The sequence below is a fragment of the Nansenia antarctica genome (genome assembly GCF_963989245.1).
Source record: "Nansenia antarctica genome assembly, chromosome: 5".
Lineage (NCBI taxonomy): Eukaryota > Metazoa > Chordata > Actinopteri > Argentiniformes > Microstomatidae > Nansenia > Nansenia antarctica.
In genome coordinates, this window is record NC_137690.1 from 69,252,879 (window position 1) to 69,324,633 (window position 71,755).

Sequence of the window (71,755 nt, forward strand, 5' to 3'; positions counted from 1 at the left end):
CAGACTAAACTGGTAGTCTGCAATCCAGCCTCCATTACTGACCACACACTGATAGCCCCAGTCTTCAGAGGCCTGGTCACTGTCAGAGAGACACCACCTGCTGTCTGACTCATTACTGGGGCACAGAAGTTTGAGACCTACTCAACTAACCATGAACAACTAGGATATGATTGAACCTTAATTACAGCCTATGGAATAGGATACATTACTACACGTTTACACCTACCCTCAGAAGGAATTATAGTATACAGTAGAACATACATGGGGTTAAACTGGGATTTTGTAGATAGGGGTTGCAACTGTCCTTAACATTGTCTACTTTCCCCTTTGTTTATATACAAATCGATCCAACTTTCTCTGACTATGACATTGCCCATCCTATAATATTGGAACCATATCATATAATATACCATTATAATGCCTTAAAGTCCACATATACACCAATGAATAAACTAACCAAGGACATGCACAGACTTATGGAAGGGCAGGTGCTTTTTCTCCCAAAAAGGGCACACGGGTGATGTGCTGAGATGCCAAAAAATTAGATGCCAACTTCCAGGAGGGCAGATCAAAGGGGCAGGTTTCTCACCCCATTTGCGGCACCCTGTGCACATCCCTGAAACAGTCTCAATTCACCTATTCATGTATAATAATAGAGCCATCACAAATCATACCCTAGTTCGTTACGCTGGGTGTGAGAGTCTCAATATGTGCTAATGTAAGAAACAGACACAGCTTAGATAATCATTGTCTTTGTTGCTCCTTATGTTTCAGTTTTTCACCCTTCTCCACGACGAAGTGCAACGGATTGTTCTAAGATGGTTATGATGAGACAGCGCCATCCAGTGGCGAAAGAAGAACTCAAAGGCACTCTCACGTAGACGATATGAATGCCAAGGATAAGGAAAGACTTAATCGAAGGTGTACTAGACTGACCTGTCAGTTTGTTAAGTGGCAGAGCTCTGGGTGGGTATAGATAACATACCATGTGTATAAAAAAACCCTGAGACTGGGATAACACCATTTCCCTCACCACCTACGAATGTGTCCCTTCCACAAATGGAAGACCAATTACATGCCTACCACATTGTATTTAAACACTGGTCTCTTTTGGTGATCTATGGGTGCTTTTTTAACTTGTTTTTATTTTATATTTTATATTTTGTCCTTGTGATATTGTTATCATTTTATACAAAAGTTGTGTGGTTCGAGAAATGTGTTGACCAAATGTGACAATATGAAAAATTCAATAAAATACTGATTATAAACAATAAATTTAAAAAAATATGACAAGAAAGGGCGGCAGTAATATTAATGAATGCTGCTGTCTATATAACACTGAGCTCATTCTAAGAGAGAACTTTAAATCTTGGCAAGAAGAGAGGAAGTGATACAGTATATGAAGACATCAGAGGACCTCTTGAGATGCACAGGAGCCTGTGCCATACATATCATACTCTAATTATACAACAGTTAGTTCCGACTAAGTAATTTGATTGGACAAGAGGCATTCCATGAGTGCCGATATACAGTATAACAGCACTGGGACTTTTAACTATGTGTATCACTCCGCATAGGTGTTCTACTAAATGACCGTTAATTAGACTACATGTTTGTGTTCAGGTTACTAGGCAACAGTCCAGTTGAAGTTCAGTTGCGGAACTATTTTTTGTTGGCAGAGCCAAAATAAATGATTAAATTATTTATACAAATCATTATTTGTTGTCGCTTATTACTGTTAACTAATAAATGGCGCTGTAGAACTGTTGTATAAAAGCAATATCACACTTGAGGTCGTGCTGTTATACTGAATATCAGCACGCTGCACGCGGCCTCGTACCTACGACCGAATCACAGCCGTGCTGATATTCGGTATAACAGCACTCCCCCTCGTGTGATATTGCAAGTATCAGACTCCAAAGAGTGGGCGGGGTGACACTGGTTTCCACACCATCATGTGTTGTTCCCAACAAGTACTGTATAAGGAGTATCTGCCAACTACATTGCAGCCTTATCATTTCTTGATAAGAGCTCATGGCTTGGTGAGGCTTGAGATCAGTTTCAGTAAAGGGGCTTTTTCCTGTAAAAGCAGATTAGAGTGGTGTTTAGTCCAATCATCTGAACTGCTGTACTGGCTCAAACCTATCAAAACATTTTAGGTTGACAATACTGTGCATTACGTAAGCCAATACTCTTGCGTAAGCTTATCTTCCATTCCTTAGTGTTCTTGTTGTTCTCACCTGTCAAGTCTGGTCAGGTTGGTGATTGGTACACAGGAGAGATGAGGAAAGGACCTTAGGACATGGCCTCTCTCTGTCCCTGCTCTTCTCATACTAATTACAAGTATTGTTGTAGTGCTTCATGCTCTCTATCACTGTTGTGATTCTAAATCACAGGACTTTATCCTTTTGGGGGGGGGGGGGGGGGCAGCAAGATTCTAACAATATGAATATATGATCAAATATATTTCCCCATTTTACTAGAACCTAGATGTCTATAGATACAGTACTGTGGCTGTGACTGAGAATGACAACTAGATGGTGTAGCACCCCATAGTGGCGGATGTGTATAATTCCTTGGACGAGACAATTCAAAGTCAGAGCAGTAGGCACATCTAACGACATGGAGAAAGGACAGGAGGGAATATTGTTCAGCCAAGATACAATCACTGGAACATATCATAACATTCAAAGCACACTGGAATTCTGAAACAATGTAAACAAACTGCGAGCCTTTCCACGCCAATTATTTGTGGGTTATAAAATTCTCTGGACACAGCAGAACAGTATGCGCCTTTGAAAGGACGTGGTTGTCACAACATAGTAAAATCTGAAAGAAAGGCCACATATAATAGGGTGGATGTAGATGTGTTCCTAATTATGTGAAGAAACAACATGATCTTCAATATCGAATATTACAGTCATTCTGGGGTGGCTGTGGCGCAGGAGGTAGAGTTGCCGTCTAATGATCACAAGGTTGGCCGATCAGCGGTCCGAGCTCCGGCTGGCCACGTGTCGAAGTGTCCTTGGGCAAGACACTGAACCCCAAAATTGCTCCCAGTGACCGGGCCAGCGCCTTGCATGGCAGCTTGCCGCCATTGGTGTGTGAATGGGTGAATGAGAGGCCGTTGTAAAGCGCTTTGGAGCAGCAAAAAAGGCGCTATATAAGTGCAGTCCATTTACCATTCACTTAACCCAGGAATACACTGAAAGCAGCGACAAAATAAGGACAGATACATTCAGTACATTATTTTTTTAATTAAAAAATCTAATATTCTCAACACATCTGTTGATGAAACTAAAACATTCAAGACTACCTACACGGAGTGTTCATTTATCCTTCTCCTTCTCCTTCTGTTCTTTCTCTTTCTTGTCCTTCTCTGCCTTGGCCTCCTCCGCCTCGTGTCGTTTTATCAGCTCCTCCACCTCCTTCTGTTTCAGAACCTTGATCTTGGTCTTCCCATCTTCCCTGGTCAGGGTGGCGATCTCCACTGGAAAGGTCAAAGGTCATTTGAGGCCTGGACTACACATATATGTATATTTTTCTAAAGGCAATTTTTTTGGGTACAATTGGGCCTCTCAACCATACGAACACAGCGTTTTCACGCACATAAACGGAGATTTCTCTAAACGGATAAAAAAGTGAAGAAATAAAGCACGGGTTTCATCGACGGTCCACACAAAATAATCAGTTTTTGCATTCTTCTTGGTTGCCATAACTTGCTTTTCTGTCTGTTTTGTACTTTTCTTTTCTGTCTGTTTCAAAGAGTTTGGTCTGTTTACATTTTGAGTCACTGCCGCCGTTGTGAAAGTGAAATAGGCACGGCTGTCCTTGTGTTAAAGAAGCACACCTGATACCACTATACACACACACACACACACAGGCCAACTGTCACTTTTCAAAAGGTAGTGTACTGTATTAATCTCACCTTTCTCTGCTGACAGCTTGCTGACGTCCATGGTCTTGTTCAATACTTTTACGGCCAACGCCAGGGCAGACGACAGCGTCATGTCGCCCTCCTTGAAATCCTGCTTCAACATGGACACTGCTGCCTGAGGGGGGGGGGGGGGGGGTTGAGGGGACACAGAGGAAACTCGTGGTCAGCTAGTGTATGAAACATCATATTTTGACAAAAGGAAAAGCATCGGCTTTACAATCTCAGGGTTCCTCATCAACAGCACAGTAGCGCCATCTACAGTTCATTTCTTCCATTTAAAATCACTTATGAAACATTTTATACAATTGACTGTACTAGTCATGTTGCCTGGCGACCCATAGTGAATTTGATTACGCTGAACTAATTCAGTCTGGATCAGCCATCTTGGAGATCTATTGAGACTTAATCACACTTGAGGGACATTATGCAAAATAAACCATAGTATCATTCACAACCATAGCATCAAAGTTTCCACATTTGCAACTAAAGGTCTTTGCACACCAATGCGTGCGTTTACGCACGCGTATTTTTTAATCCGTCATCCGAAAAAAACGTTACGCACCGAGACCTTGCACACCGGTCCGTTGCGGAGTCCGTTGGGTTTTTTTACGTTCCTTGAAATAAGCCAGTGGCTTTCTTGGGTTTTTATCCTGTTAGTTGACCTTGTATGTAATATGTACTTTCATGTACCTACTTCTGCAAATCTTCTAATAAAGTTTTCAATCAATCAATCAAAACTTTTTCAACCTGATGCGGCGCGTCTTCAACCTCCGCCTGTCAAGAGCGCCGCATCTCAGAAAATGCATTCGGCATTCAATCAGGGACGCGGGAAGGGGGGTGCATACCCAGGGTTTCGCAGACAGCAGAAGTAGAATAGAATAGTAGAATAGAAAAAGAAACAGCTATATATAGCCAGCCTATACCTAACCATGCTGAATGATGTACCTGTATCAGTGTGCGAATTACATCACGGTGTGCGGGGGAGCCCAGGGATTAAAGCAAGGGATTAAAGCAAAAAAAAAAAAAAAAAATCTCCTGACGGAAAAAAAAATTCTGGCCAAATCGGGGCCGGTGGCTTTCCGTGTGCAAAGCGCTCGTACGATTTTCCGTTCTACGTTCTAATGCTTTGACTTTTCTTTCGAAAAATGTGAATACATTTCCGCGTTGTCGAAAATCAATGACACATCGCTAGTCAACTAACACGGCTTGTTTTATGAGCCTGCTAACAATGTAAAGTAGTGTTCTAGTTAACTAGGTAGCAGTCCAATCCATTACGTTGCAGTATTTTGGCTTGACTAGCAAGTTTGTGTTGTGATTCTCAACAACGTTGAAACGTAGTTTCACCCTTTTCCATATTTTTGAATAATAAATGTGTGGACTGACGATGTAGCACAGCCTAACTTATTCTAATAATTATTTAACATAGTTTTATTGTGATAATTATTCCCCCCTCCTCCCAGACTTACAAGGTCACATTATTATTGGATTGGTTGTTTGCGTGCCGGGTGAAGTTAGCTAAACATTTAACCTGCTAGCAAGAGAAACATCATGTCACTCTCCAAAGGTCTAAAGAGGAAAGTTGACGGTGGAAACAGGGCATTTAGGAATGGATGGAACTATGCGTTAATCCTACCTGGTTTCATCAATGCAAAGCCGTTGTGAGACTCACATTTTCCGTGCTCACAATGAATGTTCCCTTCCACCTATACATGCGAGTCGTCCTTTTCGTCAATGAATGTGATAAAGACTAGAGGAATGTGATAAGACTAGAGGAATCGATTGGTGCATAAAAACCTTGAGAACTGCCGGATTAAAGTGAAGTCCATAATAATAATACATTAGACTTATAGCGCTTTTCTAGACACTCAAAGACGTCCATATCACCAGATAGCCAACAAATAGTGACCGATGGGAGATGCCAGTTTTTTTTTAGTTGTCAATGTTTTTCATAAAATTAAACTGCATTTGCTTTGTTACTGTTCACATGTGTGGTGCAGTCACATAGCCTATAAGTAAACATTAAGTTTGAATTATTTACTGAGCTGGCGTTACTTTTTTTAAACCACACACCGCATGTCGGCTATTTCAGCAGCACGCACCATGTCCACCTACTTATCACTATGAGGGGTTCAGCGTCAGTGCACCCCGCTCTGTTACCTTCGCATAGTTGTAGCCAATAAAGGCCTATATGTAGGCTATATAGGCTATTATATATCATTTATATACCTAATACCAACATCAAAATAGATTGTATGCCTCTACAAATCATATTACACCAGGTAAAATCCGTCACAATTTGGAATATTTTAGAGCTCCCCCAAAATTTCACAAACCATGTTTCCAGGGGAGCTCATGTCACCACTAGGGGAGCTATAGCTCCCCGAGCTCCCCCTTATTTCGCACCCTGACCTGTATGATGCACTGACAGTCTGTGACAGTGTGTGCACCTGCCCGGACCCTGCCCTTCTGCCTGAGTTTGAGTAGGATGCTGCCCAAATAAATGTTATTGTTTAGTGATCCTGCCCAACTGAATGTTATTGTTTAGTGCCGTACGCTTTCGTGGTATTATATTGTGTGAATTATCATCTGTATGTTGTTTTTCTTTCACTCGACTAACCGCGAGATAATACTTGAGACATGTACTTCTGTAAACATTAATCCAACTGTCCTAAAGTTCTAATTTGACGACGTGTCCCAGTCTATACCATGGCGGAGTGGTCAATAACAACTCTCAAAAGGCTTTTGACGGACGCGAAAAACGCAGAAAATCGAACCTGTTGCGTTTTTTTTTTTGACGGACGAATTATTACGGATTGGTGTGCAAGCGTGGTTGACACAACATGAGTTCTAATTTATTTTTTTAACGGACGTAAAAAACGCGTTGGTGTGCAAGGGCCTTAAGTCACTTAGAATTTTGCAACCCTAGTCATGATATTGTAAAACTCCAGAGTGGAGAAAATGACTTAAGTTGTCAGACAGTCAGTAGTGGTACATTTTGAGAGCAGACTTACTGCGCTGTTGTTGCCGATGCAGGTAGCTTTCCAGCCTCCATAGTTTCCACTGGGGTCACTCTGGTACAACTGGAAGCCATAATGTTTGTCCCAGCCCATGTACAACAAAGAGACTCCAAACGGCCTCTTCCCTGTAGACACACAGACCACATCAAATAAAACCTTATTTGCAATATAATACTGTATGGAATGTGTGAAATTTGTGTGTTGTTTTGGGGGTTTTGTTTTGTGTTTTTTTTCCTCATTTCTGAGAAAAGTAAGACATTGAGTGGTTATTTTCTCCAGGACTATCGACATCTTACCCTGCACATCTTACCCTGCACAAACTGTTTGTACATTCATAACCAGTTTCATGTTTGTAAACAGGGCTCCTCTAAAGAAGAGACCTTAGTCTCAGTAAGACCTCCGATGTCTAAAATAAAATAAAGGTTTCATATAACCAGAGCTGTGGTCAGAGCAGGTTCTACACTCACAGCGCATCTATGGACCTATCGCTAAGCCACGCCCCCTTTGAAAACTCGGACAAACAAACAACGCTTGACTGACTGACCGACCGTGACTGAATGACATTCAATGACATTCAATGACTTACAATGGCGGGAGTAGCCCCGCGGTGGTGTAGCGGTCTACGCACTGGCCACTAGTGCATGCTGCCCACCGGGGCCGGGGTTCGTATCCCGGCTCGCCAGATCCAGATATGGCCGAGGCACACGGGAAGCGGCATATTGGCCGGCCGCTTCCGAGGGCGGTATAGGAGTATTTCTGGACTAGGATCCGTCGCGCAACACCGCCCCCTGGGCGCCGGAATAACGGTACTGGGCTCAAGGAGCCAGTCAGCCTAGTCTGCCTGGCGGCCTCTTCTGGGACTGCCGGCCACGGGGTCGTGCGGCGGATCCTATGCAATAGGCAGGGGATAATTGGATGCTAAGTTGGGTTAAATTGGCTACCAAATTGGGTGAAAAAGGGATAAAATCTGAAAAACTAATTTATTTACAATGGCGGGAGTTGGCAAATTTCTGATTTACCACAGCAAGTAATAGACATGTTTTTTAAAGATGACAAGAATATTTAGTCTAGAAGCTTTTCACCATCAGATATTAGCAAGTTGCTTGTCCGAGTTTTCTGCCTGTAGTGACTTTTGCTGTGATATGATTGGACAATTTCTATTTTGGGGCGTGGCTTAGCGATAGGTCCATTGCTTTAGCGGAATGATGCCATGTGGATACGCACCTCCAAACTGTGTGTAGGCCTGCTTGATGTCACACAGTGCCGTCACCAACTGCTCACAGGGGATTGGCTCCTGGTACTGCAATAGATACCTATGTAAAAGACAAACCACATGCACATCTCAATCAATTGAGCATGGACACTTTTCAGGGACCAGTGCTTTCATTCACGGTCCTCAGAACTACTAGGCTAGGGCTTTGTAATATGCAAATTACTTTAATCTTGTGTAATAGTGATGGGCTAGGACAAATAGCCTGCACACAAATAGCCTGTGGGACTCAGGGACCAGGATGAAACTTACCTCTGTGCTATTAGTCTCAGCTCATTGGTCAGCACATTAGCGTCTGAGGTAATTCCTGCTACACTGCAAGCCATGTCTCTAAGATAAGAGTACATAACAACTTACAGTGCAGTCGCTGAATGTCTCACAGTACTCAAACTTGGAACTTCCATTCCAAACCTAAACTTTATACACCCATATCATCCATTTAGATTTGTCTATACACCGATATCATCCATTTAGATTTGTTTATAAACCGATATCATCCATTTAGATTTGTTTATACACCCATATCATCCATTTAAAAATGTTCCCCCTCGCCTAAGGTAAGGGAAAACTCAGGACCTGTTTGAATACCTTTAAAATGCATTCCTCATTCCTAAATAAATCACTTATCCGACATGATTTTTATTGGTCAAAGCAACCGACTGACACGCTTGCTTCGATTGAACAAATCACTTTTAGTTCAGTGATTACTTTAAGAAAGGGAGGATGCATTGCAAGAGTATGGGACAGGGCGACTCACTCATTGAGCTTGTAGATTTTCTCTGAGAAGAAGACTTCGTCCAGCAGTTTGTGGATGTTCCGCCTCTCTGCTGCCAGCAGCACTCCGTCATTGGCTAGGATCCCAAGACACGTTCCAGCGTGACCAATAGCCTCCATGGCATACTCCACCTGATACAAGCGTCCTGTAATCGTAATCATAACCATGGGATTAGGTATATTGTTGTTGTTTTTTTATCACTTGAGTATTTATTGAATTTCAGCATAGACATGGACAGAAGATCATATCTCCATCTTAAAGAGTAAAACAAAGGGTAAAGAGACGTAGCATAACCCCTAAACAGATGGGTAAAAAAGTGAAAAGGAAAAGAAACAAAGCAAGAAAAAAGGGAGGGGAAAAAAAGAAAAAGATGTCCGGAGGTGTTTCAATAAACATGTTACTGGTAATATATTCTGAATGGGTATTAAATTAGAAGGTGTCACGTTTCATACACATTTTCAAATTTTCCCAGTATTTTTCAAATATATTGATTTTGAGTCTCAAAAGGTATGTCATCTTTTCCATAACAAAAATGTCTTGGACAATTCCAGGAACTGTTAGACACATTGTTTTTAACAACAAATCTCGACCACACTTGCAGAGTTTCAAGATAACAGACATTAACAGACATTTCCAGACAAGTGACGCCTAACAGGTGGTTGTGTTAGGTCGCAGGCTCGGGTGAAGCAATACCACAGCACTCCATCTCATTAATGATGGAGTGACACATCTGAGCTCTTTGGACTTCCAAGACCACTAATAATAATAATAATAATAATAATAATAATAATAATAATAATAATAATAATAATAACAACTTTTTATTTGTATAGCGCTTTTCCTGCAAACGTTGCAGCTCAAAGTGCTCCAATCATTATATAATCATAATGTAATTATTTAGTCATTTAAAGGCAATATTAAAAAGATGGGGTTTTAGTCTGATAATAACAACAATACAATTAAGTAATACGAAGAGCAGTTGTGTTGCTTTGCAAGCAAACTAATGATGGAGTGGGTACAGACAACACTTGCCTTCAGGTGAGAAAATGGTTGTCCGGGAATCATATCGACGAGACTAGAATAAAAAGACAGTTATAGTTGTGTTAGATGTGCCCCCAAAAAGCAGTAACAATAAAAGTTGCCAGCTATGTATTGGTAAACAGCAGTGAAAACAGGTATTTGTATGATGCCTACCATGATTCAGCTTTCCTGAAGCCAAACCTGCAAAACAAATAGATTTTAAAAAAGCAGGTTGCCCATAATAGAATAATACCAGACTGTTGCTGTAACAGTGACAGGTATATGACTACTGGTCAGACCAGACATGAAACATGACTAGAATAAGAGGATCCTCTGGTTAACATGCTAATGCTACACCACACATTATAACCCTTTGTACACCCTTTTAAACCAATCATACAGAGGATTTGACCCAGTTTATGACCATGCGATTTCAGTATTTTATTTTAATAAAACATAAACCACTTACCTTTAGCTAGGAAGCTTGATGATAGGTGTAGTTAGCTAGTTTGTTGCTGACACACTGTCATGTGTTGTAAGTCTAGAAATACAACAGCGCCACCTGTCTTTCAGGGTGGATTAGCACGTCGCATACTGTACTTGGGTCGTAACACTCAGGTCACACATAATAATAATAAGAGTTTGTAGATTGTGTTAGCTGCCGTGGTACTTCTGGTAATCGCTATCTGAAAACACAATTCTGTATTGCTATTTAAGTAGAATATTAGGGTCAGCGGTGTCCATGGTCTGTGTATGGTGGTTTGGGTTTAAACGGGTGCAAGAGTAAAAAGTCATCAGGTCAAAGTAAACAGGTCAGTGTTTAAAAGGTTAAAGTTATTTATTTAGTTTGACAAGTTCTGTACCATCTCTATTTATTCATCCTCCCCATTCAATCCTGCATTGGAATCTCTTCCCCCTTTCATTGCCTCTTTCTCGCTTTCTTTCTTTGCAGTGATCTTCTTCTCCCGCTCCAGCGGTTTCCTTCGATTGTAATAGAGAATAATCTGGAATCTTGACGGGATGTACATTGGCATGCAAATCATCTGGGCAGTGGTTTGATATATTGGGTCATCATCATGTCAATACAATCAACACTAAGTCATTAGCAAAAGAACAATCTAGAATCGTTCTAGTTCTACTAGTTCTACTTGTCCTTCAACTCTGAGGACAGCCTCAACGAGCAGAATACAGTGCAGTATGGTGACATTATCATGATTAATATCACAGAGATGTTCTGTCACTAATAACAACTCAATCATGAGTTATTTCGGTTATGTTGGGTGTTTTGGGGATGGGCAAAGAAAATCAGAGCGACAGGAAATATAATAAATTAGTCAGCATGAAACTTAACACTGGTCAGGTGTCATCAAACCGAACAGCAATACCACCCATGGTTTCCGTACTTAACAACAAAACACAATGTTAACAGTGTAGCCCCGTCGCTAGAATATGTTTATTATAACAGAGCGCTTCTATTCGGACACACGCTGCTTTCGACTCGCGTCCTTGTTGCGTCCTCTTTGAAGGCTGCGTTCGTAAAATCGCTCTAGAAATCTGACCAGCACTCATGGAATGCCTCTCGTCCAATCAAATCACTCGGTCCCTTTATGACGTCGAACCCAGTGTACGCTCCGGCGCTCTCAGAGCAAATTTACGAACGCACCCTCTGAGGCGGATGTAATGCCGACCTTTAACCTGCAGTGTGTGTCAGGCTACTCGGCTGCTGATTGGACGGTTCAGTGTGTGTCAGGTCTACTCGGCTGCTGATTGGTCGGTTCGGCGGCATTACATTTGATGGGGAAGAAAGAGGAACGTTACCGAGCTACCAGCTAACCGACAGAAACTCGAACTTTAACCGGTCAGACTCGGACTGTTACTGACACGACATCGATAACCAGTCTATGAACATGCAATCCGAGTAGCTCGACATCTGTACAAACGCAGTGAGTTAACATCTATTTGTTTAAAAATCTGTTAAATCTATCTGTTCCGCCTAGCTAGCCTTGCTCAGGAGGACATGCATCAGGAAGTCATTAATCGCGATGTGTCGCTAGTTAACTAATAACCTTAGATAATGAATGGCAACTGCAGCAAACACGTGGTTCTGACTTGTTATTACCGTGTCTTGAACGTTATAACGTCATAACATACATTATGTGCATTTGACACTTAGTTTCGGCGCTGGGAACATCGTGTTCTGACTGACCTGGCTGCAGGGTGGGGAGGTTAGGTGGATGGATAGCTACATAATAATGACCGACCTCCACCCAACACACACAGAGATAATAACCTCCACCCAACACACACAGATAATAACCTCCACCCAACACACACACACACCGATAATAACCTCCACCCAACACACACAGAGATAGTAACCTCCACCCAACACGCACAGAGATAATAACCTCCACCCAACACACACAGAGATAGTAACCTCCACCCAACACACACACCGATAATAACCTCCACCCAACACACACAGAGATAATAACCTCCACCCAACACACACAGGCCTGGTTTTCTGACCCTGGTAGCTAGCGACGCGAACTGTTGTCATGATAATAGCATTTTGTAACACAGCGACTGTCATAAATAATTCAAAACAAATACATTGACTTTCAAGGTGACAAATGTTGTGCTACCTAGTAGAGTAAACAACAGTTGTGGACATGATCGTGGTTGTGTTTGGTTCTTCCTTAGGTTGAGGCTAGTCTGATGAGGGGGCGCTCCAGGGAGGCAGGATGCAGCAGAACAGGAACATCCAGATTATTGAATGGGAGGACCTGGACAAGAGGAAGTTCTACTCCTTTGGGGTATTCATGACTATGACAATCCGGGCCACGGTTTACCCAGCCACCCTCATCCGCACACGACTCCAGGTCCAGAAGGGCAAGTCCCTCTACAACGGCACCTTCGATGCCTTCTTTAAGATTCTCCGCACTGAGGGCGTGCGGGGCCTCTACCGGGGCTTCATGGTCAACACGTTCACCTTGATCTCAGGCCAGGCCTACATCACTTCCTACGAGCTGGTGAGGAAGTACGTCTCCAACTATTCCAACAGCAACACCGTCAAGTCCCTGGTGGCGGGAGGCTCGGCCTCCCTGGTGGCCCAGAGCATCACAGTGCCCATAGACGTGGTCTCTCAGCAGCTGATGATGCAGGGGCAAGGGGAACACCTGACACGGTTCAAGTTCAAGCCCAATGTAGTAGAGGGGGGAAAGCCCAAAATGGCGTTTGCGTTTGGCCAAACCAGGGACATTATCACTCAGATCTTTGCAGCGGACGGGTTACGCGGCTTCTACAGGGGCTATGTCGCCTCCCTTCTAACCTACATCCCAAACAGCGCAGTCTGGTGGCCTTTCTATCACTTTTACGCAGGTACGCATGTTTGTTGTCTACTTTATTTAGTCGAGACAAACTTACAGGGGTGTTTTTACTGGGATTACACAGATTTCCTGGAGCTCATATGATGTAATAATGTAGGCTAGCTATCTACAAGAACCTCTGACAAATGGCTTCTGCACTGTGTTCACAGAACAGCTCTCCAATCTGGCCCCTAGTAACTGCCCTCATCTGGTTTTGCAAGCCGTGGCTGGACCACTAGCAGCTGCCACTGCCTCCACGGTCACCAACCCAATGGACGTGGTCAGAGCCAGAGTGCAGGTATGGTTCAACCAGTGTAAGACGCACTAGATAGATGGCCTGTTTTTGCAGCCATGTTATCCCCATCTGTTCCTGTCATATTATCTTCACACAGCAGATAACTGTCTGTCACCACCTTTTGAAATATACAGTGCCCTGCATAACAGCCTTGTTTTTGTGTCTGACGCAGGTTGAAGGCAGGACCTCCATCATCGAGACGTTCAAGCAGCTGTTAGCGGAGGAAGGCTTCTGGGGGATGACCAAGGGGTTGTCTGCACGCATCATCTCCTCCATCCCCACAGCCATCGTCATGGTGGTGGGATACGAGACCTTAAAGAAAATGAGTTTGCGACCTGAACTGGTCGACTCTAGACACTGGTAGAAGGGGACAGCGCGCTGCTAACACACACACACAGGCCTGTGACCGGACGAGTGAAGGCAAGAGAGAAGTTTAGGGACCGACAAGGATCTGAAACCTCTCTGAGCTGCTCTCCTTTTTCCATTATGGCTTCCTTGTACCTCAACCTTTTTAATTTCGTTTGCCTTTTTACTACTACTGCCTTGTAGGTCTGCTACACCATGGGTGTTCAGCTCTCCCTCTAGTTAGCTGAATGGTGAATCTTCTGCTTGCTCCGGCAGTACGGGTGAAATGATGAGATCTGACACAATTCGGTTTGATTTCCTTCTTCCTCTATTAAACAGATTGTAAAACTGACAAAACACAAAACAGTTGTGTTACATATAAAACAGTTACATATAAACCAAACAGTGAACGAACTAACAGAAAGGATTTAACAAACTACACAATCATTCAGAGCTCAACTTACCAACTCCCATCTCTCTCTATAACTGACCTTTCGTTTCCCGTCACCCAGAACACACTCATTAAGCCCGCCCCCATTTCTATCTAACCAATCACTCCACTCATGCATACTTTTAACCAATCACAATCAACAAATAAAATAACCCCCAAATGAACCCTCCCATGGATTAGCCAAACACCTCCCACTTGGTCCATTGGTCCTTTATAACTAAATGGACCACAACTTTCCCTCTCTTCAATACAGTCATTTTTACTGCTCCTCCACGGGAAACAGCACGACCACCCGCCTGACGTCTCGGTCGAGCGTTGGGAAGAGATCGCGGCCTTCGCTCCTTCTTCGTCCTGAAGCCCCCAGGCTGGCTTAGGCAAGCCCTCACTCTTACGTCCCGAACCAACCCCTTTTCGTCTGGCCTCGCTTCCACCACCCGCCCCAGGCGGAATTGCCCCCTTAGGGCATTTTGGTCAGCCAACCAGACCACGTCTCCCACGGCCACATTTCGGGCTTCTCTGTGCCACTTGGTGCGGATGAGAAGTCCGGGCCCAGCTAGTTGACTCCACTGTCGCCAAAACCGTCCCACTTCTTCCTGGACGCCGAGGCTAACTCCGCTTCTTGTCTCCCTCAGGCGAGTAGCCTCCCACTTTGCGTCTTCTGGAGCCCTCCTGCAAAACAACCACTGCCTAACAGCTCGCCGGACCCACCCAACTACCCGAATGAGCCTGCCTATTTCACTGAAGCGTTCTGGCTCAATCAGGTCCATGAGAGCAGCGCCCCAAAGCCTCTCCCTCTCATGCTCGAGGTCCCTGGAACTCCCAACCGGTGTGGATGTCCCCTTCGCATTTGCTTCCTCCTCAATGGCGCATTTCGGGTCCAGCCCCTTCCTCGCCTGAGCGCGTGTTACAGTTGCAGTGAACGCTTTCCGTTGCAGCATGCTCACGCTGTCTCGAGCACTTACAGCCACTCCCCTGGATGTTTCTTCGCTCAGCTGATCAGCCAGCACCAACACCTCTGACTCTGGCTCCACATTGGCCCTTGTTTCTGCAGGCTGGCCCTCTTTGCTCCTCCCACTTTGACCCGACTGGATCCGTGGTTCCGGAGCGAAACCTCCAGCGTTGAGCGTCCTCTCGATTCCCTCCGTGATGCTCCTCAGCTCTCTCCTTTGCCACCAACATCACGACTCTTAGCCCTGAATTTGTTCACTTGGGATTCTGCGATGTCTGCCCTCTCCTCTGCCTCCTCCAACTCATGTTGTACCTTCCTGAATTTAGTCAAATTAATACTGGTCTGTTCCTCCGCCTCCTCACACTGTCGTTTGTAGGCCTTCACTTTCAGCTGCAGCTTGTTGACCAGGTCTTGTAGTCTTAACACATTCTTCTTGTCCTCCTCACCCTGATAAGTGAGCTCTTTGACTTTTCTTTCATATTTTCGCACCCCCTTCATGGCTTCCACGCCACGTTTCTGCTCTGCTTCCAGCTCATTCTCCAGCTCTTTGACCCTATTCTCCAGTTTTTGGAGCTCTTTCTTTCCACCTTTCATGGCTATCTGCTCGGCCTCATCCAGACGCTGCTGCAGGTCCTTGACTGTTACGTCCAGGTTCCTCTTCATCCTCTCCAGGTGAGCGCTGGTGTCCTGCTCCTTCTTTAGCTCCTCAGCCATCATGGCAGCATCCATAATCGCCTTTTTAGCTTTTTCCATCTGCATTTCTTGCTTCTTGCACTGTGTCTTCCCATCTCAGATTGCAGCAGAGTTATGTCAGACTCCATCTTCTTCTTGGTGCTGATGAGACTAGTGTTCCGAGAGTGCAGCAGTTGCATCCTCTGACTCACGTCGACCAGCTCCTGCTCGGCCAGTTTTACGGCACCTCTCAGCCTGCTCCAGTGCTGCCCTCATCTCGTCAATCTCTGCCATTATCAGTGTGTTGCGGCGCTCTACAATGGCCAGCTGCTCCTTTAGGTCCTCCGTCTCATGGAGAGACTCGTCCAAATGGACCCGAGTGTCCTTGAGTTGACCCTGCAGGGTTTCGGAGCTGCTTGCTTGCTTCAGCTGCCTTGGCGGTTGGCATGAAGCAGCTGAATCTCCATCTCATTCAGGTCCCCCTTCCATCTTCTTCTTGATCCTGATGGAATCATTTCGGCTGCGGGTCTCGGAGTCTAGAGCATTCTGCAGGACGGCCACAGTCTCTCTGGTGGTTCCTCTTAAGCAGGTCTATCTCCTCATCTTTCTCTGCTACTTTTCTGTCCACCTCTGACTTGATCTGGTTCAGCTCCAGTTGAATGTGGAGGATTTTGGCCTCCTCCGTGTTCCAAGGAGGACTCTGCTTCTTCAAGAGCTGTGTGGATGTCCATCTTTTCTTGTTCAGCTTGTTTTACTGCCTTCTCCAGTTCATGGAGGGTCTTTGCAGATTGCCCCACATGCTCAGTGACTTCTGTTATCTCCTGCTGAAGGTTCTTATTCTCTCTTTTCATGTTCTCCAGGTGATCCATGGCTTCCTCAAATGAGTTCTTGAGCTTGAATAGCTCTGTGCTCAGACTCCTGGATTCTCTCTGTGAGACCTCCAGCTCAGACTGGCTCTCCTCATACTACTGTTTCCACTCTGCAAGAACCTTATCAAAGTTCCTCTGTTTCTTATCCAGGGTAGCATTGGCTGAATTGGATCGTTCTATCTCAATCATGAGGTCCTCCACCTCTGCTTGCAGCCTCTGCTTGGTCTTCTCAAGTGAGGCACACTTTGAGTTCACAGCCTCTGTTTGCTCTTCAGAATCCTGGAGGCGTTTCTTAGCCTCCTCAAGTTCCTCAGTGCGCTGGATGGCATCAGTCTCATATTTGGTCCTCCACATAGCCACCTCAGTGTTAGCCTTGGACATACTACGTTGCAGTTCTGCCTTGGCCTCCTGCTCCTCCTCATATTGCTCCCGGAGGAGGTCACAGTCATGGCGGGTTGATTGCAAACCATGAGCCAGAGCATTCTTAGCCTTAACTTCCTCCTCCAAAAGTTTCTTCAGCTCTTCAATTTGTTGACTGCACACTAATTTTACTCTGTTCGACTGGGAAACAGCAGTTTCCTTTTCTTCAAGCTGACGTGTGAGCTCACCGTTTTCTGTTTGCAGACGAGAGTTTAAGGCAGTATAATCATTTAGAGCCTTCTGGGCTTCACCTGCCTTGGTCTTGTACTCATGACTTTGGTCTTCCATACTTCTGTACAATTTCTCAATATTAGCCTTGCTTTTTAGAACACTCTCCACGTTGCTTGCCAAGTCATCTATTTCCATCTTGTATTCACTCTTCCCCTTCTCCAGTTTCTGCTTGACTCTTTGAAGGTTGTCAAGTTGTTCCCCCAGCTCAGCCACACTATCGGCTTGCTTCTTGCGGAGAGTGGCAGCGATGGACTCGTGCTGCAGGGTGGACTCTTCAAGATCACGACGCAGTCTCTGGAACTCAGCGTCACGCTTCTTGTTCATCTCAATCTGAGAAGCCTAGAGGCTCCACCAGCCTCCTCCAGCCTCTCACTGATCTCATCAAGTTCCTTGGCGAGATCAGCCCTCCTCTGTTTCTCTACTTTTGGCCCGAGCAGAGCGGTCAGCCTCGGTTTCTTCCTCGAGTTCCTCAATGCGAGCCCGAAGCTCCTTTATTCTCTTTTGAAGTTGAGCACTTAGTACTTTGTTCATCCTCGATTTTACCTTGCAGGTAACTGAACTCAAAATCCTTCTTTTTCCATTTTTCATCCATTTGTTGTCTTTCATTCTCCAGGTCCATTATGTTTTCCTGGGCCAGCTTGAGATCTCCTTCAAGTTTTCTTTTAGATCTTTCAAAATCCGCACGCACCTTCTTTTCTTGTTCTAGAGACCCCTCAAGATCATCAACCTGTTGCTCAAGCTTGACTTTGATCTTTGTCTGAAGATCATCCAGGGTCTGCTGATGGACCTCATGCAAGGCCTTCATATCCTTTGAAGACTTCAGCCATGTTTCTTCAAGAGAAGACAACTCCTCTGTCAAATTCTTTACCTTATTTTCTGTGGCATGTTTTTCCTTCTCAACCTTGACAATAGTGAGCTCCAAGTCATCGATATCCCTTTTGAGCTCTGAGCATTCATCCTCCAATTTCCTCTTTCTGGCAGTGATGTCAGCATTGATCTCCTCTTCCTCATCAAGCCTCTCAGACAACTCCTTTACTTTTGACTCTAGATGGATCTTACTTCTTGATCGAACCTTCACATCTCTCCTCTGCATCAGAGAGGTTTTCTCTCTCCTGGGCTGTGAGCTCCGGGCTGTGTGTTGCTGCTGCAGGGGCTGTCTCTCTGGCTCTCCCCAGACTCCTCCGGCTGGGGGCTGTAGAGCTGGCCCGTGCATACGCGTGCCTACGCGTGACCAGCATGTGTGTACCTTTCATCGTTTACCTTTCCTTTGATCCAGATGACCGTGACTTGTAGTTGAGTCAGACAGATGTTTAATCTGACAAAACACAAAACAGTTGTGTTACATATAAAACAGTTACATATAAACCAAACAGTGAACGAACTAACAGAAAGGATTTAACAAACTACACAATCATTCAGAGCTCAACTTACCAACTCCCATCTCTCTCTATAACTGACCTTTCGTTTCCCGTCACCCAGAACACACTCATTAAGCCCGCCCCCATTTCTATCTAACCAATCACTCCACTCATGCATACTTTTAACCAATCACAATCAACAAATAAAATAACCCCCAAATGAACCCTCCCATGGATTAGCCAAACAATGGGCGTGACATCCACTTTGATAGACTGCTATGTTACCTGCTACACCACTGTGTGCATAAAGCATAGATGTGGAGGGGATGCACTAGCATCAAATTAGGATTTTTTTTTCCACAGATCCATGTGCATCCACGTAAACCCCATACAGGGTGCCTGAAATGATAGATTTCAATGCTTTTTGTACACTTACAAAACGTATTCACTCAGCTTCACAGTATGATCATGTAATAGAAACATCGATATTAGCAGTACATGCATATAATAGCAGTACTTGTTATAAAGTACAAGCCCCCAATTCGGAAGATATTCAGATTCGACACATTTTAAGTTCCATGCAGAAACAGACTGGGAGGGATAACGACCATTTCTGGTGTAGCAGGTAAAATGACTGCGGATATGCTGCATCCTGGTGTAGCAGCTGTATTAGTGTGAAGTGGGGGGATTTTGATCTTCGTGGGGGGGGGGGTTGGTGAAGGAACAGTAGCCATCTTAATTTGAGTAATTAGAATTTGTGTAACTTGTGACCTGTTGTTTTCATTTGCTTTTTAACTACCATACGCATACGAGTCCATCACCCCTAATGTGTTTGTATTGTCTTGATACATGATACTTGTTATAGAATGGCTCAATCTAGATACATTTAGACCTGCCCTCTGTAGCCTTTCGTCTGTTTTGAACCCCTGTGGTAACTTTAGTGAATTGGATGGCAAATTGCTTCTCAAAGAAACCCCCCCCCCCCCCCAAAAAAGTGCTTTTCACTAATCAGGGTGCCTGCTCCTCCTCCTCTTCAATGTGTTTGTACTCACAAAGACTCTCTCCCTGAGTCCTCCCAACTCAACAAGTTGGTAAGGCTTCACTATTTAAAGGGAATATACTACGCTACAGAGTGGCTTTAATTTACATGATAATTAGAAGTATTAGGCTACATGTGACTGTGGGGTGTTATTATTACGGTACTCATCCTATTTTTAATCTTAAAAAAACAGACAAATGTGAGGTTGTACGAATGTTTTACTGTTGAAACACATTGTTTCCTATCTGTAGTCCAATTCTGTTTCACACACTTCTCTTCAAAGTGAGCACTCGTTCACTAACAGGTTTCAAAGAGGGGCTACAGTGGCTGATTTTTCAGCTAATTACGCTCTGAAAATAATATGTTCATGTCCAAAGTTAGCGTTTTTACATGTTTTTGTCAATTCTCATGCCTGATTTGATGTATATGACTACTACTGGGGAAACCTAGACCGTTTTCAACAGGAAAACTTGCTGCTTTTCCCTTCAGTTCCTCTTTAAAAGGTAAATCATTGGTGTAATGTGGTGGAAACTCCATGTAGCCTTTGCTACACCAATCCAATGCTTTTAAATCCTTGATGGGGAGTGAACTTCAGGAAGCAGATGGAAAAACTCAATTGTGCTCCAAACCGATGTCCAATCCTTTACTAGTGTTTAAACCCTGATATCTAGCATCACGCAATGGCAATGTTTAGGCCTAATACATATTGTACTGAACAATCGGGCTGGTGACCAATTGTGAGATGCTAACTTACTGTGATCGTTTTAAATGTTGTCGATGGATTTCTGGATTTTCTCAGGTCTTGTAATTTGAGAGGGTTTTGTTTGGATTGTGTTGGCATGATGGCCTGGCTGGTCTGTTGGGCATGACGACTGTGACAGTGGGCTGTACGGGAACAGATGTGGGCCGACTAGGCCGGTGAACCCCCAACAGACTATTCCTTGGTTTAGGAAAGCCATGTGAGACTGAAGGACACCAAACAATTACGAGCCATGTCCCTGTTATGTATTGTGGTGGCAGTAAATCTCGAGTGCAAATCAATATGAATTCATGTAATCATTTTCAGCTCAGTGTGGTTGTACATTTCTTAGATTATTTCAAAGTATATTATTATTATTTTATTACATGATTACTTGTTTTCCCAGCTGTACTGATATCTATAATAGCATGGCCACAGTGAGCCAATGAAGTTGAGTAAGGGTGTGTGGCCTGACACTTACGGTATTTCAAATACAAAATGGTTGAGAATTTTCACAACATTTGGTGTGATTATGACATCATATTCGCTTTTATGACCGATGACCTTGCCATTGACCGATGACCGGGTCATCTGCCATTTAGAAAATGGTGTAAAATTGTAAACACTTTCAAGCAATATCTCCTCCTAGACTGCTGAACCATGGCTCAGAGGGTTAGTCTAGTCGCTGTCTAGAAGTACAATAACCTGTGGCAGGCCAGGTCCAAACCTCACCTCTCCCACTTTCTGATTTTCCATAAAACTTAAAACTTTCATAAAACGTATTATATTGCTATATGGATTACATGGAAAGCCAGGAGATCACAACTGGGCCCAATGGCAAAATATTCCTGATGATATTGATATAGGATTATAGGAAGTATATTCAGAAATGTGTACATACCCAGTAAACAAAGAGTCCAACATAGTCCAAAAGACGTCCTCAGGGAAGCCGGAATGTGGGTTCAGATGACGTCTTTCTAGGACGTCCAGATGACGTATTTAGGACGTCATATGGACTACAGAAGACGATTCTGTAGTCCATAAGATTTCCTGAAGACATCATCTGGACGTCCTAGAAAGACGTAATCTGAACCCACATTCCGGCTTCCCTGAGGAGGTCTTTTGGACTATGTTGGACTCTTTGTTTACTGGGTATGTACAGACATGCCAAACCATGGCAGCCTACTTTAGAATCCCGTCACCGGTGCTTTCAAATTGGCATCCAAATTGAATTGATGGCGTGGTGCCTAAACAACCCTGTTATTCAGAAGAAAGACAAAGAGGTGAAAGGCGTGGACCCGGGTCGTTGCTGCTTGCAGCTGTATTTTATATTGTTATTCTTTATGTAACCTAAAGTGACAGTTCAATCGAAAAATCAAAGTCCCCCCCCCACCCTATCCAAAACCATGTTTGAGTTCTGAAAACATCTGGCAAACTTTGATTTTGGAACCTAATGATAATTAGATTTAAGCTCTCATTCATGATTTCCCTGGGAACATACCAAAGCAAACGTTATTATCATTATTAAAACATTGAGCGATACAAAAAAAACACATTGATTCCATCATAGTAGTTTAAAGCTCTTTCAGATTCACATTTACAAAGTACACTATTGCTCTCACTTGAATTCTCTCAAGAAAGAGTAAGAAATGGAGCATCCCTTTTCCTGTTATGAGATTTTATGCTATATTCTTTGAATGCTCTTTTTGTAAACATCCATGTTTTTGGGGGAGTGGATGATTTTACCTCACAAAGGCAATACCTGCATTTAAAATATGAATGTGACTCTGAATTTTAATATCAAACCAAGGAATCCTGCATGGTCTGTCCTCCACCCAAAGTGTGTGTAATGATCTACACAGTGACAGATGTGTATCAGTGGGTAATCTGAGTCATGATTCATGGTCTGCACACAGCACATGTTTAATTTATTGTGTTGTATGATTGTATTTCTTTGTATAACTTAAACAATAAAACATCACAACTTCCTAACAGACACTTGTTTAACTTTCTTCAGCAACCACTTTCCTTATTTCTATTTCTTACACTTTCTTTCCCCCACTTATTACACTGTAGCAACTAGCATGTCACATTTAATGTAAAAGTGTGATGAATGTCAACTACAAGAGAGGAATCCTTTATTATCTCCACTGTCAAGTACTGTAACAGAAGCAACTGCCCCTTAACAGATTTCTTACTCTGGCTTGGATCATTTTGCCCCTGTGTTTTACCCATCCAATGATGGTCCCAATTCCACTGCGTTCCTGTCCATTTTAACACCTAGTTGGGATGTAATGAAGTTCACTAGTCCTGCCATCGTGACTGGAAGGTCAACCTTGAGGAAGGACTTACCAGAGCTATTAAGGGGCCTCTAAACTAGTGGAGTCCAGGCAGGCTGCAGTGTGTTGAGGGAGTAAGGGTTGGGCTAGTCCCTTGGGAAGTCGCTTGGGAAGTCCATTGTCCAATAGAGAAACAGGGTTAAGAGAGGACAATGTGATTTGGTGGTCTGAATAGCGTATATCTTTAGTTGATGTTCCTATAACCAGGGGGCCTCAGCCTGTCTATTGGAGGTGACGTTCTGACAAGTAAGGTCATTTCTCTTTGTGCTAGTTAGTAGTTAGATGGATGGGCTCCATTACTGAGAAGTCAATTTAGTTAAAATCCAATATGCTTACTTCATAGTCCAAAGTGTGGAACATATTGGCAACAATGACGGACCTATAAACAGTGATAACGATTTCAGAGCAAAATTAAGGTCTTAACAAAGATGGTTTTTACCTGGTATTGAAACAAAATGTGTGAAATTATATAGAACATTATATATTACTGAACTGATAGGTACAATTATGTGAGCCTATGCCTCACATATTTGGCTTGAGGGCATACCGTTCTTAAATGACAAATTAACAGAGAATCTAACATAGGTTTTGAATATGCAAAACATAAATCGACCATTAAAGTAATATGTTAGTAATGACCAGTAGACTACAATCCGCAAAACATTTATCAAGGGACATTAAACTGGGGGAACTACTCCTTGGATGTTTCTTTTTTCCCTCACAACACAGTAGGAATAAATTAATTGGAGGATGACAAGATTGTAAATCAACTTACTGAAAACATGACAAAGAAGGCTACTATAGGCACAAACCAAGAGAATGACTCATTCATGTCGTCTTCGTGTTGTATTCTACCTTTACGCTTGACGCAATATCCTAAAACTATTTCTCCATCCTTTTTATGTTTAAAAAGAATGAAAGAAAAACAACATCACCCAGAGACTAAAGACAAATGTATTGATTGATGAGAAAAAACTGAGGCGAAAGAGCAACGCACAGGGAAATAGATGGAGTCTTTTTAACGTGACACTACATGGAGGGATGACAGAGTGCTTGCTGCCCTGCTCTATACATTAATTATCAACTGCTGTCTGGACGGCACTTTGTCATAGTGATGGATGAACAACCATCAGAAAAGAACAAATCAGACTTTGCTGGGGGGTTTGTGTGTGTGTGCGTGTGTGTGTGCGTGTGTGTGTGTGTGTGTGTGTGTGTGCGTGTGTGTGTCCTCTTATTCTCTTGGGGTGCCTGTTTCGGCACCTTTTGCCAGGGGGAGAGAGCTTGTCAAATGGGGAGAATCTCTATATATCGGACCCTCAAAGACCTCTCGAATCTTGAAACTGGATGATTATGGCTATTGATTTTGACGCTGAGTTGCTCGGTTAAATATCCCTATGGCTTCATTTATACAGCGAGCATACAATGAGACCACCTGGACCTCAGTTCATCTTTCATTTAAAATGGTAATTACGGGAAGGGCATTTAACTCACTTTCAAGACTTGCCATTGAGAGAGGGGGTGGGGGGTGGAGAGAGGGGGTGGGGGGTGGAGAGGGAGGCAGGGAGAAAGTGATAGAGAGTGTGGAGAAAGTGAGAGAGAGAGAGAGAGAGAGAGAGAGAGGGAGACATGCTGTGAGGGATCATTACACAGAGAGAGAGAGAGAGAGAGAGAGAAGGGAGGGAGGGAGAGAGCGACAGAGAAAGGGAGCAAAGGATAAAGAGGATACAGAGTAGACCACATCAAGAGGCGCAGAGAGACACAGAGAGGCAGGTACAGGCTCAGCCTTCCTAAGAAAATGCCAAATTTTGCAGGCACTTGGAAAATGAGAAGCAGTGAGAATTTCGATGATCTGCTTAAAGCCCTCGGTAAGACATCTGTTTGTTGACTTCTACCATTTAGAGAGTTTACAGATTACACATACCATTACTGAAAAGCATTCCTTCTGTGTCTCACTTACAAAAACTGAGCCGGTTTTGACGATGATGATGATGATGATGATGATTATTATGATTATGATTATAATTATAATTATTATTAAGAAAGTGAGATAGATTCAAGTGCGACATCCAAAGATTTACATAGACCATTGTATTGTATTTGATCATCTGAGAACTGTACATGATTTGGAACTGGATCATCCAGTGTAGATTACTTTTTGCCTTATACGCTGATAAATGATTTTAGTTTACTTGGGCTGTTTTGGTTGAAAACCTCAATGGTTGCACATTGCAAATACACATACTCAAACTGTATGGGTCGTAAAAGGTTTTTTGTAAGGCTTCTCTCATTCCTATTTTAGTCGACCCTAGCTAGACCAATCTTATTTTCATTAAGATTAATTCGAATGGGCCCATCCATGCTTTGAACTGTTCAGCCCAGCTGGTGACGAAGGGGTGAGATAATTCACTCAGCTTGTTGGGTCAAATATGTCTCTTGTGACTGCTCATGAGATCTCAATCTGAGGTCTACACATCGGACACAACTTTGACTTTTGCTTCCATTGCACGTTTTCATTGTTGAACAAAGAGATGAGAGAGAAAAGGGGGACAGACAGACTGAAACCCTCTCCTCTGAGAAAAGAAGAAAGTCAAGTACACCGATTTTAATTGCAGTGAGAACAATAAGCCTCATAGTACTACTGCCCCAGACATGAGGGGGATGCTGTGTTTGTGTGTGAAAGTCCAGCTCAGAAAACATGCAATAGGGGAATAATTGGGAAATACCCACAGACATTTACAGACATTGTCTCATTCGATTGTTTGCACCGTAACTGTGTGACAGAAGAGGCAGATATTGCCGCTCTGCAGTGGTTTTCCTGGGAGATCTATCATGGTCGACAGAAGAGCTAATCTGTGCTAACGGCGCCAGCATTCCTTTTATTCATCACCTTCTCATTGTGTCCTCCTCATATTTGCAACATCTGCTGATAACAATCTCAATTGTGGTTTGCTCTGTAAGAAAAACTGAAAACCTTCACAGGGAATCTGTATCTTCTCTGATTTCAAGTTATGGAAAAGTAACTGTCAGTCTAGCCATGACGGTACCACAGATAGGTAACACTGAAGCTACGCATGCCTTTGTTTGTTACACTATTTCGCCTTTGGAAGTGGAATAAATATTCTTATTTTTTTGTGACAGCCAAATGTGTAGGCTACTCATCAATATGTGTAGCAGGGGAGGACTGAAGTCATGCACCATGTCATAAACACTTAATAATCAACCATAAAAGTAAAAATAATCTACCTGTGGGAAGTTACAAAATCACACCATGATTCCCTTGATGATTCGCCGATGACGTATTCAATCAAACGTTATAACCTGACATCTACTTCTCTAACTGATTATTGACCCCTTTTGACATGTGATATGTGATATAGTGCTTATGGCAGTGTGAGGTCACATGACAGGTGTTCTGTGCTCTAGGAGTGAACGCCATGCTGAGGAAAGTGGCGGGGGCGGCCGCCTCCAAACCCCACGTGGAGATCAGGCAGAACGGGGAACAGTTCTACATCAAGACCTCCACGACCGTACGCACCACCGAGATCAACTTCCTGATTGGCCAGGAGTTCAATGAGGAGACGGTGGATGGCAGGAAGTGTACGGTAATGGCCGATATAGGGAGGAAATGGCACGCAGGAGACCGACCAATGACCTGCATGTGAAGTAGTACTGCAGGCTGTGTCTCAATGGTCAAAGTGGCCTCCGTTCCTTGAGTAGGCTACATATCCTTTCCTTTATCCACACTAATATTACAGCCCCATCAAGCCCCATGTAGGCTACAGATTAGGTAAACAACACAAAGAGTGGAAGCTATCTACATTTGAGTATTCAAACCGATGTTGAGCTTTCACCATTACGCACCCACTCATCCAGTGTCTTGTAGAGAGGAAGTGAGGATCAGGGCAGGCTGGTGGAGGTAGAGATCATCATTGCAATGCTTGGAATGGAATGAGGAATGGTATGCGTTTGGCGTTTGATACCACATTCCTCATTCCATGCATTTACAAGGAGCCCATTATCCTCTGATTTCTATCTCCGGCCAGCCCCCCCCCCCTGGCTGATGAGGATGATAGGACAAGGGAAACACAATGATGCAATAGCATGTAGCCTACCCTCATGCCTCTGCCCCTCTGCACACAGAGCCTGGCCACGTGGGAGACAGACAGCAAGATGAGCTGCAAACAGACGCTGCTGGACGGGAACGGCCCCAAGACCTTCTGGACCAGGGAGCTGAAGGGCGACCAACTCATACTGGTGAGGAAACATCAAACATACCAAACGTATTAAGTGTGGGAACAGATAGATTGATGATTGAGATTGAGGCCGATTTAGGCTATTATTCTAAACCCAAAAATGCGAAGGCATCGTTCTTGTCACTACTCTCACACAGAGTGCAAGTAGGTACAAACTAACACGTGCTAATGCTTTGGTCCTCATATCGGGATCCATCCGATGTAATGGTCGTAATTTTCTTTCGAAAAATGTGAATACATTTTGTATGTTTTTCGTCGTTGAAAATCAATGACACAATCGCTAGTCAACTAGCACAGCTTGTTTTGTGAGCCTGCTAACAATGTTAAAGTAGTGTTCTAGTTAACTAGGTATAAATGTGGATTACTCACCCAATCCATTGCGTTGCAGTGTTTTGGCTTGACTAGCGAGTTTGTCTTGTGATTGTCAACAACGTTGAAACCTACTTCCGTGTTTCAAAAGAAAAGTCCGGACATTTTTGATTGGTTGCTGATATGCAGATATGACCAAAGCATTAGAACGAGTCACTGACTGGTTTCCAAGACAAGATACGTGTTTTAACCAAGTATTATTATTAATAATAATATTTTATTATTATTATTATTATTATTTTAAAATGTTTGCAAGTATTCCTTGCACACTGCACAGCCAGAACTGAGAAACTGTTGTCATGGTTGTCTGTGCCTGCCATGATGACACCTCTGAAGAAATCCCAAAAGGGATGACAAAGAATGTTCTCTGGTGCTCTGACAGTGGGCTGACAGTGGGCTGACAGTGGCATACATTTGCTGTTAAACCTCACAGACTTTTACACCGCCTAGGAACGAAATGTGCTTTGGATAAACATCTGGCCTGTTTGATTTCATAGGCCAGATGGACAACATTGGGCCAATAAGTGGTGGAGTCCCAGTTTTTAAGTGATGAGGATATTCTCTTTATTGACTTAATCTAAGCCCAGAGGGAAATCAAGTGGAAAGCCTATAATACTGAGGGACTCATCTCTGGATAGAAAACAGGGTCTTTCGGAACAAACAAACTAATTAAATATGTGTGTTTCCACTCAAGATAAGGGTGTGTATTGCAGGCATATTGAGTGGGTAAGTAATCCGTCCCATTGTGAGGTTAGATTGTTGGACAACGGTCAGATAGTTTTGCAATAAGATCATGAACATTCTTCTGCCAGTACTGGTGAGTTTCTGGGAGAGGTCCTATGTCATTCTTGATGTTTGGTAATGTCTTAAAACATATTCTCTTCTTGTCACACACCATCCTGTGAGTTACTGTGGAGCAGTAAAGCAAAGCAATTTTGGCTATAGGGATGATATTGTCAATTGTGTTCTCAAAACCGTTTGAACAGCTACATAGTGGGTGTACAGCACTAGAGAACAACTTAACTCTCAGGAGCTAATAGCAAGTGTGTCCTCCTTTAGAACACAAGCCTGTTCTTCTTCTGTGGACAAAGGAATCTGGACAGGCATGTCATAAGGGACACATGCACATGGCCCACATCAAAGCATTGGAGAGCTAATGGGGGAATAAAGCTTTCGAGGGATGGAGGGGGGGAGAGATTGAGAGGTGGGGGGGGGGCGGTGTGTGCAGTTGAATGGCCTCTCCTAAACTATACCTGTGGGATTTGAATTGCAGCGGGCTTGGGTACTCCCCATAACAAATCAGCCAATATCAATTGTCAAAATCTATCTATGTTGGGCGCCCAGTAGTAATTAGTGTGCGAGTGTGGAATTCGTACCGTGCGTACTAGTACAGCATACTAACTAGTAGTATATTCACTTTGATGCTTTTGCCTCCATAGAATCCCATCCCATTGACCATGTTAATGTTCTACTTTGGTGTATCAAACCCATTACACATTAGTCCTGATGGGCTCATTCCCTTCTCATTAATGCCTGGTGCAGGACTGTACCACCAGCAGAGCCGTCAGGAGGGGGGGGTGAAAAGAGACTGGCTTGGGCCCAAGACTCCCCTACTCCGTCTCGCAATAATGTCTCCCATTGATCATGTTATGTTAGGAAATGCCAATGGTCCCTGACGCACCTCACGTTAATGTCTCCCTGGACACCCGGCAGATGGCTCCATCTTCCTACCATCCTTTAAAGCTGTGTGATAGTTCTCTCTCCTCCCTCTCTCTCTCTCTCTCTCTCTCCCTCCATCCCTCTCTCCCACTCCCTTGATCCCTGTGCCGGGATAATGATGATCTGTGGCGTTGACAGAAGTGCAGTTGCATTCTTGCCATGCTTCTAAGACTCCCATAAATCTTTGGGACTTGAGACACCACCATCACCCACCACCACCCATCCCACAGATCTCTATCTCTCTGCCTCTCTCTGCTTTCTCACTCATTCACAGCGCGCGCTGCCACCCTCCTCATTGAGTGGTGCCTATGGAGAGGAAATCTCTTCCTGTTGTGTCTTACGTGTTTTCCTTTTTCTTTTACAAAATGTAATTGTGTGTTATAGTTATATAGTGGTCGTTCAGTCTGTCTGACAATGGGGAAATGTATTAGAGACACATGCAAAATCTTCTCAATGTGGATATAATACAGATCTACAATAGAAAGAGAGTGCGCATGCATATGAGCTGATGATGATGATGATAACACTATGCTACATTCAAATTCCCTATAGTGTGCATTTGTGCAATCCCCCACATGTATTAATAAAAGTATAAGATCGGAGTAATCATGAGCTCGGGAGTTTCCACCACAGTATCCCCCAAACCAATCCATTCCAGAGCGTTCTGTCCATGTGGGGAAAGGCACAAGGACACATCTCAGGGAGAAATGGCTGGAGAATTGGGATGCAGCGTTTGATTGCGAAATCTTTTGTGTCTGTTCCTTTTGTTTCAGACGTTCGGAGCAGACGACGTGGTGTGCACACGTGTTTATGTACGAGAATAAAGGAGCATCAGACAAGATCATGGACCCTCTTTTATGAGCCCCACCTCCCTGCAGTAAAACACAGCTCCCGAACAAAGCCCTCGATATAGAAACATTACTCATATAACATAGCATCATCATACATAGCTTTTCCCAATTCACAATGCTTCATTTATAGTGTTTAGACAAAGACATACACAATCAATTGCCTCCCTTTTTGTATTTTGATGTGTTTTGACAGTGTTTAGAAATTAAACAGAACAGTCCGAGAACAATGTGTGCCATCTATTATATTTCAACATACTGTATCGACAAGAAATAACAAGAAATACCCTGTTAATGCTATGGGTTGACAACCATCGCATTAATGATATGGGTAGCAACAAGCAAGAGAAATCCCGTGTGTGTAGTAGCAACTAGCAAGAAAGGGGAAAAAAAAGTCAGATGTATTCCATAGGTAGTCCCTAGCAGGAAAAATCCTGTTTATGATATGGGTTGAGAACTATTATATTATATCCCATTTAGGACATGGGTAGCAAGAAACAAAGGCAGCACTTGGCCACAGCAAAAAGGCATGCAAATCACTGCCCGAGGCAAATGGGATCCAATGGCACTTTAAAAATCATTCATGCTAATTTCCTGCGAGCCATTTCGAACATGGTTATGTACATAAAACTGAATTTATGTCGCCCCCCCCCCCCCCCCACCCCCAGGGAAACATTATTAGTGTCCAATGAAAACAGACGAAGGCGATGAGGTGATGCACTCATCCCACCAAACCTGGAGGTAAAGATGAACAGAGAGGAAACTGATGACAGGTTCAGTCTATTCAAATGATAGTTTAATGCCAAACACCATACTAATACACTCAGGTATACAACATTGTAGAAGTCAAAGAGAAAAGGTGGCAAAGAAAGGGACACAGAACAAACAAGGTACAAATGCAGTCTTTGTGTTGTATGTACAATCCAGCTGCCCAGTAGTCTTTCTGTACGCCATATTCAACACAGTAAATATACAAATAAAAATCAGTCCTAGAGATAGAAACAAATGAATTCTAGATTGTCTATAGCTGGTAACAGCGCTGACTGGAATAGCCTTGTGGGGTGAAATCTTCCTTAAATGTGTTGATGGGAAACTTTTTCCTGTTGAGGCTTCTCCTTTGAGAGAGCATAGGTTAGTCCTCACTCCACACCAAACCACTCATAAACAACCAAGAGGCTGGTGTAGCTATTCTACTTCACTCCAGTAGACTGTTGCACAGGACGTTAGGGAACACAGGCTGTCCTGGGAAAGGTCTCCCATGTTGATCAGAGGATGGTTGATGCCTGTTAGCAAAAACATTTATTTTTCCACACCACAATCTTTTCAAATAATGCCCAATTTCTCATGTGAATTGACAAGCGTTTCTGGACAAAAATGAAAGACTTCATGGGAAAGAGTTGGACATGAGATGTACTGCATGTGTTGCAGTACATCTAAACAAAATCACATTTTTTTTAACCACAAAAGTGTAACTGCATTGACCCTCAGCCAAGGCATTTGAATACATTTCAAATTCAAACATTGACGGATTGCTGTGGGGAAAATCTAATTATCACTATAAACCCTCAATACAGGAAACTCAGATAGATTAGCACAGTAATTGGGGGAACAATGTTTGGGGAAATGGGAAATAAAACATTCATTTTTTGGGGGGTGGAATCTGTAAAAATACAAAACAATAGCTTGTCATACTGCAGTGTGTCCTTATTGCTTGGTGTTTTCTCTTCTTGATAAAACTGTGTCGAGGTCACATGGTTACCAACATTCACATGTACTCATTATGTGGGTGTCTACGCTCATCCTACTGTGGACATGGACATGCCTGGGCAGTAGCAGTACAATTTTAATAACAATTGTTTGGGCTACACCGGCACCTGGAATAAAGGTTTGTTCTGTGAGTGGCTCTCAACCTGAAAAACATTAGTCAGCTACAAACGGCCTCCGTCATCTTCCACCATAATAAGAATACTTCATATTCCTCTGTTGGACTGATGCAGAAACATTGATTCCTACTGACAGGTTAGAATTGGATACAGCGGGTCTAAACGGCGTACATTACATTATACTCATGTCATGTACACAGAAAGCATAAATTCTTCCTAGGCTACATTCACTGTTCAGAAATTCTGAATGGGAGCTGATGCCAATGACGACGAGAGTGAAAAAGACCAGCTGTTGTACAACGATTACTGTCTGGAAACATATTGTAGAAAACGGCCAAGAAGAAGAAAAGGTTTCTACTTTGCTACTGAAGGCTTGTATGACAAAAACACAGAACACAAAAAGGAAAAAGGCTCTAATAAATTCATTTTGGTAAAAACCGTAATTAAAACGTTTGCATTTTCAATATACTGTACTTCTCATCAGTAACCTTTGACTAAGGTTCATACTAAGTTTGTTAGGGGTACACTACACATCAATGCACATATCTGTGATAAAAAAAAGAAAAAAGGACAAAGCTATAAACAAGCTATTTACAGAACATCAGCAGTGTATAGGCAGTCAGATCTTACTGTACTTGACTGGCTGGTATACTGGCATGGGTCTTTACCAAATATCTGCACTGTGGTTGCCAGAGACGTTTGTGCATACATAGCGATAGTACACACACCCACACCACTTGAAGAAAAAGTTAAAGTCAACATTCACAGGCTATACAATTTTACAGTTCAAGGCCAAAAAACAACCTCATGACCTGATGCAGATACATTTTCATTATAGTTCATGTATCTGCTGTCTACAGTCACCCTCCCACTCTCAAGACTGATGTGGTTTCTAGAGCAGATGATGGATAGCTGGCCACCCCTGGAATTTGGCATAAAGTCCTGCAAAAGTAGACCCCCCATCTTAAAAGTCCTTATAAAAACAAATATAAAGTTCTCTGTTTAAGTCTCTGGCTGTTTAGCAAATGGCTGCCACATTGATCGCTGCTGATGAGGGTGAGCATCGGGCTGCTATCCTCTGTTCCTTGGACTGACGGCGGCGGGACTAGGGCGGCCCGAGTGAAGCGCCGCCCCCGTACTTGACGCGGTACTTGTTGATGTTCAGGTAGTGGAGGACCTCGGGGTTGCAGGTTGTAGAGCAAGGCAACAGCCCCTCGCGCCGCTCGCCCATCAGCCACTTGCGGTTGGTGGCCTGCATGTCGCTGGTCACATGCTCATCTGCCCAGGTGTCCACCAGCCCTTGAAAGCGCCTGTGCAGGCGGGTGTGCACTCTCTGGTGGGACTAGACAGGGAGACAGAAGGCAGACATAAGATAAGCTTCTTTTTTGTTGTTGTTGTTGCACAAAAACATCCCCAAAAAATTAAACAGGTAAACTTGACATATCACTTGAGAATACATCGACTGATGCTGCTTCCCATCTACCGACCCTTTCTCTGAAGCTTGTGTGATTAAGTACTCCCAGCACAGAGTTAAAAGCATAGGATTGGTGTAAGCATGGAACCATATCTCTAACAACTAGGGGTGTAACGGATCACCTAACTCACGGATCGGATCGTGTCACGGATTTTGAGTCACGGATCGGATCATTTTTCGGAACACAAAACATATATTTTTTCCTTGAATTCTGTAAAAACACCACTTTTAATGTGTGAAACAAAAAAACAACATTCAAGATGTCAAAACTGATATATATATCACATATATATATATAACATCTATATATAACAACATATATATATAACAACATATATATAACATCACTGCTGCGTAGTACTTTTTGTGTGTGTTTACACAATCACCCAGGCTGCTTAGCGGGTGATATGACGTGATATAATTGGGACAGAGATGAGTGAATGAATGTTGTTGTCAACTCAGTACACATGCAGAGAGTGAGAATAAAGCGCACATGATTGTTTTTCTACCGGTTACATTTGAATGAATGAATGGTCTTTATTGTCATTGCTACAGTACAGGTACCAAACAACGAAATTTAGGAGGGGTGGCTCCCCTGGTGTTAGGAAAGAAAAAAAAAAAAAAAAAAAATTTTGCTATTGATCCGCGGTACACATGCGTTCCGAACCGTGGAGGGCGATCCGAACGGATCACGGATTATCCGTGATCCGTTACACCCCTACTAACAACTGTCCATTCCTTGTCCATACCCTTTTTGTTTTCCGATTTTTTAATTATTATTGGAGAATAGAAGCATAAATGTCAGGTATAAGAATATACAAATGTCAAAAACAAGTTATACAATTGACTTCAAAATAAAGTAAATAAACAAAAAAAAAACGTTATCCCCCATTTGGTGTTCGAACAGAGAACTAGAACACCTTTTTTCCCCCCCTTGTCCATACCCATGAGGGAGAGTACACAACTACACACTTCAGGAGAAAAGGTGGAGGAATAGGAGCAGCATTTCAATTGCACGTGGTGGAGCCTACCTGGTGGGCCCGTGTCAGGGCGGTGCGCCTATACATGTAGTCCTCAGACTTGAAGACGTACACCATCTTGTAAGAGTTGAGCTTGAACATGCACTCTCTCTTCTTCAGGTCCTCAGCGTCGTCCTCCTGGGGCTTCTGGGACATTGCCTTGGCCGCTTTCGCCGCCTTCGCCGCTTGCTGTAGCTCCTCCCACCCTCTCTGGCACTTCCTTATCCGTCGGAGGTTCCTGATTGGGATGAGGACAACGTTTGACATTAGAAGTAGAGGTGATATACATTCCTTGCCTCTGTGCCCACAAATAAGAGAATTCAGTCGACATTGAAAGGGATAGTTCACACACATTTCAAAATTGTTCAAACGGTGTGTGTTGTTTTTGCTAGTAGTTTGTGAGTAGATTGAGATTTCAATGTTCACTATTTCCAGTTGTCACATTGGTTGAGGCAGTGTCCGAATGCTCATACTGATTTAGTATGCATTTTCAAGATTAAAAGGTTCCCAAAAATTACAGAAATTGAGCACAGTATGGATAAAATGTCAGGATGCCATACTAGATTTGTCTTACTCTATTCAGGAAGTAATAATAATAATAATCATAATAATAATAGGAAGTCCTTTCCGATTTTAGTCCCACAAATGAATAGAGCAGTAAGGGAGACGTGCAGTAGCAATTGAATCAGTTACCATGAATAACTTGGTTGAGCTACAGGTGACCGTTTCTGAGTATGACTGAGGTGCAGCATGTTTAAATGTGTTGCTTACTGTACATGTTACTGAACGCCAGGCTCTAAATAGTATGTAGTAGATACTTTTAGTAAACAGTATGAGCTTTGGGACAGAGCCGGAGAATCTAATGACAAGCTTTAGCCTAAATGACTCCATGGTCAATGTAGCACAAACAGCGGAACAACACTAAATGATATTTAGAAGAAGTCAACAGTCTTGCTCATTCGGGCCAAAGTGATCCGTTCTTTCCGCCACAAAGCTGTAACACACTGACAATTACTTTCAATGCACCGAAGAATATTTGAAATCTGAGTGGACCGTCCCTCTAAACCAGTGTCTTGATACCCATGCGTAGCGACTCACCCATTAACAAGAGTTTAACAGGGAAACAAAATCATTAGGGGAGGGGAGGCTCTATTGCAGTAGCAGAAGCAATTCTGTACAGTGCACTTCCGTTTTATATGACATTCATATAATGATTCTCTTGTTAAAGTCTTTTATATCCTTGGCAAACAATATTTTGGGTCAACCAAATTGAATCCAGATTTTTTTTTCTTTGCAAGCATTAAAAAATGCAATTACTATTCACCCCGCTTGAATGAAAGTTTTAAATGTGTACTTACCACACAGGGTACAGGTGAGCGAGGACGGAAACCGTGAAGCATATTTTGCATTCAGGGCTCCACTTTAGCGACATAACAGTGAAGTAGCCAAATTCCAATAATAAAATGGGAGAAACGACACACTTTTAACATTGCCGCCAAAGGGGTTGTTGACAAGCCAGGATATGGGTGGGAAAATACTTTGATGTGCACATACTTCCACTTACAATGTACAGAGCGTTTATGACCATGCAATGAAGTTCAAACTTAACTGCAAAAAAAAATGTCTGGTTTCCACTGCTGTTGAAAGTATTTTTGTTGTTGTTGTTGTTGTTGTTGGTGAAAAGGAAGAGAATCATCATGTCTATAAAATTGTTTTGTGCCAAACTTCTCATAATTTCTAATATGAGAAACACAGACAAAATGTGGGTGAGGGCACTGATAAATCATATCAGGTCAAGACAAGTATCGAATTTATGCGATGGGTTAAAAAGGGGGGAGGAAAACAGAGCAAAAAATTGAGGATTTTTTTTTTTTGGAGCGGGTCTTTTGGCAGCCCATTGAAATGTATGACACATCATGGAAAGCCATCTCAAAAACGGCAACAAGCACTGAAAACCAAAGACAGACAGGCTTGATGTGCAACACTCATCTCGGGCATAAAAAAGAGGACCCGACCACCCTTCCATGCAATGCTCTGAGAAGTCTGGAAAGAAATACACGAACATTTGAGCATTTTAACAATTCAGACCATCATTTTATTCACAAGCCCCTCTCTTCTGTACAAGTGTTGCAGATAGCCTAGATATGTGCTTGACCAGGTTTTATCAGGAGTTATCAGCACTTGTCTTGTAAACTCGTATAAAAACCTCACCCACAACAAAAAGATTGCAACGGGAGTGCACTGTATCCTTAAATTGTTTTACACATTATATCGAGTACACTGAACACCCAAATTGTCAAATCGTACAACATTTACAGTTTATCTAAACAGTGATTAAATAAGTCACATACAGAACGTTTCGTATGAATACAATCACATGAACACAGGGCATAGGATGATACGGTATAGATAAAACAAAAGAAAATCCATGATTTCAGGTTAATCCTTTTCTCTGCTATGTTTCAGTCTAGTCCAACCAGATGGCCTTGTTGTCGTTGTTTGCATCTCATACCCAACGCCACAAAACAAAAATGGCCACAGTGACAATGCAATGAATGTAAAGACTGAGAGCGTTGCACAATGTGTACACATAGAATCTCAGCCGAAACCAAATGGCTAGTCTATACTCTAGCAGAGAAAATAATTGTTGTACAGAACACTAGTATGAGTGATGGTATAAAAATACTTTTCCCGTACACACACAGGCTACGGTTAAGCAATGTGAAAAGTACTCATGATTCGGCTGTCGGCCTTATATCAAATCACTACTGTTGCCTTATTTCTCACAATAAAATAATTGAATGAAATACAATTTGAATATTCTAACCCAATAAATTGATGTCTGATGTTGAGCAAGAAAGTTCAAATAAATACTAGCTTACTAATATAATCTAAAAAAAAAAAAAAAAATGCAACATTATAATAAATAGTCCCCTGTATTAAAAAGATGGCAGGATAAAGTGCAATCTTAGTGAGAAAAAGGCAGAGGGGCCGGAAACAGAGACACAACAAGCAGCTCTTGGGAGTCGACAGCCGATGACATTTTTCTCCAAACAGGATGACAGGCACTATGAACATTTTCTACATAACAACTTATATATTTGCGCTTTAACTTTTTCTGGAAAAAACGTTTGAAAAATATGACCCCACAGTCAACATTGCTATGGCATAACTTTTTTTTCTTTTTCTTTCCCAGACAAGTGCTTGACCGGATCAGACTTGGGATCCCCCTCAAGTTTTGAGGCTACGGAGAGCCCCTGAAAGTTGGGTTTGTTGTGCTAAAAAAAACTGACCCAGAACCTTTTGTGTTTCCCCTCCTTTTCTTTCTTTCTTTTTTTTTTTTTTATTCCCTGCTGGGACGGCTTTGTTTGGGCTCATCCTCAAAATGAGCCTTTTCTTTTTTTTGTCATGTCAGAGCTGGTTTGCCTAGTGAAACAGTGCCATGGCTGGCTGGCTAGAGCCATAGGGCAGATGCTTTAGCTGTGTGTAGACAGGAGGAGGAGGAGGAGGAGTGGGGTGGGTGTGGGGGGCGGCACAGCTGGGGCCTCACCTGGGGAGAAACACAGGCTTCTGGGCCAGGTGTTCACGGAGCTCTGGAGACGCTGAGTCAGAGTGCAGGTACCTTCCCACGTAGTCAGACCACCGCTGTTCAAGTGGAGAAACACACCAGTTACACAGCCGCCCGAGTGTGTTGTAATACATTAAGATGGTTTATAGTACTAAAACACTTTATTCAACTGATCATAGTCTTGACTTAAAGGATTAAGCTGAATCAGGATAAAGCCTACACATTGCCAGGTCCCTCTTGGAAAAGAGATTCCTTATCTCAATGAGGTCATCTAGTTAAATAAAGGTTTAAAAAAAATATGTTTTTATAATAAACTCCTTGACCTGCGGGGTATCCACAGACCAGGGGGGTATTGCATCAACGTTGCTAAAGGAAAATCTAGGCTTATTAAGCCTAGATTTTCCTTTAGCGACGTTGATGGGATCTGTGGTAGGGCTGCACGATTAATCGATTTTAAATCGAAATCGCGATTTGAAATGATGCGATTAGCTAATCGCAAAGCCTGCGATTTGCCTTTTTTTTTTTTTTTGCTATTTAGCAGACGCTTTTAATCCAAAGCGATTTACAATTACGAATTACAGGGACATTCCCCCTGGAGTAACTGAGGGCTAAGTGCCTTACTCAAGGGCACACTAGTAGTGGTGTGGTTTCAGGCGGGATTTGAACTCACACAACCTTCCGATCACAAGTCCAACTCACTAGACCACCACTACACGTATGGGATACGTCATACAGCGCGTCGGATTCAACGTCAATGAACGTCAACGTCAATGAACGTCAACAATGAACGTCAACAATGAACGTGAACGTCAATGAACGTCAACGTCAATGAACGCACACCAACAACATCGCATCGTATTTTTTGAAAGTACCTGCCCTTTTCCAAACAGCTTCCAATTAAGCTTTCCTAGATGGTTGTGTGAAACAAACCACCTGAGTCAGTTAGTAATGCTCCATCACATGTTTTAATCTGAAGCTTGATTTTAAAGCAACCCAACTTTAAAGCAACCCAATGTAAGTTTAGTTCTTTCACTCGTAGCTCGGGCTGTGGGGGTGCTAGAGGAGGGAGCCTCTAAGTCCCCTGAAGACGTACAAACAAACTGCACGTTGATACGACCTTCCTAGCCGGAGATATGGCCACACTTTCCAAAAACTTCCTTTTTTTTTTTTTTGCTATTTAAAAAAAAAAAAAACGGAAATTAATCGCAATCGCGATATCTGTCCAAATAATCGCAATTCGATTTTTTTTCCCCAAATCGTGCAGCCCTAATCTGTGGTGGTCTGTGGACCAGTGCTAATGAAAACAATATATTGCAAATGATGATGTGTGAGTGTATTGTGTCGGGTATATATTGTATGGAACTACTGAAGTTAAGGAGAAACTGCAAGTGTGCACGCATGCACACACGTTTGATACTGTATCATTAGAATAAAGTTGTGAAAGAACATTGGTGATCATGTGCAACTGTGACGCACACAACACACACAACACACACAACACACACACACACACACACACACACACCTCTGCCTCTGCCGGTTCATCAGAGTTGTCCTCCTCAGAGTCCAGCAGCTCCACCGCCAGAGACACACTCCCCCGGCTCTTCAGGAACATCAGCTGTACCACAGGAAGTCAAACATCTCAAGTCAACAACATCATCCAGACACAAGTCTTAGAGAGAACAGTTAGTGTGATACTGAGGGGGGGATCCTGGCAGTGGGGTAGCCTTATTTAATGCTATCTTAGTTTCTCTTAGGTCATGTTCTCACATGAAAGTCCGAATCGAGACCCAGAGCAAGTGGATGAGTTCGCAACATTGTTGCATAAATTATTTCTCTGATTTGCGTTCTTACAGCCCTTCATGTAAACGAAGTAACATATGCAATCGAAGCAACAGACGTGGTAGTTGATGGTCAGAAAAAGAGAAAATTGCCCGTTCGTCCCGCTCTTATCCATATCAACACGCCTGCGCTGTTGTTTTCCTATGGACTGCGTCGGGCAGCATTCTCACCAAAAGCGAAGCGAAGCAAAGTGATGGATGCGTTGTTTCTAACCGAAGCGAAACCACCCTTTTCAAGCGGAGCATCCAAGAGTTCTCTGTTTCAAGTGAAGAAAATGTTCTAGTGAGAACACCCCCTTAGTCTTTTTCCACCGCCCTGCGTTTGTTTAGGTTAGTATTATGTTAGGCAGGATTGTATTATGGGTTATGTGTATTTGTAGTGGCCCAATAGCGTTTTTGTAAAAATAAAGAACCTTTTGTATTGGTACCCAGCGACTGTCCTCTCTGAAGTGGCCGCCTTCTTATGTTTATGGCTTTGTGGCAGCACTTTGTTTATGACGTTGAGACGACAACATCAGTCGTAACAATCATAGAGAAGACAGGGAGAGTAAGTCTTAGAGAGAACAGTCAGTGGGATACTGAGGGGAGGGGGTGGGGGGGGGGGGGGTGTGGGCGAGAAGAAAGCAAGCAAAACACAGAGAGAGAGAGAGAGAGAGAGAGAGAGAGAGAGAAGTGAGACAGAGAGAGAGAAGTCAGACAGAGAAAGCATCTCAAGAGGCAGGCGTCATTACCTTGAAACAGTTCTCGTCCGACATGAGCTGCTCTGCCTTGCGCTGGTAGGTCCCCTCGGCCGTGGCTCTGGAGGCCTGGGTGGACAGGGCGCCCCCGGTGGCCTTGTTGGCACTCTCGCTCAGGTAGAGGTCCGTCACCCGCACGCAAACGTCGTCACTCACAATGTGCTGGAGCTGGACACAGGGGAGGCGACAAAAGGCGTATTGGTTATGGAGTTTTACCTCGAAACTGGCCGCCACATTCGCCACATTTGAGTATGTGAGAGAAGAATTTGGGTTCCAGTTCAGCGTCAGATTCAGAAATAACTCTGACTGACTGGATCCTCTGATTGGCCAAACTCTCCTGTTTCCGTGGCCTGTACTGACCTGCCTGACGATGCTCTGGATGAGCTTGTCCATGGTGAAGGCCATGAAGGCGTGGATGGTGAACATCTCCCGAAGGGAGTCCTCGTACTGAGCCGGCTCCATGTTGCCGTCCAGAAGGTTCCGAACCATCTCCAGGAAGGCAGAGTAGTAATCCTCCACTTCAATGTCCACTGTGAGAGGGGGAGGAAGGAAAAGAAGATCTTTCATACGTATCAGGGTTCCCACACCTTCTGAAACATACAATTCAAGCACCTTTCAAACACCTTACAAGCACCTTTCAAGGATTTTCAAGGACTTTCAAGACTCAATTGCCTCAAATTCAAGGACCCAACTCGGCATAGTTTGAGACAGAACTAGTTGACGAACTAAGTAAAACTTTTGGGAATATATTTTATTTTTTGGAGAGAGAGAGAGAGAGAGAGAGAGAGAGAGAGAGAGAGAGAGAGAGAGAGAGAGAGAGAGAGGGGGGAATTCAAGAACTTTCAATGACCCATGTCTATTTTCAAAAACTTTTAAGACCTTAAGACCTTACCTTCTCAAATTCACAAACTTTAAAGGATTTCAAGGACCCATGGGAACCCTGATGAAAAGTGATGATCTCAACCTACGACATCAAAGGGTGCAGCCTGTGTGTCTGCTAAATGTTACTTCTCGACTTACTTGGCTCTTTCAGTCTCAGCTGGATGGCAGGATTGTCGTTCTTCTCCCGTTTGACACCCAGGACCTCCCTCTCCCACTCCCGCTCCCGGCAGTCCTCCTCGATCTGCCGCTCCGCCTGTCCGTAGATGCGCAGCAGCCGCGAGCACAGGATCTGGTGCAGGCGCAGGAAGATGTACCAGTTGTTGTTGACGTAGTACATGTTGTAGGCGTCGTCTAAGCCCCTCAGCTTCTGGGCCCCGGTGTTGCTGAAGAGGAGCTTGGACTTGGCCGATCCGCCACCGCTGCCACCGCCGCCGGGCAACCCGTTGTGCTTCTTCGAGCCGTCTTCGTCCTGCTCGGCCGCCTCCTCTTCCTCCTCCTCCTCCTCCTCTTCCTCCACGTCCGACAGGTCTCCGCGGCGCGCGAACAGCATGTCGGGGACGAAGTGGTGGATGATCTGTTTGATCTTGTACTTGTCGTCTTTCTGGATGCCCGCCTGCCGCTTGACGTGGTGGATGATGAGCGCGGCGGCGTCCTCCAGGATCTGGCTGTCTTCGTAGGGCAGGGTGATGTGGGGGCCGCTGGGAGGGGCGGAGGCCGTGGTGTCCTCGGCCGCCTGCTCCTGACGCTGAAGGGGGAACAACGGAGAAGACGTGAGAAGACGCCTGAGATCTTCGCTACGCCGTAGGGTTTTAGTTTAATTAAGCGGTGTCAGTCAGTCAGTGGGTGGGTTCAGTTTAGGCCTCAAACAGACCATAGCGTGCTGACACCCTATCCCCGTCGTCAGCCCGTTAATAGAAATGTACTAATATTTTAAGATTTACACATTAGAATCTGGCTTCTTTTTATCATGTAGTATCAGTATCATGGCACTAGTTAGTTACCCACTGATATCACTTTTGGTTTCTTCGGGCCTCTGACATGACATGACCTGAAGCTGTTGACAGGGACATTCACTGAGAGACAAAGTGTCTCGTTCCTGTTTCGCCTTCTCTTACCTCATCATATATCGTCTCAATTTCGTTGAGCAAGGTCTTGGAGCGGAACACCTTGGTGTCGTTCTGCTTGAAGTTGATGCCTTGATGGTCGAGTGACTTCAGGTAATACTTCTCGTTCTGCTCTCTCCAGATCTTGTTGAAGCCTCTCTGGGCTTCCCTCCACTCCTCCTCTTTCATCTTCAACCTGAACCGAAAAAAGAAGAAAAGAAACACACACACAAAGCTATTTCAGAATATTCACTATGAAGCCATGCATACAAGCTTTTGGGACGGTTAAATTAACTTGTTCATCGAATAACACATACAACAGCTACAGTTCCCTAAACCTAACACTTGTAAGATACTCCTATGACGGAAGAGGGGAAGATCTGTTAAGTCATTGTATCGAACCTCTTAAGCACTATGGGAACGGACACAGCTGGGTTCCTTTTCAGCCCGTCGATGATGTCAGCGGCCTTGTCTCCGTATATCCTCTGGATAGCCTTGCGGTGGATGACCTCAGAGCCACCGCCCATGGTGTTGTCCAGCCGGAACTTGACCTGCTCCTCTGCAGACATGCGGGACAGACGCCTCTGCACTGTCTCCAGGACTTTGATGGTGGCTAGGTTAGTCTCCAGCACCACGTCCAGCTGCGGAGGGGAGGGGGGGGGGGGGAGTAGAGCAATCAACACAACGTTATGCAACAAGTAAAGCAATAAATGCCACAATTCAGCAACGTTGGACCTTGCATTCAACGGCTAAATGTCGACCTGTGCTCAGCCCCCCCCCCAACGCCCTCCTATGTTTACAATCCGACTTGTGCACACTGCACAAAATGAAATCATGTAGTTAGCTGAATATGGTTTCTATGCCATCATTTCCCAGGGGAGCAGTGTGCATTCAACTCCTTTTGAATACAAATAAGCAGCTAAAATCCCCACCTCCATTTTGCTGCACCTACTCTATCGTTGATAGAATCCGCGGCGCTGGATAAAATCCACTAGACGCACCCAACCCCCCCCCCCCCACCCAGTAACTCGTGCATTACAGTCGGCTGTCATAATGCAAGGGTAAAGAGTTTCTCACCTCGAAACGCTCGTCCTCGCATCGGTAAATGTGCTCTTCATACTGGGTTTTCTTGGAGCTGACGAAGGTGGAGTCCTCTGACCATGAAGGGAATGACACCCACGTGTCATTAAGCACCTAGGAAAATAAGAAAACGTTGTTACAAATCAGGGTTGTATTTGATGAACATGTCATTTATACATAACTAATAACACAATGGACCCCCCCCCCCCCCCCCATGTTGGGAACCACTGGCCTAAATGACTGAGCTCAATGCTGCTGCCCTCACCTCTTTGGTCCTGACCCCCCTCCCCCCCAGCTCAATGCTGCTCTCTCTCACCTCTTTGGTCCTGACCTCCCCAGCTCAATGCTGCTCTCTCTCACCTCTTTGGTCCTGACCCCCCTCCCCCAGCTCAATGCTGCTCTCTCTCTCACCTCTTTGGTCCTGACCTCCCCAGCTCAATGCTGCTCTCTCTCACCTCTTTGGTCCTGACCCCCCTCCCCCAGCTCAATGCTGCTCTCTCTCTCACCTCTTTGGTCCTGACCTCCCCAGCTCAATGCTGCTCTCTCTCACCTCTTTGCACAGCGGGGTCCTTCCTGTACACTTGGGCTGCTGGTAGCTCTTGGGCAGCGCCCTGTAGCTGGAGCCCAGCCTCTTACAGGAAGCATAGTCGATCTCCATGGCGATGCCCTCCGTGGCCCTCTCCTTGGGAAAGCTCTCGATGTGGGTGGACTCCCGGTAGCCCAGGAAGTTCTTGAACCAGGTAAACAGCTCCGGGAATTTTCTGTATGGGGGTTTCACAATGGGTGTTAGCTGGGAGCTTAACGCTTCTGCTTGTTTATAAAAGCTCTCACTGGCACAGCACCAGAATATCTAAAAGACCTTTTGCTAGCATATCAGCCCAATAGAGCTCTCAGGTCTTCTGACGCTGGTTTTCTCTGTGTACCACATGTACAAAAGAAGAGATTTGGTGAGGATGCATTCTCATTTTATGCACCCAGATTGTGGAATGCACTGCCAGTTTACATTAGGGATGCAACCTCAGTAAATATGTTCAAGTCAAGACTAAAAACCCATCTTTTTAATATTGCCTTTAAATGACTAAATAATTCAATTATGATTATATAATGATTGGAGCACTTTGAGCTGCAACGTTTGCAGGAAAAGCGCTATACAAACAAAAGTTGTTATTATTATTATTATTATTATTATTATTATTATTAAAAGCGACAATTAGAGATTACAGGGACACAGTCTCCCTGGAGTAACTGAGGGCTAAGTGCCTTACTCAAGAGCACACTAGTGGTGGTGTTCCCAGGTGGGATTTGAACTCATTGTGACCTTTTGATCATTAGTCCAACTCACTATCACTATTCACAATCACTATCCACAAGGCCACCACCACTCCTACATACACACATATATATACAGTACAGGCCAAAAGTTTGGACACACCTTCTCATTCAATGTGTTTCCTTTATTTTCATGACAATTTGGTACATTGTAGATTCTCACTGAAGGCATCAAAACTATGAATATGAACACATAGGAATTATGTATTTAACAATAAAGTGTGAAATAACTCTAAATATGTCTTATATTTTAGATTCCTCAAAGTAGCCACCCTTTGCTTTTTTGTTGTTAATAAAATATATAATAATAATATTAAATATAATATGTGTTAATAATAATATGTTATTGTATATATATATAATATTATTATTATATATTTTATTAACAACAACCATTTTTTATTTTATTAACAACAAAAAAGCAAAGGGTGGCTACTTTGAGGAATCTAAAATCTAAGACATATTTAGAGTTATTTCACACTTTTTTGTTAAGTACATCATTCCACATGTGTTCATTCATAGTTTTGATGCCTTCAGTGAGAATCTACAATGTAAATAGTCATGAAAATAAAGGAAACACATTGAATGAGAAGGTGTGTCCAAACTTTTGGCCTGTTCTGTATATATATAGGAATATAGGATATAGCATAGGAATATGCTAATATATATATATGTATATATACAGTATATATATGCAACGTTTGCAGGAAAAGCGCTAATATCAAATCAAATCAAAAGTTATTACGTTATTATTATTATTATATATTATCATATTATATATAATATATAATATATAATATTCTTAGATATAGGCCAAATATAACAAGCCTATCCCAAGGCTGCCGATGAACACAACTGAATAACACAATGAAAAACTGTCATGTTGAGATGAACAGCTGTTACACTTGAGCGACAGCGCCTGTAAGCTTACCCCAGAAATGGCAACACTAGCTGCACAAGCTCAGCCCGAGAGATTACTTCCTGATTGAAGATGAGCAGGCATCGCAGGAAGTTGTCATAGGCCTCTGAGCTCCGCAAGGCTTTCCTCACCTGTGACAAAGAAGAAGTTCTTCAACAAAGACTAAGGGAACTGAATAGCTTCACAGAATGTTAGGAGGGATACTGCAGCATTATCACACGGCCAATTAATTAATTCGAATCAGAATAATACAATACGGGCAGCTTGAAAAGATTAATATTGGCAAAATAATTTCAAAGTGTCGTTCATTCACGTCATATCTGTATAATATTCACCTTACAACATTTGGGGAGTTCTGCTTTTAATCCCAGCAGAGATTTATGGTCTAAAATACTACTGACCTTTTCAAAGAACAGAGATTCAGTGCCAATGCCGTGTTTGCTGGCTTCTGCCATGGCGTGATCCTTCCCCATCATCTTGGGTTTCTTCTGCAATGGCAAAAGAGAGGAGAGTGAATCACAGGGTATATACAGGAATCTTGAGGTTAATTTCAATACCTTTCTAAGACTTTTTAAAGACCTTGTCAATATTTTTCCAGGCCACTTCGAGTTGTAACCGTTCACATCAGTGACACCTTTAACTTAACCGTTTTAGTTTGCAATAGACTAGACCACTATCATACAACAGAATCTCCGGTTCATCTTAGTTTTTTTATAAAAACTAATAAATTCACAAACTTTTACTAAAGGTTTTTAGGACTCAAACTCTTTGGACAGTCTAATTCAGAAAAATACCTACAAAATTCAAGACCTCATAAAATCGTGATAAGACTTTTTATTATCTTGATTTTCCCAAAATTGATTCATCAACTTGTAATACTTTTCAAGACACCGCGGATACCCTGTGCAATGTGCAAAAGAGAGTAGAGAGTGAATCAGGATGACTTCATGACTTATATTGGACAGATGAGCTTCTGAGCTTCTTATAATTACAAGTGTATAGCATGTCCTCCAGCAGGTAGTGACAAATGTGTCCATGATACACATGTAAAACGCATCAGGTTGCAATGAAAACACTTTTGCTTCCTTGCTCACAAGTCCCAATCTTGCGTCCTCTAACGCCTACACACGTGACCGGCCGCCCTCCAAGACAATGGATGTCAATCAGCTCATACCAACGAAAACATTTATCCATTCCATTGCATGGGTTAGGGGGGTATTTACATTTTGAGCAGTGAGTTTACCATCTCAACTCTGTTACACTCACCCTTCTAAACCCAACTGCAAACACAGAGTCCAAGCACCACTGCAACCATGTGCTATGCTGCCACAAAACAGTACTGCTCACTCCATCCTCAATATTGGCACAAACATCGCCATGGAAACATCCAACCTTTACCTGCTACCTCACCAAAAAGCTAGCAACTCAACGGCACGGGTTGAAGAGTGAGGTTACGGGAAGCCTAGGTGGCGTAGCGGGTTAAGCGTCGACCATGTAACTGCAGGATTCATGTCCGGACATGTCCTGCTTGTCATCCTTTCTCTCTCTCTCTCTCACCCATCCTTCCTGTCATAATCTACACCAGGGGTGGCCAACCAGTCGGAGACTAAGAGCCACAAAACATTGTTGGGGTACCAGAAAGAGCCACATCATACATGCGGGCTCAGAAAAGCGCTCATTCACACACGCAATACATTTCCAATAGGCTATGAGACCAGTGTTGTCATTTCAGCAAAAGCCAAGGTATGGCAAGGTCTGAGTGGGGGGGTTGAAGGGGGGTTCCCCCTCTCTGTGTTTTTTTTTCTTCAAATCAGTTGTGCAATAGTCAATTTTGGTGAGTTGTTTCTATACAATTTACTTATGTGACATTAAGGTAATGAATAAAGGAGACAACTACAGTATGCAGGTAGTAGCCTACATCTTTCCTAGCAGGCAGACTGGTTCAATCTCCTTAGAAACAAAACATAACCGATTTAGCTATTCTCAACTCTAAACGAACTGCACTGTTAAAACGCTAGATTTAGTCCTCACCTGTGTCCCTGTCCCTGTCATCTGTTTAGACCTCACCTGTGTCCCTGTACTTGTCTCTGCTGCCCTTTGACCAAGAGGTCTTTATATCCATTTTCCTTTTTTTCCCTGGCATATTTGTTTTACCAGCTCACCTAGTAAAAGTGAGACAATTGATAATATCAAAAACATGCTTGCACACACATATAACTTACTCACACACAAGTCAGTGTTACTGGCCCCAATTTGGTACAATTATTACTGAAATTATTGAGAATTGACATACGTAAACAAGCTCTTGTAATCTTTAATGTTCGCTAACTAGCGAACTCACTAAAATAACATTAGAACATGTTTGTATTGACAGAACATGACATGAACTTGTTCATTAATATGTTACATTTCAACCAACAGTAGTATGTAAATGGCATTTATACAGTTTGTTTAACCCACCTGAATGAACGAGAATCGTGGACAAGGTTTTAACATTAACGTTACTTGTGGCTTGTTTATTGAGGAACCGATGTCGCTCCACCAGTGTTGCCAGACTGGGCTACTTTTGGTCACTCTGGACGGGTGGATTCGGCAGCTTTTAGACTGGTTGGGCTTGAAATTGATTTATTTTTAAAAATAATAATAACTTGAAGAGTGAGGTTACCACTTGCTACACAAGTACTATGAATCCTACAGGCGGACCCAGCTGGGTAGGTACCTCTTCAGCCCACCAATGAGGTTCAAGCTTCTGTCCCCTTGTTTTTAGATATTATTCAACTTTAAGTGCTGTAACTCTCGTACACTCTCGTCATACTCTTAACTGCTTGTTGGGAATCCTGCAGAGGGAGGGAGGGAGGGTGAGCTGGCTGTCAACTAGAAGCTGTTACCTTCATGGGCGGCGTGGTGCCCACTCCAGAGTGCCTTCTGATTGGACAGCCGTTCTGGTTGAGCCTCTGCTTGTTGTTCAGCAGAGGCCTCTTCACCGTGCCGCCGTGGTCGTTGCGCACAGACTCCGCCCTGTCCGCCGTGGTCTTGCTCAGTAGCTGGGGAGGTAACGACACAAACAGTTTGGCATATAAAATAATAGGGCATTCTGGGGCGCTTAGTTGGCGTAGTGGACTAAGTGTTGACCTCGTAACCGCAGGGTTCCCGGTTCGATTCCGGCCGCGGGCATATCCTGCATGTCATCCTTCTCTCTCCCTCACCCAGCCTTCCTGTCTTATCTCTACTATCTCTATCACAATAAAGAAAACCTATAAGTGGGACTACCCCACTCAGAAAAATAACTTTAAAAAAGATATAATAATAATAATAATAATAATAGGGCATTCTAATACAATGTCTCTGAGGGGATGCACAACTTATCTATGGGCAGTTTCCAGGAAATCTTTAAAGCATTAAAAATAGTCTAAAATCCATTGTTGGTGATGGACAAGAGATGGTCTTAGTGCTACAAAGCTTTCGGGATATGCATCTCTAGTATGCCAACAAGCAGAGTTAAGAGCAAAATAAGTATCCTTATAAATACTGCTTCCGGCTAACAGTTTCAACACTTCTCACGAGCTGCACCCCGCCTCTCTCTTCCTCAACCACTCAGAGACTCACCCTCACTCTCCACTTTCAAATCCCACCTCAAAACCTACCTGTTCTCCCATGCATACAACCTCCCCTACCCCTAACCATCTCCCCTAACCCTGCCACCCCCCTCCCACCCTGGACATTGCTGAGTTAATTGTTGCCCGTTCGTTAACTCTGTGTTCTATGTGCTCATGTTATCTGTTGCTTGTTATTTCTGTGTTTTCTGTTTTTTCCCATATTGTCAGTGTCTTTGAGCCCCGGAAAAGCGCTATATAAAAACAATGAATTATTATTATTATTATTATTATTATTAACACTTACCACTGAACTGTTAGCGTCTGGGAGGAACTGTCCGAACTCTGAGAGGAGGTCTTCCTGGTTCTTGAAGAGTCGTGCCACCTGGGCATAGACCTCCTGTTCAGTCAATGCCGGGGTGTAGTTCCCCCCTGCCTCTTTAGCATTACGCTGCTCCTTCTAAAAAAGCCAACAAAACAGACAACGGTTATAGATTATACCATAATTATAACAAAAAAAATTATGAGGGGGTGGGATGCAGTTTGTTTTCATTTCTAAAACTGGTTCTGTTGTGCTACACAAAACACTAATGCTACACGCAACATTCTTGAATGCTTGAATATTCTTGATTCCTGGGGGGTATTCCATCAACGTAAAATCCAGGCTGATTTTGATTTATTAGTTTTGCGAGACTTATAAAAACATTTGCCTGGATTTTCCTTTACGACATCTTCCAATTCTCTGGGTTCTGCGTTCGTAAATTCACTCTGAGAGCGCCGGAGCTCACACTGGGTTCAACATCATAAAAGGACCAAGTAATTTGATTGGACACGAGTGCTGATCACATTCCAGAGCGAATTTACGAACGCAGCCTGTGTGTGTTTAAATATTCTGGAGGGTGCCTTGATGGTTAAGCACAACTGCCCTGTTCAGGGAGCATTAAACGGTTGACTGAACTGAATGCTTTCTGTGACTGGCATAAACGCTGCATCCCCTTTCGTGATGCGTGGACTCCCCCACATGGATTTGAAAGGAATTGACTGGACTAAGAGATGTTGGTGGAAACTCCCTTGTGCCCGTGCTCACGCCAACTCATACTTTTAAATCCAAATGAGGAAGTGCGTAAGTGCAGAGTTCAGGAAAAGGGTCACGAATGACGGACACAGCACCAATGTTCCCCACCTGGTAGGTGTGCAGAATCTCAAGGAAGGCTTTGTAGATGTCGGGCTGGCCCTGGAAGCGGTTTTTGATCTTGTTGACGTAGTTGATGGCGTGGTTAAACTCCACAGGCTGGTTGTTCTGCAGGGGCGGGCCACTAGAGGGGGTGCTGCTGACGGGGGTGTGGGACTGGGCCGAGGGGGAGCGGGGGGACGCGTACGAGGGGATGGAAGAGGGGTTGGGTTGGCTGGTCGGAGTCAGGGCTGGAGACTGCATCGGCTGTGGGGAAGGAGAGACCTCAGTGAGCTTTCATGCTTCAACGTCAGTAATGCAGAAAGGTCTTCGTCTTTACCCATATGAGTAGATACAATATTAGCAAGCAATGAATTAGCGAGTTTGTGCCTTCAGGCACTTTGAGTTGCCCCTGTTGTATGAAATGTGCTACACAAATAAACTTGCTGTGACTTGTTTGTATAAGCAAATTAACCAATGTCACTTAAAAAACAGAATAAACATTTTTCGGTCCTTATTACATATATTTTAAACTTCAAGACAAAGTATTTTTAAAAATGCAGGTGAAAAAAACACACATACTTCTTGTTTGATACAAGTAATACATACATGTATAACCCTAAAGCTATAAGCGAGTAAGTAAGTAAGTAAGTAGGTAAAATGTATTTCTATAGCACCTATCCCAGACCAGGAGTCACAAAGTGCTTTACATATATAAGAACATAATAAAAGAGCAAAAGTTATAGCAGGTTAAAATGACAAGTGAAAACAAGTGAAAATAAGAACAAGAAACAAAACAACAAGTGTACAACAATATCAACAGGACACAGAAAGACTTGTGGTGTGTGGTGCTGACCTTGCTGGTCTTGGCTGGTGTGGGCTGGGCAGGCAGAGGGGGGGCTGCCGTGGTGGCGGGAGGGGCAGCAGGCTGCTGCACGGCCGGGTGGTGGGGCACCGGCTGGCTGGGCGGGCCTGTCGGAGGGATGTTCTGGACCGAGATGCCGTGCGGGGTGATGTAATGGATCTGACCTGGCGTGGTCACGTTGACCAGGTCGTTGGTCTGGACCTCGATCTTGTAGCCTGGCGGCAGGAAGGTGTTGAAGCCCATGATGAGGTCGGGGTGACCCTTGAAGAGCTGGGACACCCGGCTGATCACTCCAGGAGTGTCGATGCTGTGAGGAAAGAGAACGGGAGTTCATACTTTCAGACGGCATCTCTGTTTCTCGAACCGTTCGGCCAAAGATGTTTAAAACAAGGTAAGTAATTAAGTAAGTAAAACTTTATTTCTATAGCGCCCTTCACAGCACGGATGCACAGGGTGCTTTACATCAAAGATACGGGATAAAATGGGTGAAAAGAAAAGTGCAATCAAACATCGTCAAAAGGTATTAAAAATTAAAAAACACAGAGGAACACCCCAAAGGGACAACATAAACAGAACATAAACAGGAACATACGGTAGCTATGGGTTACTAAAGGCCTGCCTAAACAGATGAGTCTTTAATTGCCGTTTAAAAATGAGTTCTGAGGGAGCGGCTCTCAGGTCAGGGCGTTCCAGAGTCTTGGGGCGGTCACCTCAAACGCTCTGTCCCCTTTAGAGGTCATGATGGTCTAGGCGATTGTTGTCAACACAAGAATGTCTACGGAGAAGCTACAGTGAAAGGCCACCCTGCATTGAAACTGACCTCTGAGACTTGAACTCCTTCATGATGTCAAGGAAGTCGTTATAAACTTGGGGCTGGTTCCCAAACTGGAGCTTCACCTGGTCCAGATAGGACAGCGCATCTTCAACCTATGGACACAGCAGGGAAGGTCAAATACATTTCGTAGACAGAAGGCATCAAGACCATCAAACTTCACATTAAGCTCCGTTGAGGTGCCATGCCTTTGAATAGGTGACAGTTATAGCTGTTATATTACAACTTTGTTAAGTGATGACAAACTTCCCCTCATACCTTATCATTAGGCTGATCTTTAGGTCTAGCTCACTTTAGTTTAATACATGTATGGATTTGAGACCAAGTCAAAGGGGTGTACAGTGAATCAGTTCAGTTATGTAAAAGCACCTTCAGTCGCTGGAACTGCTGGCCCTGAGTTGAGGCCATTGGTGTGGGAGGGTGGGCGTGGCTCTGGACCACTGCAGGCCCTTGTGATTGGACTGCTGGGCTGTGGGGGTGGGGCCCAACATGAGCAGCGGGACTATTGGCATGTCCATGACCACTGGAGCTCTGAGGCATCGTGGGAACCTGGAAGTTCAGTCAGATATTAGCGTTCTCGTGCTTAATTCCATACCTACCTGAATTCAGAAGTGTGACAAACTGTGAATGCTGTCATTACAATTTAACAACATGAGAATAGGCAAAACATGGCAAAAGTTCATAACTTAAAAATACAATCTGCTTGAATTAGCAACAATTTACAAACCTCTGGTCAAATTAGGCTAAAAGTCTTCATTTGCAAATAATCTAGCACTGGTAGCCCAGAGATCCTAATGCCAGTCCAAACTTTTCCAATCTCATATAACTTTGAGATGCAATTGGAGGATAATGCTCTTGGTCGTAGGGTGTACAACCCCATGAAGGGATAAAGGCATGAACCCATACCTGGTATCCTTGGGGGATGGAGTACTGGATGCCAGCGGAGGGCTGCATGTTGTCGGTCACAGCCTCGTACACGGCCGGGGCGGGGGCGAGGGCGCGGTGCTGGAAGCCCTCAGCGGAGCCTGGGAGGCGACGCTGCTGCTGCTGCTGAGGGGCAAATACTGTTTCCTGTTCCTCCGCACGCCTCTTCATTGTATACTCATACTCAAACGGGCTAGAACACAAGAGCAGATAAACACACCTGTCAGACATTTATTTTTTTTATTTTTTGGGGGGCATTTAGCAGACAAAATACAGTTTTGGTTTTTTTGCATAGACACTGGAGAAACAGAGAAACAGTACAGGGGGGGACAGTAAAGGGGAAAAGCGGGTGTCTCGGGAGACACAGTGCTGGGGGTAGTAGATGTCTCAGGAGGAGCAGTTACGGTGTAACCTTAGACATGACAGAGTAAGAGCAATGTGATGACGTGAATGGCGTAAACGCCAAGCACAGTGTTAGGATTGTGTTATCATGAGTAACCGGTAACCACGGTGCAGCCTCATAGTCTCGTTCACTCAGGTCTGTCACACTCACACCGTTCGTTTCAAGGTTGACGAGGCAACACCTTTATATGCCATATCGAATGAATGGAATCAGCATCATCGACAGATGTGTTCCAAACCCCTGTGCTCGCTCGGCAGTGCCCTCAGACCCCTGTGCTCGCTCGGCAGTGCCCTCAGATCGGTCAACAACCAGTGACTCTGGACTACACGCTGCAGCAGCAGTGGGCAACCCTGACGTCCACGTCACTGCATTTGGGTTTCACCAGAGGACGGTAGTAGTAGCTTAGCTACCTCCTTTACAACCAGCAGCAGCACCCAGCAATACCCCCGCAAACACAACTCTGTCCCGACCAGCTTGGGGACTCCTCTATCGGGGGCGTCGCAACGACGATCGTTGCAGCGATCAGCGATCGGCCTTAATAACGGGATACAACGACAACGATGACAGCTTGTCTATAATAACTGGTGGAGTGGAGAGAGGCGCTTCTTTAGCAGGTCCGGACGCCTAACTACCCCAACTACCCCATGCACATGACACAATCGATGCACAGTAAAACCAAATAGGGGCACGAAAAACACAACCACGACTTGGAAAAATTAGCGTAGAAAGCGTAGAAAGAAAAACAAATCAGCTAACCCCAAAGATGGGTATGTTTTGCTGGCTAAAGCTACATAAGAAGCTCGCTTGCGGGAGTCCTGCCCCTTCCTTCCCCTCCCCCAGACCAGGCCAGGCCCTGATCACATCCTCAGGCTCGAGTCGTGCGCGCCCGAACTTGTGGCTAATGTAACACCCCCCAGCATGGATCAGGTCAACGCTGCTTCCAACCAGCACACAACACTGTTATAGCTAAGCCAACACGAGCGATTGTGCGATCTTCAGATCTATCAGTCTTGCCAACTATCCAGGGACGATCGTGAAAACAGACACATTGGGTTATCTCGCTAAAGTTAGCTCGCTGCTACTAGAGAGTCAGTTAGCTTAACCCCCGTTAGCTTAGCATCAACATGATGTTAGTGCCGTTTCTGTCGCGATTCTGACCCACACAACAAGTCCCACAACCAACCGAGACATCGACTTTTATTTTCGAAATTTCACAATTAACATGCGAATATTGCGAGGAGGAGTCAGTTTTTACAACCGTTCGTTATTAATCATGCCTGGTTGTAAAGGAGCTAGCTAATAGATATTATATATTTACATTTCGGTCCTGCTGCCAGGCTGCTCAACGTGAATCATGTCGATGCTGCGATGCTAAAATACGTTATTACGAAGCTACTTTAAGCTAGCGACCTTTTTACGACATTGTTCGTTTTTTTCCATAGCTTAAATGTTAAGCGATCAAAAACAAAACAGGTCCGTGTTTGTCGTTTTCATGTTTTGGGAAAATGACCCGATGAATCGCTATGGGGGGAAATGTGGGAGTTGGACTTAGCTTCTATCGGTCACTCGGTGACAAGGTTAGCGGTGCTAACCAGCTTTAGCAGCACTAAGCTAACCGCGTTAGCAGCCATGGAGCTGCCGCTCGCTGAGAAATGTACGTTAGCTTCAAATGAGGCTAGCTCGGTAGCTAAGCTAACACTCACCTCGCAATAGTGCGACCCACCGATAAGCAACAAACTCGTCAGATCAAATGTAGATGTCGCCAGAAATGACTCGTAACAGATTCTCACCGGTGAATTACCTCTAAGCAGTAAAGGTGGACGATGCAGTCTCCGGTTGAAATGTCAGAGAAGAGCTGCCCAGTGTAGCAACACCGCTAACAACAATCTGGTTCCTTGAAAAGAGGCGTGGTTCAAGGGTGCGTTCGTAAAATCCGCTCCGAGAGCGCCGGAGCGCACACTGGGTTCGACGTTATAAAGGAACCGAGTGATTTGATTGGACGAGAGGGGATTCCGCGAGTGCTGATCAGATTTCCAGAGCGCGTTTACGAATGTACTCCCAGATGAAGGCGGGTCAGTCTCCTCCCATTCTGAATGATAATTGGTCACTGGTCAGATTCCCACTTCCCAGTCAGTCAACAGAAAGGTTGCGGGCCTATTCAAAAACAAGTTCTAGCCCCTACTCCGGAGACACTTGTGTGTACTGGGAGAATCTGATTCCCCCCCCCTATCATTTCAGATTGTTATTATTTTTTGATCAAGGTGAATCAGAAAAGTAACTTTAAGTCGAAACTTTGTGTGCTTGATTAGCTGGCTAAAAGTATTACAATTATTGGTAGTGGAGGAAGTTTAGTGAGCCATCGGCCTCACTCTCTCTCACTCACTCACTCACACACACACACACACACACACACACACACACACACACACGCACACGCACTCTCTCTCTCTCTCTCTCTCTCTCTCTCTCTCTCTCTCTCTCTCTCTCTCTCTCTCTCACACACACACACTATGCTGGGACCTATACTGAAAAATGCATGCACTCACTGCAATGTAAGTCGCTTTGGATAAAAGTGTCAGCTGAATGGCATATTATAGTGAGATAATATAATATATACATTATAATATAATATAGTGAGTTCTATCTATCTAGAAATATAAATACACTTTTGGTGACCATTGAAACCCATGTTGAGTTGTACAACATGAACAGTGTCAAAATGGTTTCTTCAGATTTCTTGATTAAGAGTTGTGAGAACATTATGAATTAAAAGCTTTTATTTGATGGTATTTGTGTACATATTGGTTTCACCATTTAGAAATTACAACACTTTTTATATATTGTCTCACACAATTGGCTTGACAGGTGTTTCTAGTTTGTTGTGTTTTCTCAGTACAGGCCTGGCAGAGCATTACCAGAGAAGATACCCAATATCTGGTGAGGTCACAGACTTCATGCAGTTATTGCATGCAAAAGATTGTCGACCAAATAGTAAACATGATTCATTCGGTCGGAGTCTACCTCCGGAGTCTATCTCCGGTCAAGGGAAGTGCATCGAAGTGGATGTTTTGTCTCTAACTATAGTAGTAAGTCTTTTACAAATGACTTACTAAGTATAATCATTCATGATTTGCATTTGAATGACCTACATTATCATTCTTGTCACTGCATGACAATCCACATTTGTTATTTGTTATAGCCTACAATTGTTATTTTATTTGAAGCCAAATGTACTGCTTAATATTGCTTTCGAGAGGGACGAAGAGATAACATAATCCAGCATACAATACATTAGTGTGAAGAAATAAATTAAACTATGATTTGAAGCTTTGGTTTGTAAAGCAGGATTTGTCTGTGACGGTGGTAACAAACCAATGTTTCACTTTTTGATTTAAATGCATACAGTATACAGATTGAAGTAGAAATTGAAAATCAATATGCTATTATAAATTTCATCATGTTCACCCAGAACCATATTGTGATATCGGCAATGTAACTCCTGCATAATATTATTAATGTGTTATCTGCACCAGTTTTAAGTTTGGAATCTTTGTGTTTAAATCATTACGTTTAAGTCATCCCTTATGGAACATACAGTATTACAATTGATGCTGCTACAACAGTAAAGGTCTTGTGTAGTTACCATACATGACGCAGCATGCATATAGCATACAACATTTCACATAATGGTATGATAAACTCTATGTATTCAGTGAAGAAGGACCATCTGAAGAATAACATGAGTGAGAGACAAGACCACAGTCACGGCCATGGCAGAGGCGTCTGCTGTATCTGGAGGGGGGGGGGGAAGTGAAAAAAAAACAAATAGACAAGACTGTCAATTCGGGCAAAAGTCAGTTCATTCAAAATTCGCAGCACTAGATGGTTGCAATAACCGTTTGTTATTTTTGTTGGTGGAAATGACCTGCAATTTTAGTCTACTCCTACCTTTTGAGCTTGTTACGGTTGTTGTTGTTGTTGTTGTTTTTGTTGCCATGGTGATGCCTGTGGTTGTGGTTGTAAGGGTATTAGGTGGTGACGGTGTGGTTAGAAGGAGACTAACAGGACCAGAGCGGACAGTGTACGTTCTGGTCAGCAGGTTATTAACTAACGTCTCGTTGTTGTTTCTTGGTTGTGCTTCTTCGCATGGGTCAAGGCACTTCTGAGAGGGCAGGGTGGTGATACAGAGATGCACTGTGCACTCCACGTACATCTGCAGCGGACAGGAAACCCAGTAAACCACATGCTATACTTACATTCTAAACATGCTGACTTGACACAGTATATTCATCTATGTTTTTGGAGAGATTCTCAAATATATATCTGGGAAAACTATGTGAGAGAAATGTAGATCATAAACAAACTGATTTTATAAAGTTTCCAGATGGAAAATTGTATTAGTCACAAATTATGAAATGGTCAGACAGACAGACAGACAGACAGACAGACAGACCGTGGTTCCTTGAGGTTCCAGAGTGCTTAAGTCGATTCGGTACACCCTGGAAGTGGAGGATGATGTAATAATCTCCAGTGTTTCTTTTCCGGTCACACACCTGAGCGAGAGAGAGAGAGAGAGAGAGAGAGAGAGAGAGAGAGAGAGAGAGAGAGAGAGAGAGAGAGAGAGAGAGAGAGAGAGAGAGAGATACAAGGCCTGAATGGTTTTGTTGTCTATATGGAACTGATATTGTGATCTATTGTTCTTTGACCAATCTCACACAAGTTTCCTATTTGAGATTGTATTTTATTGGTTCATGGTGTCCAAAACAGCTGCAGCTTCAGTAAAAAAAAAAATCAATGTCATAAATATGACTTGATAACAAATAACTAGGCTATGAAAGTGGACCAAAACTGTCATAGTGTTGATTAATGAGGCCCTAGCTGGCCTGTACTGACCCCTGGTCGAGGAGAGGCCGGCTTGTTGTGAAGTCCTCTGTCGCTGACTCGACGCAGCGGCCCACCATCAACTCAGCCCTGCCGATAGAGCAGTTGGAGAACACGTGTAGATCCAGAGTGTGGGCCACAGTCGGGACCTCTCGCCGTACCCGCTCCGGCTGTGGCGGGCCGAGGCGACGGAACCTGGGGAGACGGGTCTCGGCGGCCAGAGGCCCCCTCCCCGGCAGGTGAAACTCCAACCAGAATGCGACGGGACCGAATGTCTCCACCTCTGACGGCACGGTGATGACGAAGCGCGGGCCCGTGGCCTCCCTGCCTGGGATACGGCAGGCGAGCGGGAGGAGCAGGGCGGGCATGCGGGTGGTGATGGAGTACGGGCGCACGCTTTGCAGGGTGTTGGTGTAAACCAGCTCTGAACGAGAGTGCTGGGGAGAAAGTCAAGTCAAGTCAAGTCAACTTTATTTATATGAATGAATGAATGAATGAATGAATGAATGAATGAAAGCTTAATATATAGCACATTTACATACAGCAGCAGCAGCTGAACCAAAGTGCTTCACAGGTGTAAAACTGGTTTTGCAGTGCAGGATATTAGATACAAATGCAACACAATACAATATATGATAACAATTAAAAGAAGAGAAGATAAAAGGACTAAAAACTATAAAACAGTAAAACAATAAAAGCCAGGGACCTAACAATGGCTAAGTGGGGGGGAAGGCCAGGGAAAACAGGTGGGCTTTTAGGAGGGATTTAAAAACCTCCAGGGTCTGAGCGGCCCATACGTGGAGGGGGAGGCTGTTCCAGAGCTTGGGTGCAGCGGCCGCAAGAAAGAAAGATGGTAGTAGATGGGCAGAGAGGGACAGGTGTGGGAATGGGTCACTTGAATTACATAAACACAGAAACATCATCTCAGTGATCCCTTTTAGACCCCAGTTGTAGTGAAATGAGTAGTGACAGCCTGTTCGACACAGGACCATGATGGCCCACTGAGCTAAAGTCTAGGTAATAGCTCCATAAGCTAACACAAAGAGCTAACACTCCAGGTTGTAGGCAGAAGAATTAAAGGATTTTCCACAGAGTTTCCACAGCCTCTATTATACAAGTGCATAAATTATGTCAAATTCTACATCTTGAGAGGCTTGATGATCCCCGTAGTTATGGAAACCCTTGTCTGATTGACATGTAGCTACTAACTATTACAGTCAGTCAAAAATCGAAGTGCACATAATATGAGTACATTTACCTTCATTCAGTTCAGTGGATGACATGTAGGCCTATGTCTGTTTTTCTGATTTCTGATTTCTGATTTCTTTTTCAAAGTCTTACCACTGTCTTCGTGCCGCAGCCAGTCAGGGAGATTCGGGCGGTCACATGGGTGGAGTTGTAGTTGACAGGACAGGAGGGGTTGTTGAGCTGCAGTTCTGACAGATCCAGGTGCTTGAATGTGGACACTGGGAGCACTAAGGTCATCTCACTGTTCCCACACCTCAGCTCTGGGAGGAGACAGACAGAGACATAGAGGCAGAAGGACAGACAGATATTCACAGAGATATTACAGATAAAATACATATATATATATGTTACGGTACATGTGGGAAAACGGTTTATGTCGGCATTTCCGGGGACATGACAGCATAAAACATTGACTTGGTACATGCTGGCATGTCTAACCCTAACCCTAGCACCCTATCACTAACCCTAGCACCCTAGCACCTAACCCTAACCCTAGTTTTCCCATATGTACCGTATTCCCACATGTACCGTAACATATCATACAGTACATATACAGATATTTCATGTTTTTGTTTAGTTGTTAAAGGAGTTATGCTTGATTTGGTAGGAGACTAATATGGCATACAGCTTTGATTCAAATTGCCCAGAAGGGGATGAATAAGGTTGTATTGTATTTCATTGTGTTGTATTGAATTGTACAATACACAAATGGCTGCAGCTATCAGAATGCGTTCTATACCTGTTCCAGCAGGTAAGGAATCCATCTGCCCTGGAAAAGAGAAACAGACCAACAAACATAAACCACCTTATGCATCCCCCTTCCTTCACCCTCTCTGCAACCCTGTAATGATGGCTAGTCATGGCATCAATAACAATCCAGTTAATGGTGTTGTTTCATATGTCATACTCAACACTAAAGTCATATCTTATCATTATGTTATTATGTTAGCTTACTATGGTAATGCCATAAGTGTAAGATGCTAGCTCTGGGAACTACAGTTAAATTAAATCAAATCAAACGTTATTCATCATATACACAATACAGCCGTAGACCATGCACTGAAATGCCAAGGGCAAGCAACAAACAACAATCAAACAATCAGCAATGCAATACAATATAATAATAATAACAATAATAATTAATCATAATAATAAATAATAATTAATAATAATAATTAATAATAATAATAAATTAATAATTATAATAAAACAATGACATAGGTGTATAGCATAGTGTTATACTGTATGACTTCAGGTTTCTAGGAGGGTTAGGGTTATTCAACAAATATGCATCATTTGGTAGCACATCTGGGATTGTTCTTACTTTGGTAGAACCATACACATCTGGGCTCAGACTGCAAACTGTGAAGACAAGAGGTTGTACACTGTATTACACTTGTTCTACTCGCATTTATCTCTGAAAATAAGAATCTTACACGCAATGATTAAGATGCATGCACTGGTTCATATCCAGAGCATCTGCTAAATGACACACTGTACATGTTATATGTAAGTTACCTGTTGGTATTGGCCATAAAACATACGGGCAAAAGAGGGGGCAGATTATTTGGGCTCCTGACCCATGTGATGGTCGTGGTGGCTAGGGGACCGCTGGTCTGTAGCGCTGCTCTGAAGAGGTCAGGAGGAGGACCGACAACCCCTATCTCAGACACACTGAGGAGGAGGAAGAGGAGGAAGAGGAGGACAGATGCAGTCACCTAAAAACACCTACAGTATGGCCAATATAGTGCACATAAGAGAACAATGTGTACAGTAAGAGATAAATCCTGATTTTAGATACCTGCTTATAAAAAAGAAATTAATATAAAAGTTCAGGTCGATGTTGCATGTTTCAGGGGGGAGGGAGGGAGGGAGGGATGTGATGTCATGGGGGACTCAACTATTCATGTTGTTTGACACTGTATGCATATTTGTATTAGAAAACCGAATAACAGAATGTAAAAAAATAAAATAAAATAAGATTGATCCATCCATGTACTGTCACTGAAATCAGGATTTGGCTTTAAAGTCATAATGGCTACACATAACAAAGAGAGAATTACTTTACACACATTTGACAGAGAAGGTCCAAACAGAAGGAAATGATCAAAAGGAGGGTATCAATAGGAAAGTAACAGTAACGGTCGCAAACACAGACCTCTCCAGTTCTGAGCGAAAGCTGAGAGTCACATTGACTTGTTCATAGGGCAAAACATAGATGGTAGCGCCCCCTCCTGGTGTAAGTCCCGTAGTTACAGGCTCTGCACTACAGCTGGACGACGTCTCTTCCACTGAAACATTCAACAAACAAGTCCTCTCGGTCTATATATTTATTTATTTATTCTCATTCCAGTGCCCCACAAGTTATCAGTTCTGTTAAAAGGCCTATTGTCTGCCAGATAGATCCATCCACAGTAAATAATATATTTATATTTATATATATATATATATATATAAATAATAATAATATATAAATCTATAATAATAAACTAAAATCTATATGACTAAAATCAAGTGCATCGTGCACGTGCACGGTAGAGAAAATGTATGCACTGAGGATGTAGCTAATATAGCTTATTATTATAAGCATAATGGCATTCAGGTGCTGTGATGTGCTGTGTCAGACTCACCTGTGAGAGACAGGTGCAGAGGGATGGAGCTGAGGGCCTGGTCGTTCTCAGTGCCATGGCTGAGGAAGTCCTCCACCATCAGCTGCACGCTGTATAGCCCTGCGGCCGACGAGCCGTCATATGCCAGAATACACGTATCCTAGGAAACAGTGGTTGAGCCAAATGTATTATTATTATTATTATTATTATTAATCCTTTATTTAACCAGGGTAGTCATATTGAGACAGTAGCCTCTTTTTCAAATGAGCCCTGGCCAAGAAAAGCAGCACTTAATTAAAAAGACACCACATACAGTATAAAAACATACAATATACAACAGAAAATAACAACAGAAACAGTGAGCAGATACAGCCTATAAAAGATAACCTAAGCACATTTGCATGTATGATTAAAAGTCTCTGTAACATACAGTTTAAAGTCAGAGTGGAATGAACATGTTAAGTTTAAACTTTTTCTGAAGTACATTCCACGTTGATGGAGCATTGTAACAGAATGCGGTTTTAACAAATTCAGATCTAACATTTAATCTAAATTAAATGGAATGCATTTGAATAAAGGATTGGCTCTTTTTTGCAAAAACATTACCTCACACAGGTATGGGGAAAGGGAAAGGGAAAGGGAGGGAAGAAAAAGAACAAGGGAGAGGGTGAATGATAAAAGAGCAATAGTGGAATGACACATCTGACCTTGGCAACACTCTTGTACCTTCTAGGCATGTTTTGAGGCATTTGAGGCAGCTGAGGCATTTGAGGCATCGGAGGCATTTGAGGCGTTTCCAGTATAGGCTACACATGGAAACAGAGACACCATCAGGTGAGACATACCTCAGGTGAGACATACCTCTTCCAACTTTAGAAAGTTGTGTCGGGGGCAGTCGAGGCACTCCCCGAGCTCAGCCTGGGCAAACCGACAGCGTACCATGTCGCTGTCTAGGTCCTTTACTGACAAGGGGAAGTGGTGAGGGCAGTTCACACGAGCCCTGGCACAAGAACATTGTCAGTCAGTCATATGAGTTCATATGAGCCCTAACACTGGAACACATAAACATACAGATTTACATTTGAACCATTTAGCATTTTATCCAAAGCGACTTACAATTAAATATTACAGGGTCAGTCTCCTTGGAGTTACTTAGGGCTAAGTGCCTTTTACTCAAGGGCACACTAGTGGTGGTGTTCCCATGTGGGATTTGAACTCATGACTGATCGATCACCTGTCAACTGACTATCCAGTAGGCCAGGCCACCACTACCCCTACAGACAGACAGACAGGCTTATACCCCTACAGACAGACAGGCTTATGACTGTGATGCTGTTCACAAAGAGTGGGAGGAAGACACACACAGAGGAGGAGGAGTGGGGCTGACTGAAAGAAAAAGAGAGAGGGAGTCAAGAGAAACGGGAGGAGGAAGAAATGGAAAGCGAGGGGAGAGAGATGAAGTGGGTAACATTTACTTGAGCGTTATCAACTAAACATACTATATATCAGTACAGTATCAACATACTGGCAGGTACACTGTATTTAGGCCAATAGATGACATGTGTTTGGATGTGTCTTTGGCAGTGCAAACACACAGATCCATCCAAGGTAGTGTGTGTGTCAGGTACCTAAGTGGGGGAGGCAGGCCGCAGTACGGGGGGTGGTTCAGTCTGCCAGTTTTAGCCCGAATAAAGGGCCCCGCCTTCACTGACAGAAACACATCCACGTTGGACCTGTTGTCACAGGAAGAGAGGAGAATTGAAAGATTTAGTTACCTTTTTGTTTTAACTTCACCTGAACTGGCCATACCATACATCAATAATAAAAAAATAAACCAATCACTGAAGGCTTAATTGCTATTAAAGGGGAACAACTGCACATTTGGAAAGTTTATGGGCCGGTTTCACAGACAAGGCTTAAGCCTAGTCCTGGACTAAATCACACTTTCAATGTAAAATCTCCATTGAAGATGCTTTTTAGTCCAGGATTAGGCTTAAGCCTTGTCTGTGAAACTGGCCCTGTCTTAAGTAGATGTTATACAAGTTATAATTAGTGTAAGCTTGATGTAGTTATACAAGTTATTATTAGTGTTATTGACATGTATGCTTGTTTAGAAGCAAAGTAACCCCTCCCTCCCTCCCCTCCCTGCCTGTTGTCTCATGTCCCCCCCACCATCTCTGTAATCTTGTTTTCAATCATTGTAAAGTGCTTTGAGTTGCATCCGTGTATGAAAAGTGCTATATAAATAAAGTTTCACTTCACTTCATCTCTGACACAGTGGAGGACTGTCAACATACACACCTCTCTCACTCAGGGAGAGGGAAGGTAGAACCAACACAAGAGCAACGTCACAAGGTTAACCCCCCCCCCCCACCCTCCTCCCTCACTGCAGCACTAGTAAGTAACGTTTATTTATATAGCACAATTTTACACTGACAAACAGCCGCCCAAAGTGCTTAACAGATAAAAAGAGAAAACACTGGTGAAAGAGAAAAACAAGATAAAATACAGATAAAAAACAGATAAAATACATAAAATCCACTAAAAACAAGGTGCAATACAAATACAAGTACACTAGATAGAACGTTGTAGAATACAGCAAAAAATGAAATAAGAATTACGATTCTGAGATATAGCATACGCATTTTATGGGATAATATTAGGTTGTGGGTTTTTACAAATGTACGTTTTCTGAGCTCTCTGTGAAGCAAGGAAGTAAGAGGAGCCCATGGGCTTACTGCCAAAACACTGGAAATTAAGATTTTCTTTTAGTGGGCCTTTAAAGGTTGACTGGGATATGACCTCCAGACCTCTCTGCAGGCTTTTTAGGTACTTTCGTGTTCCAGATCTGTGGTTCTGACAGTACAATTTTGAGGGAGCCTAATATCTAACTGCTTAGAACCAAGTGCATTCTATCTTCTGGGCCCTGCTAACTATGAAGCGGAAAGACACTTAGCTATGTTATGGAAACTAGTACTGAACATATACAGTGTGTAACCCGTGCAGAATCTATATTACACAAATCATATGGGTTGGTAGCTAGCAGGTAATGAGTGACTCTCAGTGAATCAGTGCCTTCTCACGAGCTGCACCCCGCCTCTGGAACTCTCTCCCTCAACCACTCAGAGACTCACCCTCATTCTCCACTTTCAAATCCCACCACAAAACCTACCTGTTCTCCCATGCATACAACCTCCCCTACCCCTAACCATCTCCCCTAACCCTGCCACCCTGCCACCCTGCCCCCCCCCCCCGGACATTGCTGCGTTAATTGTTCACCGTTCGTTAACTCTGTGTTCTATGTGCTCATGTTATCTGTTGCTTGTTGTTTCTGTGTTTTCTGTTTTTCCCATATTGTCAGTGTCTTTGAGGCCCGGAAAAGCGCTATATAAAAACAATGAATTATTATTATTATTATTATTATTATTATTACCTACCCGAGAGCCACATTGGCTGTGTAGTTGCTGGGAATGGTCCTCTGCCATTGACGGACACACCAGCCAGGGGCGGGCTTGGTTCCGGTGTAGGGTAAAGAGGTGGTGTGGACCTCACACTCTGCCCCTGTCCCACACACCCCAGAGAGGGACAGGCAGGGCAGGGGGGAGATCACGCTGTAGTGTGCCCTCACCTAGAAGGTCATGAGAATTTGGTAACACTTTACAAGAAGTTGCCCCCACACCTGTGTAATAGCACAGATACTGTATGACTCCTGGCATCCCAACATTGTAGTAACACAGTGACAGTAGAAGAGCAGTAGGTCTAATGGATAGAGTGTTTTTGTTATTACACAAATGGACGTCACCGAACTGAATACAGAGTCATTATGATTTATATTTCATATTCTGAAAAACTGGCCCGTTGCTTGTGTCTAAAGTACATAAAACTGTCTAGTACAGCTTGTGATCCCCGTTTAGGGTAGTTCAGAGATATTGAGCGTCAAAGTTTTTACATTCCCTTATGTTCTGTGAGATGGAACCTTCGTATTTCATTAATTACTAACTCATTTTAAAAATAACACCACACAGGCATTAATAAACACCTAATGGATCAGATTATGTAAAAAACTAAATTTTGACAAAAATGGAGTTAGAACCTTATAATTCTAACATCACGAGCTGACATCTCAGCACTGGTCGTAAAAAAACAGTAGCCTCACCGTCCTTCCTCCCTCTCTGTCCAAGGGAACCACATGGACCGCGGCCCCCAGGGAGAACGCCTCGCAGCCAGGCTGGTGGAGCCCCGGGGGCGCAGCCAGGAGCGCCAGGAGCACCAGGAGCATTCGGAACCACATTATGGTTTCTATCACAGACACACACACACACACACACACGCACACGCACACGCACACCCACACACACACACACACACACACACACACACACACACACACACAGAGATAACCTTCATAAATATCATAAAATGTAATAATAGAGAGTTGGATTATTAGGTACTGTACTCTTTAAAGTGAAACTCGCTGAACACACATATCACATTTATTTCTACTGTACTTTTTATTTTTTTACAAATGTCACAAAGTGCTTCACAACAAAAACAATACAAAGCAATACAAACAATAAATACCATGCAAACAATATGATCTAACACCAAACCATAGACCCCCAAAAGCAAGCCAAGGAAAAAAGTCCCTCGAGTGGACAAAAGTGGCAGTGGCACTCAGAGGAAGAAACCTTGAGAGGAACCAGACTCCAGGGGGACCCATCCTGCTCTGGCTGGTCAGGTGCTGAACAATAAACTAATATGGAATATGTTGCGGTGCAAGAGATCAGGGGTCCATAGTGACTGGCTGAACTGACAATACTGTTCCTAGGTTATCTGCAGTGGGTTTCACTGATTTATAGTCTTGCCTGACCAAAATGACCAATATTTGGCCGATGTGTATTGGTGTGTCACTGGAGAAAGGGACATTAGGCTATACAAGTCAACATTAGGCTATACAAGCATGAATAAACAACACATATTACAATGCCCAGGTTATGGCATTGCACAATTTCAGTTAAAGTTGCATTTTGTACAGTTAAGGCCTAAATAGTGTCCTTTCCTGTATCTTGTGGCAAATGGGTGACCTATCAGAAAAAGAATATGACCTAGATGAGATATTGAAAAGGAGAAGGAGAGGACACGAGGAATCGAGATTCTAACAGTTGAAAAAGGGCCCTTATGTTGGCCTAACGTCTCACCTCTCCCCAACCACCGAGCCATGTTCCTACAGCTCTGCTCTCTGTGATACGACACAACCAAGCCTGTTGACCAGAAAGAACAGAAAAAACAGGCCCATCTCTGGTGTAAATGGCATACCTGGTGATGTGAAACTATAGTTGTGTAGGATCCTTTGCTATGGAGTTCAAAAACTCAAAGCTGTCATACAATCCAAGGGGGTTCTCTTCATTTTCAATCAGAAAGCTCAATCAGCTAGATCACACAAATCTATTTGTCCTGTTTCGGTTGATCTCTCAGCTCATCTCTGAGTTCTGTGTTCGTTCAACTCTCTTGTCGGTTGGTGTACTGCAAGCGAAGCAGGAAATTAACGATTGCATTGAATTATTTGTTGTTCGCAGAAATGACGCAGGTGTGGAATGGTGCTAAACTGGCTAGACTTGAGGCCAAGTTCACACACAATAGGCAAAGTAATGCCTCACTGTAATGGCATACATCCAGCAAAAAAACTAACAGAATGTATCTGGAGAGTGACCCTAAATGACCCTTCTGTGAACCTTAATGGTGAAATGTGTGAATAGGTGCCATTCAAGAGGAGCCAAAGGATTCTGAATGGGGAAACATCAATTTGTGCACCCTACTTGAGATCCCTTCTCTCAATGGGCCACTCACTCTGATGTTTAAAGGCTCTTGGAATCATGTATAATAATTAATTGTATGACTACTAATGTATCTGGAACTCAGATATCAGTTTATCTGACATTACTGAATATAGACATCTCCCCCTCACCATGAGGGTAAAACATGACATTACCGGTACTCTAGGATGCAGTCACCTTGTAATAGTTGGATACATTTAGTGTTCTTAAAGCTTATTCGACTCATCCTCACTTCACCATTCTCACTCTAATCAACATACACAGCATCAATTAACACACAGTGTTAATGAATTTACTTGGAATCTGAATATTAAAATATGCGTTGTTAACAATACATGGCCAAAGTTCCGTGCCCATCCTTCATATTGTAACTGCCAATCTCAGGCCCTACAAATCTCAAATGAACACACGTAGCAGACACTTCAATACAAATAAAACTCCATTGGTGATGATTGAGGAGTGGGTCGGTGTCCGATACACCAAACGCAAATGTTTGACAAGAAAATAAAGACAACACCATAGTGATCATTAAGGAGAGTTTATTGATGAAACAGTATATTCATGATAAGTTCCTGAGGAATGTCTATGAGGAATGTTTATGGTTTAGGTTTTTCCCCCAACCACAGGGCTGGGAAGGAACACGTTGTACATTACAACCCAAAACATGATGGTCCGGGCCTGGAAAAAGGCCTTTGGTCCTAGTCACATGACACAAGTCATTACTCAATAAAGGCTGGGCCAAGTCCGACCTGCTGTATTCTTTAATCTGTATTCTTTAACGGAATCTTCAAAAGGGGGCGACCACAATGCATTGCATCAGAGCTGCCAAATTCTAAATTCTAAATCAATGTAATATGGTAAGAGTAAAAAACTACAAAACAAATAAACAAGAAGGAATTCTGTCAGAGTCAAGGCTAGCCTATAGGAGCAATGCTTCTGTTTCGGGGGTTCCCACCAGGGGGCTGGGGTTCAGGAAGGTGGGCGAGTTTGGTCCCGTCTGGCCCTGTAGTGGTGGACAGAAGGGCGGCTTCTCGCCCCCTCTGTGTTCCCTGCAGGGAGGGGTGGATATTCCCTTTTACTGACCGTTCTTCACGTTAAGCATCTTCTCCTGTGGAGAAAACAAATAAAATGGTAAATGGACTGACTTGTATAACGCCTTATTCCAAAGCACTTTACAACAGCCTCTCATTCACCAATTCACACACATTCACACACCAATGGCAGCAAGCTACCATGCAAGGCTGCCGGCCCGCTCATTGGGAGCAAATTGGGGTTGTGTCTTGCCCAAGGACGCTTCAACATGTGGCCAGTCGGGGCTCGAACCGCCGATCGGCCAACCCTGGGACCATTAGACGCTGGCTCTACTTCCTGCGCTACAGCCGCCCCAACAAATAGTATGAGGAGAACAGTAAACTAATGTGGTGTGGTGCAAGAGATCAGGGGGCCAGTGACATACTGGCTGATCAGACAATACTGGACCAACCAGAGCTCCTCGGTATGAGGAGAGGGAAGACAAGTGAAGGAGGACACCCAGATTACAGCATCACTTTTCTGTTTAAACTATTGGGTTTGTTTAATCAGTAACCCAGTCCAAGGTTATGCTCTACTTCAAGTACTTAGCATTATCAACCTTCTATAATGTGAAGGTTCATATGGAACAATTCCTGACTTATTGAAAAACGACAAGACTTTTATGTAGACTTGTAGCCACCAAATAAAAACGTAAACAAGATTCCTGGAGGGTATCAACGTCACTAAAGGACAATCCAGGCTTATTTCGATAAATCCCGCGAGACTTATAAAAGATGATTTTACTTTAATGAGGTTGATGGAATACCCCCCAGGACAATGTTGTGCTGAAGGGGTCTCTGATGAAAACACCCGTACGCCAGTCCCTCCTCCCTCACCTTGATCATAGTCTCCAGCTTGATGGCGTCAGCGGCGAACTTGCGGATGCCGTCAGACAGCTTCTCCACGCCCATGCGGTCCTCGTTGTGCTGCCAGCGGAACGCCTTCTCATCCATGTGCACCTTCTCCAGGTCACAGGCCTTAGCTGAACATGAGGAGAAAAGCAAAAAAAAAAGCAAAAAAAAAAGCTGTCAAAGTTAACACAAATTCCTGCAATTAAAAACATACACTTCTACTCTTGTCTGAATCAGGGTTGCCTTCTGCCTTCTGTTGTTTTTTGGCTGCAGTGTGGTGTAAGGACAAAACAAATTTCCCAGTCATGGGACAATAAAGTGACTTTTGACTTTGACTGTGTGCAATTTCTTCAGTTTTTGGTCCGTTACTATGGTTGAATTTTCACTGAGCGCGTCCAGGAAGTAAATCTGAGCTCACAACTAGGATATTTATGCTTCTACCAAAAAACTAAGATCCCCAGGAGATCCCCACTTCACCTAGCCCAAGGGGCTCGCAGCGAATCCGTTTACCTTTCTGCAGTGTGAGTGTTGCCGTCACAGGGTTGTGGTCCTTGCTGAGCTCTCCCAGCAGGCCAGGGGAGATGGTGAGGAGGTCGCAGCCTGCCAGGGCCTTCACTTCCCCCGTGTTCCTGAAGGAGGCGCCCATTACCACTGTGGTGTAGTCAAACTTCTTGTAGTAGTTGTAGATCTTGGTCACGCTCACAACCCCTGAGTGGAGACAACGTGTGGGTGTTATATTTAAACATGTGTTCAAGTCTGTCATTGGCGTGGTCCATCTAAACAATGCAGACATTAGTTTGCTGACCAAGCAAACCAACAACCAGGGTAAATTCTTAGTGCTTTGAAGCTTTGGCAGGGTTCCCACACCTTCTGAAACATCAAATTCGAGTACCTTTCAAGGACTTTCAAGACTCAATTCCCTCAAATTCAAGGACCCAACACGTCATAGTTTGAGACAGAACTAAGTAAAACATTTTTGAACATGTTTTTTTTAGAGAGAGAGAGGGGAATTCAAGCACTTTCAATGACCCATATCTATTTTCAAAACTTTTAAGACCTTGATTTCTTTTTCTCAAATTCACAAACTTTCAAGGATTTCAAGGACCCGTGGGAACCCTGTTTGAAGCTTTGGGTTAAACCCAGCCCAGCCCAGCCTGCCATACCTGGGTCCTCCTGGGGCTCGTAGGTCTTGCGGTCTGTGTTCTCCTTGTGCCAGTCCAGGATGCGGCCCACAAAGGGGGAGATGAGGGTGACTTTGGCCTCGGCGCACGCCACCGCCTGGGCGAAGGAGAACAGCAGGGTCATGTTGCAGTGGATCCCGTGCTTCTCTTCCAGCTCCCTGCGTACACACACAC

General features: G+C 43.6%; 6 protein-coding genes across 6 annotated transcripts in view; 2 read left to right on the plus strand and 4 right to left on the minus strand.

Moving 5' to 3' along the window:
• Positions 1-3,276: 3,276 nt before the first annotated feature.
• On the minus strand, positions 3,277-10,059 carry LOC308158695 (proteasome subunit alpha type-4-like). The gene is made up of 7 exons (XM_080532386.1): positions 10,032-10,059; positions 8,982-9,144; positions 8,477-8,554; positions 8,179-8,267; positions 6,949-7,079; positions 3,929-4,052; positions 3,277-3,490 (listed from the first exon to the last, which is right to left on the minus strand). The coding sequence occupies exons 2-7, from the start codon at positions 9,116-9,118 to the stop codon at positions 3,330-3,332; spliced, it is 720 nt and encodes a 239-aa protein (XP_080388512.1). The 5' UTR covers positions 9,119-9,144; positions 10,032-10,059; the 3' UTR covers positions 3,277-3,329.
• A 2,704-nt stretch (positions 10,060-12,763) lies between these two features.
• slc25a44b (solute carrier family 25 member 44b) lies at positions 12,764-14,046 on the plus strand (the record flags this gene model as incomplete). The annotated part of the gene is made up of 3 exons (XM_080532816.1): positions 12,764-13,400; positions 13,558-13,685; positions 13,855-14,046. 3 exons carry the CDS (start codon positions 12,764-12,766, stop codon positions 14,044-14,046), a joined length of 957 nt encoding a protein of 318 aa, XP_080388942.1.
• Positions 14,047-15,631: 1,585 nt separating this feature from the next.
• Positions 15,632-16,156, minus strand: LOC308158298 (myosin-8-like; the record flags this gene model as incomplete). The annotated part of the gene is made up of 1 exon (XM_080531890.1): positions 15,632-16,156. One exon carries the CDS (start codon positions 16,154-16,156, stop codon positions 15,632-15,634), a length of 525 nt encoding a protein of 174 aa, XP_080388016.1.
• An 8,733-nt stretch (positions 16,157-24,889) lies between these two features.
• Positions 24,890-30,470, plus strand: LOC308157118 (cellular retinoic acid-binding protein 1; the record flags this gene model as incomplete). Its single annotated transcript, XM_080530602.1, has 4 exons — positions 24,890-24,959; positions 26,518-26,696; positions 27,235-27,348; positions 30,209-30,470. 4 exons carry the CDS (start codon positions 24,890-24,892, stop codon positions 30,257-30,259), a joined length of 414 nt encoding a protein of 137 aa, XP_080386728.1. The 3' UTR covers positions 30,260-30,470.
• A 2,697-nt stretch (positions 30,471-33,167) lies between these two features.
• Positions 33,168-55,741, minus strand: LOC308157211 (paired amphipathic helix protein Sin3a-like). The gene is made up of 21 exons (XM_080530721.1): positions 55,708-55,741; positions 53,486-53,696; positions 52,949-53,128; positions 52,568-52,674; positions 51,739-52,054; positions 50,895-51,149; positions 50,019-50,171; positions 49,007-49,162; positions 46,520-46,606; positions 46,131-46,249; positions 44,421-44,631; positions 43,868-43,984; positions 43,193-43,431; positions 42,803-42,986; positions 41,826-42,432; positions 41,166-41,335; positions 40,800-40,973; positions 39,753-39,845; positions 38,210-38,304; positions 34,672-34,897; positions 33,168-33,508 (listed from the first exon to the last, which is right to left on the minus strand). Exons 2-21 carry the CDS (start codon positions 53,672-53,674, stop codon positions 33,272-33,274), a joined length of 3,915 nt encoding a protein of 1,304 aa, XP_080386847.1. The 5' UTR covers positions 53,675-53,696; positions 55,708-55,741; the 3' UTR covers positions 33,168-33,271.
• Positions 55,742-69,000: 13,259 nt separating this feature from the next.
• taldo1 (transaldolase 1) overlaps positions 69,001-71,755 on the minus strand; it is a 7,409-nt gene continuing 4,654 nt past the window's right edge. Inside the window, exons 5-8 of the mRNA XM_080531148.1 lie at positions 71,564-71,739; positions 70,911-71,108; positions 70,386-70,531; positions 69,001-69,586 (exon numbers count right to left, since the gene is read on the minus strand). Coding sequence (XP_080387274.1) covers positions 69,554-69,586; positions 70,386-70,531; positions 70,911-71,108; positions 71,564-71,739 — 553 coding nt within the window. The 3' untranslated portion in view covers positions 69,001-69,553. The remainder of the gene's footprint in view (positions 69,587-70,385; positions 70,532-70,910; positions 71,109-71,563; positions 71,740-71,755) is intronic.

Bases quoted from the DNA above. Each gene is read 5' to 3' on its own strand.
- LOC308158695 (XM_080532386.1), bottom strand. From the start codon at position 9,118: ATGGAGGCTATTGGTCACGCTGGAACGTGTCTTGGGATCCTAGCCAAT. The intron at 8,555-8,981 runs GTGAGTCGCCCT...CTCTTATCTTAG, and splicing joins AAAATCTACAAGCTCAATGA to AGACATGGCTTGCAGTGTAG. The intron at 4,053-6,948 runs GTAAGTCTGCTC...CCCCCCCCTCAG, and splicing joins GCATCGGCAACAACAGCGCA to GCAGCAGTGTCCATGTTGAA.
- LOC308157211 (XM_080530721.1), bottom strand. From the start codon at position 53,674: ATGAAGAGGCGTGCGGAGGAACAGGAAACAGTATTTGCCCCTCAGCAG. The intron at 51,150-51,738 runs GTCAGCACCACA...CCTTCCCCACAG, and splicing joins CACCAGCCAAGACCAGCAAG to CCGATGCAGTCTCCAGCCCT. The intron at 43,432-43,867 runs GTGAGAAACTCT...TCCCCTCCGCAG, and splicing joins GCGAGGACGAGCGTTTCGAG to CTGGACGTGGTGCTGGAGAC.